Below are 72,089 nucleotides of genomic sequence, written 5' to 3' on the forward strand. Positions count from 1 at the left end.
AATAAGGCCCTACCCAGGAAGTCCCTGACCATACAAGGGTTTCTGAAGTTGATGATTACACAGTCCCCACCTTGGTCTTTCCCTAGAGGGCCCACCAATCCTACTCTCCGGGTAAGTATTATCTGATGTGCATCGCTCACTGAGAAAAGATTGTTCTGAGCTAGCCAGTGCATAACCTTGTTCTTCAGGTCTGCTTGGTGCTCCATCTGACCAGCCCGTAAAGGGGGGACTTTGGTCATAACAATTACATAGGGGCAGGACTCTGGGGGTAAATCAACTGTGGGCAGGTCTTCACATGAGTGGGCGAGGGCGGGACTATGTGTCTGGTGGTACGAGGGATGATGTCCTACAGCTGAATGTTTTGGACTTAGGTAAGCATCACCTTGGGTGGAATCAGTGGTCTATTCGTAAAGGGTATATTCCGCGCACTGGGAGTATCAGTGTCATGGGAACGCCTTGATTGTCTAAGGTGGGCTGTAGTTTGGCCTGCCCTTGCTTGCCCTTGTGATGGGTCCTCAGGGTTAGTGATTAGAGCCATTCCCTGCAGGAGAAGGGTATCTGTGCCCTGTGAGACAGGCGGATGGCCTTGTGTATTACAAATGGTGTTCTCTACCATGGGGTTCATGAGGTTAGGAGACGGTGTTGGTGGGGGGGGTTTGGCAGATCGCCAACATTTTTCCCACCTCCTCCTCCAATTAACCAGTTTTGTAAGGATAGGTTTAATCAAGTTATCAAAAAGAAGTGTGAGATCTTTCGAGTCGGAAGGGACTATGGGCCATATGTACGAACACTTTTTCCCATAGACACAGAATGGGTAAAAACCTTTGCTACATCTGGCCCTATATTTCCACCCAGAATAGGGCCCAAGTGGCTATCTGCCCCCCTTCTACAGCGTTTCTCTCTTTTTATAATTGGCGACTGACTTGGTGATATGGGATTATTACTTGTTGGGGTCATGGCTTCTATCAAAGAGTCTCCATTCATCAGAGCCATAGTGTTAGATGAGGGGTGAAAAGATGGTGTATGAACATTGGGTGCTTGGTTTCCCCCTATATCTTCTCCTAAACCTGCTGTTCCCAGGGATAAGCGTCTTTCCGCAAGGTCAATTTCTTTTGAGATGACCCCTACCGCTCTAACTAGGAAGGAGTCAATAGTTGTGTGGCCAGGTTCTGTGTCCACCCTTTGCCCCCCCACCTTTCTCTTGCCCATGATAAAATTTAAGACTTCCTTAAGTACGCGTATAAAAAATATGGCTTTTCCCGAGATCCCGGTTTAAGCAAGTTATCAAGGAGTTTGACAGGCTTATGATAATAGGTAAGGCCTAGTTACATTTCAGACCCTATCACAGTATATTCTAGATAATAGTAGAAACTTTTAACAAAACGGTGCGTAAATGCAAGTATAAATTGAAGGAGGTAAGGATTAAGAATGAAAATTAAACCCAAGGGGGTGGGCCCAGCCTCTGTCGGCTGCTGACGGGCAAAAACGGGCTGTGGGCTTGTCGAGTGCTTTTGAAGCGCGAGAGTCATGGGAGCCTGGGGGATAGAGCCCCACCCCAGGCAGCAAATTATCTTAGGTGCGTCCTGTGCCGCTGGCTTGTCAAGCGCTTTTGAAGCGTGAGAGTCAGGGGAGCCTGGGGGATGGAGTCCCACCCCAGGCAGCAAAGTTTCTTAGGCGTGTCCCAAACTTAAATTACAGCATGGTCACCTCAGGATTCCACTCTTTAGAAATCATTGAGAGTCCAGCCCTCCCCGTGCAGTCCTAGCCAGGCAGAGGGGCGCAGCTGCAGTCTGACCCCAAACAACAGTCTCGATTTCACCGGGTCAGGCTCCGTGGGCTACAGGCTTATGGCTCAATAAGGGCGCACCCTAAGGGCATGGGTGCAGTGCTCAGGCAGGTGCAGTCTCAGGGAGGTCTCAGCGAGGTCCCAGCTCTGGGGCATACAGGGGGGCCAGAGCGCTCAATGTGGAGGGGAGGGAAGGGCCACGCAAAGACTAGGCCCCGACGCTCCTGTATAGCACCCCACCCCAATTGTACTCACTGCGTTCTCTGGGCCCGGTCCGTGCTGCAGTGACATAGGTATCAGGACGTCAGTGTCTCTTTGTGGCAGTTCTTTTAGCAGGGTGTGTACAAGTCTCTATTACATTTCCTGCCTCTTCCTTTGCTTTATCAATATAATTTGTTTTTTTTTATCAATCCCCCTTGGTGAGGTGAATCTGCTGATGAGGTTTGCAGGGCAGATTTCTCACCTTGTCGGGCATGGCCGTGTGCCGACAGAACCATGGAGAATCATGGAGCGGGCGAGGCAGGCGGTGGAACGTCATGTGGAGGGCTCTGGAGCAGGTTCTGAAAGATGCCCAGCAGCAGGTAGGGAACTGCAGAAATGGAGCGGCGAGGCCACAATACGCTCCGCGGGCCGTTGTGCAGGAGGGCTCCTCTCTGAGCACTCCGGCGGAAGACCAGCAGGGGCCCGCAAGGCAGGGGCCTGCAAGGCCCAAGGCAGGTCGGGCTGAAAACGGCACTGGTGAGAGGGGAAATGTGTGTCCGTGTCATCTTCACTCAATGTCACCTCCTATGGGGTACTGCTGAAGAGAGATGTCCTTGTGTGTGCTGGAGGGTGCTAGGTCATACACATCTCTTGCCATCCATCAGTTTTTCCCGAGCCCCCAGCTCCAGCGCTCAGCTCGGGCCGCACGCCCTGTTACCTATCACTCAGTTAGTTGCTACAGTTTAGGAAGTCATTCAATTTCAGCGTAAACGCTGTCTGTTTTTAAAGAACATTCTCTGATCCACACTCTTCAATTTGTGGTAGCATTTGTTTGCATTAAGACAGCTTAAAATTATAGCCCATCTGCTACAGAGAACAGAGTGTAAACTGTGGATCTTGCTGGAATTCAGCCACATTAAACAGTTTTTGTTTATTCATTCTAGGTTTCCTTTGAGACCTCAGGACTTAAGATATTTTAGTGTACTATTTGCCACTCTAGCCTTGCATATTTCCTTATATACAGTATAGATTGTATATCAAGACTGGCCTAAAAGCACTTTTAGCTGTCTATTCAACCTCATGTTTTCCAAAAAATATTAAGCAAAAAAACAAACATATATAGGCTTTTAATCAACAGGCTTTCGCCATGACCTGTTCAAATGTCACTAAAATAATGCGCCTTCCCACCTCCTCACAAGTATAGGTCAATGGAACAGCCCACACCAGCCATTAACACCTTACCTTGTGACATTTACCTCTTGCAAACAAGCCTACAAATAGTTTCCCAAGAAGAAGAACTTCTTAGAAACTTGCACTTACCAGTGACTGCTAGTCCCTAATTATAGTAGGGCATCAGCATTTATTTCCATAGCACTGAAGACATGTATTGTAAGTTGCATTGTTGACTCATCACTATCAACCAGTATTGGTATATTTATTTATCCTTCACAAGGCAAAAGAGTAGCAAAAGTGTATATGTTACATTATGTTTATTTGTAGAAGTGCTCAATCACCCAGGGGATATCCTGATACTTAAACATGGTCAGTACTAGAGCAAATTTGTAGTGTGTACCGACACCCCCCCCAGTGCATACCCCACCATGCAGAGTAATGTAATCAATAAAGTCATTTCAGATGTCACCAGTCATGCTATCAATGATGTCTTAGAACAAATCATGAGCAATGTAATATGTGAGGTCATAAGAAGTGCATGACAAAGGTGCAAGTAATAGTGACTTGAGTTAAATATAACTGGTGAATTTCAGTGTTTTTCTTAGTTTAAAATGTTATATTGTAACTAAAATTGTCACCTAACGTTAACACTACTTTAACCTTTTCTTTCAGTGAATTTCTGAATTTTGTTAAAGTAAAGTAAATGTGCGTGTGTGTTAACATAAAATATTTGTGTGTGTGTTTATATACGGTAAGGTCACAGCTTCATTTGAAAATCAACGAAATGTCGATAAAATGTATTTTGTTTTCTTAATAAAGTTGGTGCAGTTTGATTAATATGCATACATTTTTTTCTTTAAAAAAAGTCAAATTTGGGTTTGACATGCCAACTTCATGCTGAACTGTCAAAAGTTAGATGGAGGCAAAAAACTGACTTTTCTCATTTATACTCCTAGGGGCATATTTATACTCTGTGCTGAATTTGCATCATTTTTTTGTACGCAAATTTTGCGCAAACATAACTCCATATTTATATTTTGACACTAGACCTGTCTAGCGTCAAAATATAGCAGTTGACGTCATTGTTTGGATGTGTGAACCCACCCTGCGTCAATGAGATGCAAGGTAGGCAGTCCCATCCAAAAGATGACTCTAAGCCCGTAGCGCCTTATTTATCCTCCTGTGCAAAAATGGTACACCGGTGGGAAGTGGGCCTAAATAATGGTGCTAAGACTGCTTAGCACCATTATTTAACACCTGTGTCAGACCACGTGTTAGGGAACCTGTGGACCCATTTCCATAGTTAAACACCAAAGAATGGGATCACAGGTGCCCACCCCAAGCCCCAGGAACACCCCTACCTGCTGAGAAGGTACTCGCGCTTTGCATCGCGTTATGCGCCTCTATACTGCGATATTATTTTAAAAGCTACCTTTATAACTATTTGTGTTCTTTTTTAGTTGTTTATTGCCCTGATTTTATAGGACTTATTGTAACCCCCTTACCTGCACTCTAATCGGTTCTCCCACCGCTGTTTGGCGGGTCCGGTCTCTGGGGTATTGATTTTGGGTGCCATCTTGGAGTGGTGGTCACTTTGGGCGCCATCTTGGAGTGGTGGTCACTTTGGGCACCATCTTGGAGTGGTGGTCACTTTGGGCGCCATCTTGGAGTGGTGATCACTCTGGGTGGGGTTGCTGACGAGCGGTCTAGCGCTCCGGCTGAGTGGAGGGACGCCTATTTAAGGCGACCTGCCCTGGGGGCTGCCCTGAGAAGGTACTCGCGCTTTGCATCGCGTTATGCGCCTCTATACTGCGATATTATTTTAAAAGCTACCTTTATAACTATTTGTGTTCTTTTTTAGTTGTTTATTGCCCTGATTTTATAGGACTTATTGTAACCCCCTTACCTGCACTCTAATTGGTTCTCCCACCGCTGTTTGGCGGGTCCGGTCTCTGGGGTATTGATTTTGGGCGCCATCTTGGAGTGGTGGTCACTTTGGGCGCCATCTTGGAGTGGTGGTCACTTTGGGCGCCATCTTGGAGTGGTGATCACTCTGGGTGGGGTTGCTGACGAGCGGTCTAGCGCTCCGGCTGATTGGAGGGACGCCTATTTAAAGCTCCCCCCAACGCGCAGCGGATACGCGCAGCGGGCGTGCCTTCGCTGTGCCAGAGTCGTGACAGAGTCGTGCCAGAGTCGTGCCAGAGTCGTGCCCGTCTGCGCCCGTCCGCGCTAAGGAAGCGCGGCTCGTGGCAGAACTCTGGACCTGGTAATCATGACTGTTCGTTTGAGAACCTATAGTAGGTCCGATTTACTGGCCCTTCGGGGTCAATGTACACGTTGCGAGTGTTCGCCTGTAGGCCCGTTGTGTGGCCCATATCACTGTAGGTGCGGTGTATGGTCATTGGAACCCCCCTCCCTTATACGCTCCTTAGGGCCTGCTGTAAAGAGGATAGGACAACGGGACTTGAGTATCTGGAGCTTAAACGTCAGATCTGTGGTAAAGCACTATCAGGAGATTTACGACCTTCTTGCTGATGGTTCGCCGGATGTGCTTTTTCTGACGGTAACGTGGCTCCAGGACTCTGACTCCTCGATAACTAACTTAGCTTTTCCCCCAGAATATGCTATTTTTACTTTAAATCGTACGACTAGAGGTGGAGGTATTGCGATGGTCACCAAACGGTGTTATCCCTGTCAGTGGAAAGCCGCTGAACTTTTGGGGTGTGAGGGTGCCCTATTTAAAATAGCGTTTAGTCATCAGTTTACCTTCTCTGGGTTATTAATTTACCGGCCTCCGGGCTGTGATTCTGTTTTTAGGGCTACTCTTCCTGAGTATATTAGCATAGAGGCACTAGGATGCGCACATTTTAATGTTGTGGGAGATCTTAATCTCCATTTGGACTGTCCTTCCTTACCTACTATTAGGAGCTTTTTGGCGGATCTTGAGGCTTTACAGCTCTCGCAGATGATTACCTTCCCCACACATAAAGGTGGTCATATTCTTGACCCGTTCTTCACAAATTTAGAAGGTCTCAGAGTTCTTGGTTCCTCTCAGTTGGTCTGGACAGACCACATGCTGGTGAAAATGGCATGCTCTCTGTCTGACTCTCCTTTTGTATCTCAGGATAGATTTGTTCTTAAACGACACTGGAACAAATTAAGTCTGGAGGATTTTTATCATCAGCTCGAGAAGGCTCCTTTAGGTCCGCTCACTGAGGTCGATTGTGGATACGACTCCTTCTGTGAGTGGATTTCTGGTGCCCTCGATTCTCTGATTCCTATGTGTTGGTCTAAGTGTCACCGGAAGGAGCCGAGCCCTTGGTATGACACTTCCTTGGCATCTCTTAAGAGGGTCTGTAGACAGGCCGAAAGATTATGGAGGAAGTCATATGACTCTGATCTGAAAATATGTTATCTTGCTAAAATCAAGATTTATCACAGGGCAGTGTGTCAAACTCGTGCCTCCTTTTATGCTCAACAGTTTCAGAATTCTACCAATCCATCGAAACTTATTTTTAAAGTATTAAAGGACCTGATGGCGAAGAGAGTAATTGCAGGGGAAATATGCTCGGATTCACATTGTGAGGGTTTGGCCTCTTTCTTTCATGAAAAAGTGCAAGCCATCTATCGCACTTTCCCAACGGGTTCCCTGATGCTAGAGCAGGTTTCGTCGCACCTTAGGTGAGGGGGAATGTCTTTCCATCTTACCCCCCTTATCTCTGGAGATGTTTGACTATCTCAGCGCCAAAATTAAGTCTGGCTCTCCGGCTGACCCGTTGAAACCCGCCCAACTTAAGACTCTGGCACCGGTTTGCCGCTCCCCGGTACTGTCCTTGATCAACCTGTCTCTTTCTTCTGGAGTGGTTCCCGTTAGATGGAAGCAGGCAGTAGTTACGCCAATTCTGAAGAAGGCGACCCTTGACCCCCTTAAACCTGAAAGCTACCGCCCTATCTCCCTTCTTCCTTGGGCCACGAAAATAGCAGAGGCCCATGTGAATGCCACTCTTACAGACCACCTTGGTAGGTATAACATTCTTGATCCTACCCAGAACGGGTTCCGCGTGGGTCATAGTACGGAGACGGCCCTCCTCTCGATGGTCGAGCATCTGCGCTCTGTGATGGATTCCGGTCGGACGGCAGCACTGTTGTTATTAGATCTTAGTGCCGCCTTCGACACGGTCTCGCACGGAATTCTGATTCGGCGTCTTGAGGAGGTGGGCGTTTCTGCCTCCGCCTTGCACTGGTTTCGTTCCTTCCTTATGGATAGGTCATTCCAGGTGGCGATCCCGCCCGGTAAGTCGTCACTCTACCCGTTAGACCAGGGAGTCCCACAGGGGTCTTCACTGAGTCCCACCCTTTTCAATCTGTATGTGAGACCGTTGGCTGCGGTCATCAAGCGGTGGGGCCTAACCATGGTATCCTACGCAGATGATACGCAGCTGGCGGTCACACTGAGTGGGGACTCAGACCTGGAGGCTCCCAGGTTTTGTGATGGTCTGCGGGAAGTGGCTAACTGGATGAAATCCAACTGTCTCCAGTTAAACACCAAAAAGACGCAGATTATGGTGGTTGGTAAACAGGTGGTTTTGTGGGATGATAAATGGTGGCCTTCGGAGTTGGGTGTGACTCCCCTCCCAGCGGCAGAGATAAAAAACTTGGGGGTATGGTTTGATTCTTCTCTGAGTTTCATCTGTCATACCAAGAAGGTGGCGGCTTCTTGCTATGGCATCATCAGAGGACTTCGACCTATCCTCAAATTCTTTGATGCACCTACAAGACAGCTGGTGGTTCAAGCATCAGTGCTGTCTAGGTTGGACTATGCCAACTCCCTACTGGCGGGGATAAACCAGTCAGAATTTCGGCGGCTCCAGCGGGTTCAAAACGCTGCGGCCCGACTGGTGACTGGTCTCCCCAGGCGATGTTCGGTGTCCAATACTCTGCGCTCTCTCCACTGGCTCCCTGTGCAGCAGAGGATTAGATTTAAGGTTCTCTGTTTTGCATTTAAAATCTTAAAGGGTACTTCCCCGCAAATCATGGAGAAATTGCTGATTCCTTATGTTCCCTCTCGCACTCTTAGATCGTTAGGCCAGAACTTAGCAGTGGTTCCGCGCTTTAAGCTGAGCAGAATTGGGGGCCGCTCTTTTCGAGTCCTGGCAGCGAGTTGGTGGAATTCTCTTCCTCCACAAATCCGGGCCATTGATGAGCTCCTTCAGTTTAGGCGGGCTATTAAGACTTTTTTATTTGTCTAAGCTTATCTGTTGTGTTTTGTCTTCTTTTGCCCGCTTTTAGTGCTGTGTTGTGTTTACCTTCTCAAAGCGCCGGGACGCCCCTTTGCTGGGGCAGCTGTGCGCGGTACAAATAAAAATAACATAACATAACATAACCAGAGGGACACCAGAGGATGGGGAACCCCATCCCAGGTAAGTAGGGTAAGTATAGGTAAGTATTTTAAAAACAAAAAATTAAATGCCATTGGGAGCCCTTACATGGGCTGCTTGACACTGGTTGCAATGGCCATGCCCCGGGGACACTGGTCCCATGTGCTGGCCATTGGGGTTGTGGGCACGACTCCTGTCTTTTATAAGACAGGAGTCATGTGTTATGGATGGTTTTGCGTCAGGAAATGACGCTAGGCTGGTTAAAGGCGTTTTTTTGGCTCTCACCAGCCTAGCTTCATTTTTTGAGGCAAAACCCCCTTTACCCGTTCCACCACCTCCACCCGGCTAACATCATTTTTTCTGATGATAGCTCAACCTAAGCACTGGCTTGTGGCATTCCATAAATTTGGCACCTGGCTTGCGCTTTAGACTGACACAAGCCGGCACCATACTTTTTGCTGAATTACACCAAACTAGCATAAAAGTAGACTTTTACTCAAGGAAGTGTATTTGCTTAGTTTGGTGTTCATCTGTTCTGCTGTTTTCATGAAACAAGCTTTACAAAAAAGCATGAGACAGACTTTATTGACTTCAAAAGTTGGACTGTGGGTACTCTCAGGATCAATTAGTTTTACCAACCCTCTTTGAACCGAAATTTAATAAACAAATGTATCTTACTCGATGAGAGAGCTTCACCCTCCCCCATCCTCTATTTCAGTTCACAAACCCGAAGCTGCATTCACGAACCTAATACTTCGGACTGACTTGCGATAACTGTAAAAAAATATGTTGAGGCCGCCATTACGGGGCACGGGGTTTGTCCTGTGTCATTGAAAAAAAATGTAGGAACCATGAGGGAGTATTTGGAGTGTGAACTAACGATCTAACGCAGGTGGTAGGGCCCCAACAAGAACCCTCTGAGGTTAGATTAAAAAAATATATATATATTGATGTGGCAGTTGTGGATCCTGACACGGTGCTCGCAGCCCTCCAGCATGGTTTCAAGATTCAAACCCTGCTTCAGGGTCTGCAAACCGACCGCAAGAGCTCTTGCTGAACTCCACTCGTTTGGGTTCTTGGACCTGGGACTGGATCTGCAAATCTGAACGAAGGTCTAACAAGTGTCCAACAGGCTCTAAGGGTCTGTTAACCACCTGCTGAGTACTGGCCCTCCCCCCCCCAAAAAAAAAGATAAAATTAACCATTCCTGCTTGGTAGCCTGAAACAGAAGTTGACTAAACACAGCAGGTTAGCCGCATGGCCTGACCAAGATCAGATCCTGTGGCTATCTGCTGCTGCACAGAGGGTAACAATTGGCCGTGGTTGTGCTCAGGCCTTGGCAAAAGGCCAGGCCCAGTGGACAGCCCTTGCTGAGGCTGGAACACACTGCCTTGCCCTGAGACTTAACCTTGACTCACTGAAATTTGGTGATAATCCAAGTGAGATCTGTTAATGGTAATTTGCAATGAGTCAACTCAGCTCTGACATTAGCACAAGTACATTTTGTAACCCCCAACTCCATTTCATTTGGGATTGCCTTGAGACTTTGAAACTTATTGAGAGTTACTAACCACCCATAGTGATGATTCAATTTTTGTTAGCTATCTTGTGGACCACCTCACCTATATGTCACTCAGAATTGTTATGTGCCACACCATGCCCACAGAAGCATTGCTAAAAACTGCTGTTGTTCTGAACACATTTCCAGCCATGTGTAATCAACGTTCTTATGTGTGATTCCTCATACGTTTGCGAATATCACCAAAAACGTTACATTATAGTCCATGAATTTTGCAAAAAAAATTATTGCTTTTCACAACGTCTCCCACCTTGTAAGTGTCCCTAAGTAGTGGTTGTACTATTCTCCGACCTTTTTGATTATCACCACAAACTGTATTCACAAACTTTATGTAACATTCCACCTTTGACAGTCGCCCAAATGCGGTTGTTATGCATCACAAGCTGTCTAGTGTTAGCATAAATGACTTTTGTTCATGGCACATTCCACCAAACTGTCTTAATGCAAACAAAGGCTACCACAAGTTTCGCCTAAAATTGTTGTTGATACATTTTTTCTTTAATGTAGACTATGCCATAGCTTCTCCTATTGGCAGGTTCATTTCCGGAATAGGGCCAATTACAGAGAATTCTGTCTTACTGCCTTCAAAGGGACATGGAATTCTTCAGTTGTTGCACATCATCTGCCACTAAGTTGATGTAAGTAGGCACCCTCCAAAGCTCGGCTTCAACAGTAGATGTAGTCATGGAGCACTGCAAACCACTGGAAGAAAATATCACGACATCCAAATAAATGTAGGAATGCAATTTTTCAATCAAATGAAAAATAGATCTAACTGCGATGTCCACATCCTTTCAAATGAAAGTTTCATTTTCTTTTTGTTGGCTAGACACGTTTCAGACGTTGTAGTCTTTGTGGTTTAAAGAATACATTGCACCAGACATTTGAACAGTTTTAATATTTTCATTTCTTTACCATCTGAACTAGTTTTCACTGTGTTAAGCACAAGCTAAGAAAATTCAAAGTCAACGAGTCATGCATTTGCACTTGCCGTGGACAATACCACGATTATTAAAAACGAATGATTCAACGTACTCCTTTAGCATAACATTAATTGATTTCAATAGGGAGTTATAGTAAGAGAGCAAACTGGTTATGGGGAGATATAATGACTATATGAAACGCATCAGGATTGTTGAACAATCATCTTAGAGTTTTCATTACAAAATTAAAGTGCAGCAAAAGGTGACTTAATCAGAATTAGTAATTTTGAGGTTTATGTGCGTCACGGATAAAGGACGAGGGTCGCTCTCTGCAAAAAAAATGAAAAAGCTCTTTACTAGACTGTCCGATAAGGTTTATTGTCAAGTCTTTTAGAAATGGGGTTCAGTTCTTCCTGGCAATATCATAATTCTTGTTGTCTAATTCAATTTCCAATCACTTTGTATCTAGTCAGTTTCTAGAATTGAAAGATAATTGCACGGATTTCACTTTTGTTAGATCATTGGTATTTAAATTATTTATCTGTGCCAGTGCATTGTTCCTCATGTTTTTTCAGAGACTGGCAGATGCATGGCATCCATCAAATCACGGTGGATTCCCCGTCCACCAAACTTATGATTCCTCCACCATATTCTTGACAACACTGTGGTGGACGAGTCGTCCATCAGGTCCGAGGTTTCTAAAGGCAGAGCCAACTGAGTTTCCACCACCTGTAACCCTTTGTTTCCCTGCCTCTAGATGTGTCAGGGGGAGTACACGTTTAGGGGACTAAGCAACACTTATTTTTTTAGCAGATGCAACGCACCCACCAAACTCTAACTTGTCCCTGTAGTGCACCTGTATTTTAGCAAGCCAAGGCACCAAACACACATACATAGCATGCGTGTTCCATATTAAGGGTGCCTGATGCGCTATCTTACTATCATACGGTTACGCTTCTAATTGATCTTCTATACAGGCTTCAGAGCTTATAACATAATTCGATTTCCTATTAGATTCCAGATACCAGTGACACGTTTACTAAACAGTAATATTAGCTTTCTGTTCGCAGCACGTTATCATTGGAGTTTGAGATACTCTAGTTCGATCTTTGCACGTTATTTACAACTCTATCAATTTAACATTTATTTAGACTATTTTAACTATTTCTGGAGTGAAATACAATCTGTTGAAGAGAAACTGGTCTGTAATAAATATGAAAACTCTATGGCGTGGGGGATTTACAAGTTTTGTAAAGCAGGTGTTATTATTACTAGTTTTCCCCCCAAAACATCTGAGATTAGTATTTTTTTAATTCAAATGGATGACACTGGTAATACAAAGTCGGTTTAGCAAAATTGCTGTTTGCACAGACTCTATTTTCCTCATCATGGAACGGTGGCTTATGGATCAGCTCTCATAATTAGGTTTTGTCTTTTCCAATGCAAGTTGTGGATTGGCTTTGAAAAGCTGCTTGAGTCCTCAGTACTTAGAGGATTGGATGTTGTAAATTGTGTTTTTTTGTGTGCAAAGGCTCACATAATATGTTTTTGACTTTCCCAGTAAGTAATAGTTCTTCTGTTGTGCCATCATGATTTAGTCAGGATGGGTGTTGTTTGTGTTGGACAGATGCTAAAGGTGGAGCAGAGCTGTTGCTTAGACAAGATGTTGAGTATTGATTTGAAGAGCAAAGCTGCGCATGTGTCTTCAGTAGTGCTGGATGTCTTGTTGGTTTCTATTAGGTTTAACAATCATGCTGTGGAAATGAGGACAAAGGAAGCTGAGGCTAGGCTACTAAAAAGAACTGGGCCTTGCTTGGGACTTGGCTGAGTTAAGAAGTGGGAGCCTATTTTGGTTTGGATCATCATTTTGTGTTTGTAGAATGCATATTATGTATCAGTTGTTGCATGTTTTTGGCTTTGTTGGCCTAGCTTTATGTGCATTTCCTTTCTGGGGTGCAATTAAAGCACTTTTTGGATGCTAGAGATTGAGTGGAATTTTGATAATTGTACACTCACTTACAAATAGAGAATCTTCAGATGACTTTCTTTGTCCAGGGCATTTGTTACTGCCTAGATAATACTATGTTATCACTGCTACTAGATCTTCCAGCGATATCTACCTATATTAACGATACCTTTTAATGTAATCTCCAATGTATTCTTGTTGACTTTCTCCATTGGGGTTTGTGAGTCTGAGATTATTTATTTTTTTCCTGCTTCTCCTCCTTATGTCTCTCAGTCTGATTTTCATGGAGTCAACCAGTGTTTATGACATGGCTGCTTGTGTTTCACACCAAAATCCTTTCACCCAGTAATCCAATGTGAAGCTTCTCAGGTAGCTCAGAAAATGCAATTGTGAGTTGTCATGGTCCCAGCTGTGAACAGGGCTAGGCATGCCTTATTCCCCCCCTTATGAGTGATATCAGATATGTTGGTATTTTCTTTTCATCACAGTACCAGTTTGAATCATGTTTTGCTTTTGAAACCTTGTGTAACTTGGCAACTCAGTTACTAACATAATGGCAATGTTTAAAGCAAATCTAGACCAATACTTCTTGTCAAAATAACTTTTGAACACCTGGGCCTCTCCCAGGTAATCTGGAAGCACATGTCAACTCTGCACAAACACCTAGGCCTCTCCCAGGTAATCCATGAAGCACGTCAAGTGTCGACAAGTGTTCTTTAATTGATCCTGCTAATGGAAAAAAGACAATTGAGAAACATGTGCAATTACAAAAATGACTGACAAGTTCTTCTGTTTTCCCCATTTGTTTCCTTGCACCTGGTTTGGGTTGGCTATAAAAGCCGGTGTTTCAGACTAAATCCTGCTTAGTCTTGTTTAACTTGGAAGTAACGCTTACCTGTATCCAGTCTTTGGCAGCCTTCCTTTTGCAGCGGCAGTCCTCTCTTTTTAGGGTCATCCATACCTTCACAGCGACAGGCTTCTTCTCGCAGTTACGCACTTCCTGAGTGCCTACCTAGTGTTTCTGATCTTCTCCAAAGTTACCACAGTACCTGTAAAAGGCGAGTAGCTTGCAATTAATTTCTTGCATCACGCTTTCTTGCACTGGCAAAAAGACACAAGCCATTCCAAATAAGGTAACACAAGATTTTTTTGTTTAATTTGGGATCTTGATCAGCACTGATTAATCAAACTTATCTAAAGCCAGCAATAACATACAGATCAATCTTGTGACTGAATAGACATTAGAGAAAAGTTGTGTTTCTTGTAATAGCTACACCTTCCTGGATCTTGTGCTCATGGTTGGTTTTCAATCCGTGTTTTCATGATCATAATCTGATATTGGTGTTCTAAAGACTTTTGGGACAATTAAGAACTATAGTCTGATTCCCATTGCATATTTGCATATGAATCTTGAATTCTTGAGACTCTTGTACTACTTAAGAATTTGAAGTAGTTTTGTTGTGATTAACCCAGTTGTTTTCTCTCAGTGAAATCCTTGTACATGATAATTCCAGTTCATGATATTTCCTGGATGATTCTTGACTCACATTGAGGAATGTTTCTAGTGCTAATTTTTGGTATGTTGATTTGACGTTAGTTAATGCCAAAGATCTGTTTCGGTTTTCCAGTTTGAAAGTGTAGTTTCATTACAGGGGAAATCCAAGTCCAGACTCTTGTATCTGAATAACCCCATTGCCAGCATCCGGAATCCAGAAACAGAATCTAGATATTCTTCAGCCCAACAATCCCCGGAGTAGAGAATTCCGAATATGCAGAGGTCCTAGTATTTCTCTCTTTCTTTCTCATCCCAGCCCCTTTGCCTTTGGAAACTCCTAGGGTTGTAGTGTGCCCTTCATTCCTGCCCTATCAGTTCTCATTGGGATTTGGGGATTATCGTTGCCCCATCAGAACCACCTGGAGTTCAGGTAAGTATCTCGGCAACATGAGTGGAAAATAACTTTTAGCCTGGCCACTTATAGGAGCAAGAATTTCATGTTTATGACCCAATATGTTTATGTTACACCTTCAAATGATTTCCTCTGTCACTGAGTCAGCCTGATGTAGGCTGAGAATACTACAATGCATGAGGAGTCAAACCTAACCACTTCAAGAGGCCAAGTCCTCTTTTTTTCATCTCACCCCTTGTTGTTGAGTATTTTGGTGATGATGGACCTGGATGAGCCTTAAAGGAAGCACACTATAACAGGTAATAATGGGCTGACTTCACATTGAAGCAGGGCACAATTTATAACCAAGCATTACGGTGCATAGCTACCTTCCAATAATTCACTCCTAATTTAACATGGAGGTTGCATCATGATGTTAATGGATGGCCATCTAACATGAGGTGACTCCCCTTATAGTCAAGTAATTGCCTAATGGATTCCAAGATAGCTGTCACATAAAGGTGATGATGCAATGCATATCTTATATTGAGAGCATTTACTTCATCAGTGAAGTTTGCTGTTAGTACCTAGACTGGGAAAACCTTGACAGGAAGACCATCTACAGGCTAACTGGGCCATGAGCAAAAGTGAACTGGAGCTGATAGAGGTCTTCATTTGGAAGACAGGGGTAAAGGAAGGATGTAGATTTGGGAAGTCATATACTTAGAAAGCATTTTCTAAAGCAATACGTCTCTCTTTAAAGTGATAACACCTGAATTACTGCATGCCTGTGTTTCCATGCATTAGCACAATAAAGTCAGAGCCATGGGTTAACTCCCCCACCAATAATTTGAGACCCCAGGTGTGAATATCACCGAAGATAAATGCCTAATACACAACAGAGGGGTGCTGGAACTGTCACAAAACTCACAGTCTGGAACAACATTCAAACAGAAAATTTTAGGTTTTTTAGAAAGTGAGTTATTCATTTTGAAAGAGGGAATCCATGGCAACCTAATAAACACACCATGGTTACGTCTCAACACAAGTCTCAATTAAATTATGCTCAGCCATTGGAAGCTATCCCACAAGCAGCAGGAAATTCCCCAGAGAAATGTATGTAAAGTTCAAACAGTACCAATAATTTTAACATCAAGAAAGCAACATAAAAAATGAGCAAAGAAATTTAGAAAAAAAGAAAATAGCTTAGTAAATGAAAAGCACCAAAAGGATCAAAATTAATTAGAGGAGTTTGCTATATGACTTATTAACATTTTTATGAACAAAACACCTAGTCAAATTTTTTTACTTTCTTTGTTAGTGAAAGGCTTCCATCATGGCAAGGACAACAGCTGAAGGAGGGCAGCGTCCCTCACAGTTGGCTTTATAAGGCTTGAGCTCCTGCTAAAGCTGTTGGCTTCAGGATCAAATGTTCCAAGTAATACTAGCTGCATTTTGTGGCCCCCTAGGTTGAATCACTGCTGACATACTTTTACAGCCTTGCCCTCATCCAAGGTTTTACCTTCAGACCTAGTCACTTTTTTGGTTCTAAAAGCCGTCCAGCAGGATAATGCTGGAAGTTGTAGCAGGGCATGGATCAGACCTACAAGGCTGAATAGCTTTACTGCAAAGTCCAGTCCAACTCATTTTTAGCACGAAAAATAACTCTGAGGCAGACAAACTAGGGGGCATATTTATACTTGTTTTGCCCCGAATTTGCATCATTTTTTATGCAAATTAAGTGCAAAACTAACTCCATATTTATACTTTGGCGCTAGACCTGTCTAGCACCAAATTTATTATGTTAAAGTAATTTTTGGGACGTGGAAACCTACTTTGCATCACTGAGATGCAAAGTAGGCGTTCCCGTGCAAAAAATGATTCTAAGGCCCTAGCGCCTTATTTATCCTCCAGTGCAAAAATCATGCACAGGTGAAAGGAGGGGTAAGAAAATGGTGCAAAGCCTGCTTTACACCATTTTTTAACACCTGGGTCAGGGCAGGTGTTAGGGGACCTGTGGGCCTATTTCCAGGGTGGAACACCATGGAATAAGCCCACAGGTGACCTCCCCAGGCATCAAGGACACCACCACCCACACCAGAGGGACAGTGGAGGATGGGGGACCCCATCCCAGGTAAGTATAGGTAAGTACAGGTAAGTATTTGTTTTTAACTGCCACTGGGGACCCTGAAATGGGCATCCTACATGGGACCCCTGGGGGGATGGGCATGACTCCTGTCTTTTCTAAGACAGGAGTCATGTGGTATGGATGGTTTTGCATCAGAAAATGAGTCTAGGCAGGTTAGAGTCATTTTTATTTACTCTAACCTGCCTAACGTCATTTTTTGGTGTGAAAACCCCTTCTTCCATACCGACAATCCTACCCCACTAACATCATTTTTTTATGCTAGCCTACTCCGGCTTTCTCCACCATTCCATAAATATGGTGCCTGGCTGGTGGACACAAATGGTGCAAGCTGGTGCTAAACGTTTTGGTGAAAAACTGCGTTAGTGCAGTTTTGCACCAAAAAGTATAAATCAGGGCCTAGGTTTTCCTACCCACCTGAGGTGAAGCCTCCCTGGGCACACCTTAGCTTTTTTAAAGTCCTCTGGAGATGGAAAACTGACCAAGTCCCACATATCTCCAACTGTTGCAAAAGTTCTTTTTGGTCACTCCTGCAGCTTCCAGACACTTTGACAGACATCAAGAGATAAGGTCTTTCTCCAATTAGGTCACCTGTCGGGTGTAGTCATCTGTGGCTGGCTGAACCTTTTTGGAATCAGATGCCCTTCTGCTTTTTCTATGCAAGGACTAGGTAACCAGAATATCAGCCATGTGACTTTTTGTGACGCTTCTAGTCCTTGGGTGCCAGGAGACGTCAGAAGTTCTGAAGTCCTTCTCTTCCGATTGGCTCTTCCCTTTTCAGATGTAGTCTTCCCAATATTCTGGGAAGGTGGTGCTGAGGTGTGCAGTAGTCAGTGATTGGAGAATTTGTTCCCATGCAACCCTGTCAATTTTCATACTCTATCATAACCTTTTTATATAGACCTTCCTCTTTGCTTTCCTGGTTAAATTCCCACAAGCCCTACTTCTGAAATGTCTTACCACCTCTTCCATCAGAAGGAGCTTTGGCTCTCCCTAAAGCAATACACTAATTTGTTGAGGTCTCCTCCTTCTGAATGGTCAAGAACAGTTTTTACTCCTGCCAGACCTAGAGTGAGAGAGTCTAGAAGAGCCCTTGGAATAAATGGGGGCAGATCCTATCAACCATATGTGGCATGTCCAAATCACTGGACTTCCCATCATCCATCTGCAGAGGAAATTACATCACTGCATCTCATCACCCATCAGCACAGGAAGTGATATCACTGGGTTCCCACCAAAACTGTCTTTAAAAGAAGAAGCAAGCAAGAGGACTTATTTCCATCATTCATTTCCAAAGAGCCTGGCATTACTTAATTTCCCATCATCATTCTGCGTAGGAAGTAACAACACTGATTTTCCAGTGACCCATCAGCACAAGAAGTGACATCACTGGTTTCCCACCAAACTGTCTTTAAAAGAAGCCAGGCAAGCATACTCATTTCCCTCATCCATCTACAGAGGAAGTGACATAACTAAATTTCCCAACATCAATCTGCACAGACAGTGACAACACTAGAGTTCCCATCATCCTAGAGATCACTCCCCCACCTCCTGTATATACTTAATAGCAACCGCTGTGCATGTGTGCAACATGTGTGTAGTGAACACACAGCAGATGCACTCTTGGTGCACCCAAGATCTTCCGAAGACAAGCCCATATGCACCCATCTGTACAGTGTTTTGCGCCCAGTGCCAGTCACCAATATCCACCCTCTCTCCTGCAATTACCCTGCTGTACTATACTATGCCCTCAACCCTGACCACCACTCCACACACTGCTGCCTCACCTCATCACACAAAACAGGGGAGTGTTTTCTTGGGCTTCCTGCAAGTTTTTTTACAATTACACATACCAACCACACCCACCCCAACCGCACCCCACTACCTTGCATTTAAACTGTCTCACAACCACCCACATAACACCATGCACTCACACGCATGCTTTTCAACACCCACTCACTCATCGAACACAACCCTGGAATTTGGGACCTGCTGCACAACAATGCCATGGACCTACTCTTCCTCACGGAAAGCTGACTGAACCCTGCATCAGCACCTGACATCGTAATATCCATCCCACAACTACAAGATTACCAGCAGTCATAAGCCCGAAGGCGGAAACACCATCATCCACAAGAACACCATAAGCATCACTGCTTACATGGACATGTCATCTTCCAACATGGAACACCTTTCATTCAAGTGCCACATCAAAGCTAACTTCACCATAAGCAGTACTCTCATCTACAGACCACCGAGAACATCACCAACTTCAATGACACCATTAAGGACTTTGTCGTACCACTCACTAGCGCGTTCAAATCCACCCAGAGATGTTACCATGAAATGATCACCGAACACTTGGTTGGTGGGGTTTGAAGCTGTACCGCCACCGTTATTGATGCCAGTTTTGAATTCCCATGACCTTGAAGCTTTCTCTTGCCCATGATCCCCAGAAATGCTGAAAGCACAAGGCTGATCACTGGTATTTCGCACCCAATATTAACTTCAGTAAAAACTGCTGAGACTTACCTCCAAGGACGTTGCAAAAGACAGAAGAAGCCAGCTGAAAGAGGGGTGGCCTGGCCTCTGCCATCCATGGACTGCTGCAGATGGGCTCGCTCTTCGCCCAGTCTTTGGCCGGGCACACCCTTGGGCACACCCTGTGCTCATCCTGCACTGCGGAGTCAAATATGCGCTATATAGCGCGCCTATGACAAAGTCCTTCCTCCTGGGGCTAATGAATTCTTGGGGACTGAGTCCCCCACCAGACGCCAGCTAAACAAGGAGGCCCAAACTCTAACATGCATGTCCCACGCTGCAGAGGCAATTTTGCAATATATAACACAATGATGTCAAAGTCATACTACTGGGGCTGATGGATTCTGGGGGACCAAGTCCCACCCCAGATGGCAGCACAACAAGGAGCCCCAAACTCAAACAGGCATGTCACGTACCGCAAAGCCTGTTGTGCGCTATATAGCACAAAAATGACAGAGACCCTCGTCCTGGGGCTGATGGATTCTGGGAGACCCAGTCCCACCCCAGATGGAAACACAACAAGGAGTCCCAAACTCAAACAGGTGGGACCGTGCCATTCATGGAGCTTATCTAAATTAGGGGTGTGCGGGGAACTCTGCTCTGCTTACAGAGCTAACAGAGTTTTCGGAGCACGGAGTTGTCCAAAAAACTCCGCTAGCCCCACCAGCGAGGCGGCGCTCACCTGGTGTGTGCTGCAGCCCAGTATGCAGACAGCACAATCGCAGACAGTCTGTGCTTGCAGCGGGAGCAGAGGGGGGAGGCAGCTGTTGAGAGTGCTCATTGCTGTCAGACGGCAAGGAGAGGAGAATCCCCCGGAAAGGCCCAAGTAAGTCCTCATCCTCTTTTGTTGTTGTTGTTGTTTGTGCACACTGGATGAAACGGCCCTGGCCTCTTGTTAGACCTGAAACTGCAGTTTACACTGCCTACGGCCCTCCTGAATGTGCCCATCTCAAAAGCACTAAGCAGTGTTGGGCCTGGCTGACAAGGCCCAACCCTGCTTAGCCCTTCTGAGGTGGGCGCATTCAGGAGGACTCCGTGGGGCACAGCACTACAGCTTTGCGGAGTTCCACTGAGTTTTTTTTTAACTCCACAGAATTCCATGAAGCCAGACTCCGTTCACTCCGCCTAGGCCTAATTTAAATCATCAATATGTTCCTGCTCTCACATCAACTCAGAGGCTTAAGTTACTGGTCACCATTTCTTGAAGAATGAGAGTTTACATGGTACCACATCTCATAAACCAGAAAATTCTGCGATATCAAGCAGCCATAGTTCAATAGACCAATTACTTACTTTCTGACTAACCTATTTGTTCTTCACATGGAGGAGGATGAGGCACTGATTTCCAAGCCTGTCAGTTATACCAGTGCTCCTACTATATGCCTTCTTTATTATTTTATTTAGATGCTACGATTTCACCATGCCAAAGGACTATTTGTGGGACTATTTTTTTGCTTTAATGATACGCCTAGAATCATACAGGGCATGAGTGCCATTGTTAAATTGGTAAGAATGGTTCAATTGTCAGTGTGAGTGGGAGAACGGATATCTCTGTATTTATTGGCCAGGTCACTTGTGTTTTTATTGGAAAGGTGTTGGAGAAAGTAAGCTTGAGTCTGCCATTTGTAACACCAACAAACCAGACAGTGCTTCCTACTCTTGGCACTCCCAACAAACGGCCCCTGCAAATTGTAGAGGGGCACCATTAGTTGTGCTACAGTTTGAAAGTTGAGCCAGAAAGGAGGGCACTGCGTTTCTTTCATTGTGTTATCAAGCCTGTCTGAATTAGCCCTTTCACCTAATAGAATTCAACATTTTCGTCTAGGGAGCTTGCTCCCAGGAGGCAGTTAGGGGGCATGTTCACTTGTGACCTTCTCGCCCTGTGGCTGCAACTACGCCAAAAGGAATCAATTTTATAACCTAGATAAACTTAGTTGGATGTTTCTTAACCCTATTCATGAGGGTTTGTGCTAGGCATAGGTCTGGTTGTGGGGGGGGTGGACATGCTAATAGTCCAGACCCTAACCAAAGATGGTCCATGCTATGGTCTTTTAAGGGGTGTGACCGGTGGCAGACACCTTGTGCCTCAAGCATGGATGGTGCAATAAATGTTTCCCTGATTGCTGGTTCTGTGACTATACAACTTTGTGTTCAGCTCTAGGTCTTCTGCTTACTTAAGTATCACTCAGGTAAATGTGTCTTGGTGTCCCTGACCCTAAAGAAGGATGGAAATACTGTATATGTGTGATATATTATGTCAACGTTCTAGGGCATTTTTATGAGCCTCTTTGCATTGCTCTTGCACCATGCAACTTGGTGCAAGAGATACGCAAATGAAAAGTGAGATTTATAAAGCCATCCAAGCTCACCTTACGTGGCTTCTTAAATCTTGAGTAATGTAACACAGCGCAAATTGCTGGATTGTGTTACTCTGAACCAGGGAGGCGTTTCCATGGGTGTTTCGTGGGTTTTCCCAGGCAACATCCATGGATGTTAAAGAATTCTTAGATTTTAAGAACAGATAGACCTGGGAATGTGCTAAAAAGATGCACCTCCCCGGGAGAGGCGTAGCTAGGAGAAATATCTTTATTTCTCCTTGTTTTTTCCTCTTTGTGTGCTGTATTGTGTAGCACACACAGAAAAAGGAAAAAGCCTCTCAGGATTGTTTCTATGCAGGGAGGTGCCCCTTTCTGCAAAATAAAACAGCCCTGCGTGAAATGCAGGCACCTTTGCACCATTTGCAAGGGTGCCTGTGTTGGTACTAGGCAGCCCATTGTGCTCTACCTCAGGTTAAAGGTACATTCATGCCCTTTTCAGAGATGCAGTGCAGCACAGTAAGTTGACTTGCTGCGCTGCACTCTGCCACGTCGTCATAAATATGCCCCTGAGTACATGTGAAGATACATAAATTAAGTTATTCAAAGTCTGCAAGTGCAAACAATCTATGCTTTTTGTAACAAGCAACTTTATGATATGTTTGGAACTACATCTAAGATACACCCTACCTACCACAAACCTTGACAAGTGTAATTCTGTCATAATTGGTGGTGTGAAGGGTGGGGCCCCCACGACATTGCATATATGCATGCACCACATTCCCTCTTGTATTGAGTGTAATTGCAGAATAGTTGGGGTTTGGTTTGGGAGGTGAGTATATATTGGTACTGTTTGCTGGTAATAGATGTCTTGATATCTCCAAAAGTGCTGTTATCCTCCATCCTAGCATTTCAAATGGAATTAGCAAGCTTCCTATAGTTGCCAGCATATAGGTGTCCATTATTAATCATGGAACTCCATTTAACTCAGAGATTATATAGTTTGAGACCCATCAATAAGTGCACTGCAATAACAGTTGTTAAGGCTCATTAAAAGTTGGGACCTGATGTACGAAAGGTTTTATGATTGCAAACAATGTTTCTGTTTGCAACAATTAAAACTTTTTTAAATCTGTACAAATTCCATAAGGAATCACTATTGGAAAGGGGCCTGGTGTAAGTGTCGCTCTCAAATAGTGATTCTTCAAGAGATGTATCAATGTTTTCTATAAAACAATGAAAATGTACAGACTACCAAGTTGGGTTGGTAATCTATTCACAAAAGGTAAAGGGTCCCCATTGGTCTCATTCCCCTTTGTGAACTAAAAGAAAGTTTTTCTCAAACAAAGCTTTAAAAAAAAAAAAATGTTTACTGATAAGGAAACCAAGCTGCATTAAAAAATAAAGTGTGCTTATTTATATGTGATCAGAGACATGGAGGTCTGCTGACCCCAGCAGACCATAATTCCTATGATGGTATCCTATCAGGGTAAGTTAAAATTTTGAGATATACCTCAATAAATATTTATAAGGTAGGTCTAATTGAACCCCACTCCAAATGGGAGATTTGCAAACTGACCTACTAGTGCATAGGTCGGTTCACAAAATTCCACACTGGTCACAAAATTATTGGTTGCAATTTCAGACCAGTATTATACATACCAATAGACCCACTTCAAGCAGGAGCCAAAAATGCCTTTCTTTTGACTGTCTCCTACTGAAATTGCCTCTCCAGCAATAGAAGAAAATGGGGACAATACATTTTTCCGATTGTTTTTTTAAATCTCCCACTTTCCTCTTCTAAAATGTTTTTATGTACTCAGTATTTTGTGACCAGCATTTTGTATACCAGACCCAAAATTGGTAAGTCATTTTAAAGCTATGAAGTATGCAGAAGATGACATGAAAAGGACTGTTCTGAGAAAGTATTTCTCAGTAGGAACGCTGAAATCCATTCAATAAGACTTTATGAAAAAAACAATTAATTGTTCTGTACCTGAGCCATAACAAGGGATTGAATGAAAGTGCGTATGGACAACAGAGTACAGACACTCAGACTAAGACTCTATTCTGTGATGTATTGATATGAAATAAAATAGCGTTACTCTGTCATGTTTAGAATCAAAATTACAGTTACTATGATTTTGTGTGAACTACATAAACTCCTACAAGTTCATATACCATCCTTTTAACTTAATTCCTTCCTTCCAGGTGCTTCTGTAATAGTTTTCTGATATAAATACTTTCATACTCTCGATTGATACTTTATTAATACAAATAAGTGGTGCAACATATACTGAAAGCGAAACTCACTCCAGGAACAAAAATCAGGTTCCAGGCTTGTTTTCAGCCCCAGAGTTTCTGTTTTTCAATCCATCCGGGTATAATCACGTTCCAGACAGGTTTTCAGTGTTATAAATTACCCTGCATCTACTGTGTCAACGCTTCTGGGCCTGATTCACAAAGGTATACTTCGACCAAAATTCTAAGTTTAGACCAAAAGTCTCAGTTGAAGTAAAGTTAGACTTTTGGTCTAAATTTACCTTTGTGAATACGGCCCATTACGTACAAATCAGCAAAAGTAACTAAAAGGCATATTTACAAGAACTGACACATCGCTGCAGAAAGGCAGTGATGCTTCAGAAAAAACTGAGACAGTTTCCAGCACCATGGATGTGCTATATTTACCAAATAAGGTCCCAAGATGCATCAAAAAATAAGACGCATCAGGAGGATGGCTGTCGTAGAGAAAACTGACGCATGTGCAGCAAAAGTAACACAAGGCTGCCTTGACTGGAGGAGGAGGACCTGAGGACCCAGAGGAGCTGACGTCCTTTGAGGAGCAGGTGTCATCAGTCATCTCAGTAGAGTTGGTGGCAGGAATGGAAGGACCCGACAGTGCAGCCTAAAAGGACCAACAAGACCTACACGGTAAGTGGCAACTGTAGGAGGCTGGACTGGCTTGTAGTGAGTACCAAGGGGTACTTGCACCTTGCACCAGGCCCAGTTATCCCTTATTAGTGTATAGGGTGTCTAGCAGCTTAGGCTGATAGATAATGGTAGCTTAGCAGAGCAGCTTAGGCTGAACTAGGAGACGTGTGAAGCTACTACAGTACCACTTAGTGTCATATGCACAATATCATAAGAAAACACAATACACAGTTATACTAAAAATAAAGGTACTTTATTTTTATGACAATATGCCAAAGTATCTTAGAGTGTACCCTCAGTGAGAGGATAGGAAATATACACCAGATATATATACACAATAGCAAAAATATGCAGTATAGTCTTAGAAAACAGTGCAAACAATGTATAGTTACAATAGGATGCAATGGGGAAACATAGGGAAAGGGGCAACACAAACCATATACTCCAGAAGTGGAATGCGAACCACGAATGGACCCCAAACCTATGTGACCTTGTAGGGGGTCGCTGGGACTATTAGAAAATAGTGAGAGTTAGCAAAATAACCCTCCCCAAGACCCTGAAAAGTGAGTGCAAAGTGCACTAAAGTTCCCCTAAGGACAAAAGAGTCGTGTTAGAGGAATAATGCAGGAAAGACACAAACCAGCAATGCAACAACTGTGGATTTCCAATCTAGGGTACCTGTGGAACAAGGGGACCAAGTCCAAAAGTCACAAGCAAGTCGGAGATGGGCAGATGCCCAGGAAATGCCAGCTGTGGGTGCAAAGAAGCTTCGACTGGACAGAAGAAGCTGAGGTTTCTGCAAGAACGAAAAGGGCTAGAGACTTCCCCTTTGGTGGACGGATCCCTCTTGCCTTGGAGAGTTGTGCAGAAGTGTTTTCCTGCCGGAAGGACGCCAACAAGCCTTGCTACACGCAAATCGTGCGTTTAGCGTTTTTGGACGCTGCTGGGGCCCAGGAGGGACCAGGAGGTCGCAAGTTGGACCTGAAGAGAGAAGGGACGTCGAGCAAGACAAAGAGCCCTCACTAAAGCAGGTAGCACCCGGAGAAGTGCCAGAAACAGGCACTACAAGGATGCGTGAAACGGTGCTCGCCGAAGTTGCACAAAGGAGTCCCACGTCGCCGGAGACCAACTTAGAAAGTCGTGCAATGCAGGTTAGAGTGCCGTGGACCCAGGCTTGGCTGTGCACAAAGGATTTCTGCCGGAAGTGCACAGGGGCCGGAGTAGCTGCAAAGTCGCGGTTCCCAGCAATGCAGCCCAGCGAGGTGAGGCAAGGACTTACCTCCACCAAACTTGGGCTGAAGAGTCACTGGACTGTGGGGGTCACTTGGACAGTGACGCTGGATTCGAGGGACCTCGCTCGTCGTGCTGAGAGGAGACCCAAGGGACCGGTAATGCAGCTTTTTGGTGCCTGCGGTTGCAGGGGGAAGATTCCGTCGACCCACGGGAGATTTCTTCGGAGCTTCTGGTGCAGAGAGGAGGCAGACTACCCCCACAGCATGCACAAGCAGGAAAACAGTCGAGAAGGCGGCAGGATCAGCGTTACAGAGTTGCAGTAGTCGTCTTTGCTACCATGTTGCAGGTTTGCAGGCTTCCAGCGCGGTCAGCGGTCGTTTCCTTATCAGAAGGTGAAGAGAGAGATGCAGAGGAACTCGGATGAGCTCTTGCATTCGTTATCTAAAGTTTCCCCAGAGACAGAGACCCTAAATAGCCAGAAAAGAGGGTTTGGCTACCTAGGAGAGAGGATAGGCTACTAACACCTGAAGGAGCCTATCAGCAGGAGTCTCTGACGTCACCTGGTGGCACTGGCCACTCAGAGCAGTCCAGTGTGCCAGCAGCACCTCTGTTTCCAAGATGGCAGAGGTCTGGAGCACACTGGAGGAGCTCTGGACACCTCCCAGGGGAGGTGCAGGTCAGGGGAGTGGTCACTCCCCTTTCCTTTGTCCAGTTTCGCACCAGAGCAGGGGCTAAGGGGTCCCTGAACCGGTGTAGACTGGCTTATGCAGAATTGGGCACCTCTGTGCCCAACAAAGCATTTCCAGAGGCTGGGGGAGGCTACTCCTCCCCTGCCTTCACCCCATTTTCCAAAGGGAGAGGGTGTCACACCCTCTCTCAGAGGAAGTTCTTTGTTCTGCCATCCTGGGCCAGGCCTGGCTGGACCCCAGGAGGGCAGCTGCCTGTCTGAGGGGTTGACAGCAGCAGCAGCTGCAGTGAAACCCCAGGAAGGGCAGTTTGGCAGTACCAGGGTCTGTGCTACAGACCACTGGGATCATGGGATTGTGCCAACTATGCCAGGATGGTATAGAGGGGGCAATTCCATGATCATAGACATGTTATATGGCCATATTCGGAGTTACCATGGTGAAGCTACATATAGGTAGTGACCTATATGTAGTGCACGCGTGTAATGGTGTCCCCGCACTCACAAAGTTCAGGGAATTGGCTCTGAACAATGTGGGGGCACCTTGGCTAGTGCCAGGGTGCCCTCACACTAAGTAACTTTGCACCTAACCTTTACCAGGTAAAGGTTAGACATATAGGTGACTTATAAGTTACTTAAGTGCAGTGTAAAATGGCTGTGAAATAACGTGGACGTTATTTCACTCAGGCTGCAGTGGCAGGCCTGTGTAAGAATTGTCAGAGCTCCCTATGGGTGGCAAAAGAAATGCTGCAGCCCATAGGGATCTCCTGGAACCCCAATACCCTGGGTACCTCAGTACCATATACTAGGGAATTATAAGGGTGTTCCAGTAAGCCAATGTAAATTGGTAAAAATGGTCACTAGCCTGTTAGTGACAATTTGGAAAGAAATGAGAGAGCATAACCACTGAGGTTCTGATTAGCAGAGCCTCAGTGAGACAGTTAGTCACTACACAGGTAACACATTCAGGCACACTTATGAGCACTGGGGCCCTGGGTTACCAGGGTCTCAGTGACACATACAACTAAAACAACATATATACAGTGAAAAATGGGGGTAACATGCCAGGCAAGATGGTACTTTCCTACACAACCCCCCCCCAAATGAAGGACAATAAGACTAGCCATGACCTGATGAGTCTTCATTGTCTAAGTGGAAATATCTGGAGAGTCCATCTGCATTGGAGTGGCTACTCCCAGGTCTATGTTCCACTGTATAGTCCATTCCCTGTAGGGATATGGACCACCTCAACAATTTAGGATTTTCACCTTTCATTTGTTTTAGCCAAAGTAGAGGTTTGTGGTCTGTCTGAACAATGAAGTGAGTGCCAAACAGGTATGGCCTCAACTTCTTCAGAGCCCAGACCACAGCAAAGGCCTCCCTCTCAATGGCAGACCAACGCTTTTCTCTAGGGGTCAACCTTCTACTAATAAAAGCAACAGGTTGATCCTGGCCCTCAGAATTAAGTTGTGATAGGACTGCCCCTACTCCTAATTCAGATGCATCAGTTTGGACATAGAATTTTTTAGAGTAACAAGGGCTTTTCAGGACAGGTGCAGAGCACATGGCCTGCTTCAGCTCCTCAAAAGCTTTCTGACAGTTTGCTGTTCATAATACCTTTTTAGGCATTTTCTTGGATGTGAGGTCATTAAGAGGGGCTGCAATGGAGCCATAGTTCTTAATGAACCTCCTGTAATACCCAGTGAGACCTAGGAAGGCTCTCACCTGAGTCTGAGTGGTAGGGGGAACCCAATCAATAATAGTTTGGATTTTCCCCTGAAGTGGTGCAATCTGTTCCCCACCAACAAGGTGTCCCAGATAAACCACCTTACCCTGCCCTATCTGGCACTTTGAAGCCTTGATAGTGAGGCCTGCCTTTTGCAGGGCCTCCAAAACTTTCCATAGGTGGACCAGGTGATCATCCCAGCTGGAGCTAAAGACAGCTATATCGTCCAAATATGCTGCACTGAAAGCTTCCAGCCCTTGCAGGACTGTGTTCACCAACCTCTGAAAAGTGGCAGGTGCATTTTTCAAACCAAAAGGCATTACAGTAAACTGGTAATGTCCTCCAATGGTAGAAAATGCAGTCTTAGGTTTAGCATCTTCTGATAATTTGATCTGCCAATACCCTGCAGTCAAATCAAAAGTGCTTAGATACTTGGCAGATGCCAGTGTATCTATAAGCTCATCTGCCCTGGGTATAGGGTGAGCATCAGTTTTGGTTACCAAGTTGAGACCTCTATAGTCTACACAAAACCGCATTTCCTTCTTTCCATCTTTAGAATTGGGTTTTGGTACCAGTACCACAGGAGAAGCCCATGGACTGTCAGAGTGCTCAACCACTCCTAGTTCCAACATTTTCTGAACTTCTTGCTTTATGCAGTCCCTGACATGGTCAGGCTGCCTATAGATCTTACTTTTGACAGGTAAACTGTCTCCAGTATCTATAGTGTGCTCACACCAAGAAGTGGTGCCTGGCACAGTAGAGAAGAGTTCTGAAAATTGTCCTAGGAGATTTATGCAATGGTCTTTCTGCTCAGCAGTAAGACAATCTGCCAAAACTACACCTTCCACAAGAGCATCTTGTTCTGTGGAAGAGAAGAGATCAGGTAGAGGATCACTGTCTTCTTCCTGTCCCTCATCAGTTGCCATGAGCAGGGTGAGATCAGCCCTGTCATAGTAGGGTTTCAGGCGGTTGACATGGAGCACCCTAAGGGGACTCCTGGCAGTGCCTAAGTCAACCAAGTAGGTGACTTCACCCTTCTTTTCAACAATTGTGTGGGGACCACTCCATTTATCTTGGAGTGCTCTTGGGGCCACAGGCTCCAAGACCCACACTTTCTGCCCTGGTTGGTACTGAACCAAAACAGCCTTCTGATCATGCCATTGCTTCTGGAGCTCTTGGCTGGCCTGAAGGTTTTTACTGGCCTTTTTCATGTACTCAGCCATCCTTGATCAGAGGCCAAGTACATAATCCACAATATCCTGCTTAGGAGCTTTTAAAGGTTGTTCCCAACCCTCCTTTACAAGTGTGAGTGGACCCCTAACAGGGTGTCCAAAAAGAAGTTCAAAGGGGCTGAAGCCCACTCCTTTCTGGGGTACCTCCCTGTAGGCAAAAAGGAGGCATGGTAGAAGGATATCCCATCTTCTGCGGAGTTTTTCAGGGAGACCCATAATCATGCCTTTGAGAGTTTTATTAAATCTCTCCACCAGTCCATTTGTTTGTGGATGATAGGGTGTTGTGAACTTGTACGTTACACCACACTCCTTCCACATGGCCTTTAAGTATGCAGACATGAAATTGCTTCCTCTGTCTGATACTACTTCCTTTGGGAAGCCCACCCTGGAAAATATTCCCAGGAGGGCCTTTGCCACTGCAGGAGCTGTAGTGGTCCTTAAAGGAATTGCTTCAGGGTATCTTGTGGCATGGTCCACTACCACCAAGATAAACCTATTGCCTGAAGCAGTAGGAGGGTCAAGGGGGCCAACTATGTCAACCCCTACCCTTTCAAAGGGAACCCCAACCACAGGCAGTGGGATAAGGGGTGCCTTTGGAGTGCCACCTGTCTTGCCACTGGCTTGACAGGTTTCACAGGACTTACAAAATTCCTTTGTGTCCTCAGACATCCTAGGCCAATGAAACAATGGAACCAATCTGTCCCAAGTTTTCATTTGACCCAGGTGCCCAGCTAGGGGAATGTCATGTGCCAGTGTTAGGAGGAACTTTCTGTACTCCTGAGGAATCACTAATCTCCTGGCAGCTCCAGGTTTAGGATCCCTATGCTCAGTGTACAAGAGGTTGTCCTCCCAGTAAACTCTGTGAGAGTCACTGACATCCCCATTAGCCTGTTTGACAGCTTGCTGTCTGAGACCCTCTAATGTGGGACAGGTTTGCTGTGCCACACTCAGCTCCTCTCTGGCAGGCCCCCCTTCACCCAAAAGCTCAGCAGTGTCTGCTTCCAGCTCCTCTGGTGTAGGTTCTGCACAGGGAGGGAATTCTTCTTCCTCAGAAGTAGAATCCACTGTAGAGGGAGGGATAGTAGGAAGTGGTTTGCTTCTACTAGCCCTAGCTTTAGGGAGCACTTGGTCCATTGTTCCAGGATCCAAGCTTCCCTGTCCTTTTTGCTTTTTGGCCTGAGCCCTTGTCAAAGCAAAAATTTGCCCTGGGATGCCCAGCATTGCTGCATGGGCCTCCAACTCCACATCTGACCAAGCTGATGTCTCCAAATCATTCCCTAATAGACAGTCTATAGGTAAATCTGAAGCTACCACAACTTTCTTTGGACCAGTTACCCCCCCCAGTTGAGATTTACAACAGCCATGGGGTGGCTTTGTGTTATGTTGTGAGCATCGGTTACTTGGTACTGGTGTCCAAGTATGTGTTGTTCAGGGTGCACCAGTTTCTCAATCACCATTGTGACACTGGCACCTGTGTCCCTGTAGGCCTGGACCTCAACACCATTTATTAGGGTTAGTTGCTTGTACTTCTCCAAGTTATGGGGGCAAGCAACCAAAGTGGCTAAATCAATAGCCCCTTCAGAGACTAAAGTAGCCTCTGTGGTCTCCCTAATCAGACCAACCCCAACTAAATTACCAAAAGTGAGCCCAGCTACTCCCTTGGATTGGCTATTAGTAGGTTTGCTCCCACCACCACTGCTATTAGTAGGGACACTCGGTGTAGCAGTAGGGGTTGTAGTGGTAGGAGCTGTGGTGCCTTTCTCTGGACAACTGGGATCTGTTGTCCAATGGCCTTTTATTTTACATAAATAGCACCATGGTTTCTTTTCCTTGTTCTGATTAAAGGAGGATTTGGGCCCACCACCCCCACCAGAGTGTTTTTGTGGGCCTGATGAAGACTCATTTTTAGATTTGTCCCCACCCTTGTCTGAAGACTTACCATCCTTCTTTTTGTTGCCATCTTTGTCACCCCCTGTATGAACTTTTCTGTTCACTCTTGTTCTGACCCATTTGTCTGCCTTCTTTCCCAATTCTTGGGGAGAGGTCAGATCAGAGTCCACCAAGTACTGGTGCAACAAATCAGACACACAATTATTAAGAATATGCTCTCTCAGGATTAAGTTATACAGGCTGTCATAATCAGTAACTTTACTGCCATGTAACCACCCCTCCAAGGCCTTCACTGAATGGTCAATGAAATCAACCCAGTCTTGTGAAGACTCCTTTTTGGTCTCTCTGAACTTTATCCTGTACTGTTCAGTGGTTAAGCCATAACCATCCAGGAGTGCATTCTTAAGAACTTGGAAATTATTAGCATCATTTTCTTTCACAGTAAGGAGCCTATCCCTACCTTTTCCACTAAATGATAGCCATAGGATAGCAGCCCACTGCCTTTGAGGGACATCCTGTACAACACAGGCCCTCTCAAGTGCAGCAAACCACTTGTTAATGTCATCCCCCTCCTTATAAGGGGGAACTATCTTGTGCAGATTCCTGGAATCATGCTCTTTTGCAGGATGACTATGGGGAATACTGCTGCTGCCACCATGGGTATCTAAACCCAACTTCTGTCTTTCCTTCTCTAATTCAAAAGACTGTCTATCCAAATCCAGCTGTTGCTTTTTAAGCTTCAGTCTGGTTTGTTCCACCCTCAACTTATTGAGTTCCCCCTCTAACATTCTGTCATCAGGGTTGGTGGGAGGGACATTTCTAGAAACAGAGCTATGATGGGAATGAACAGAAGGAGACCTGTCCCTTACAGAAGCCAACTTAACAGCTTGGTTTACAGAAACATTACTACCAGTATGGTGAGAATAAATGCTTTTGCTATGATGTGAGACAACACTATTTATTTGGTGTGGCTCATCATCCTTACCATCTATGCTAGATTGTCTAGTAATGGGCAGGCTAGGAAGTTTCTTTCCTGAATCTTTTCCTGGGGGAGTCCCTGAATCAGATTGGGAACTATTAGGTACTTTTTCAACAGATGGGGCACCTATGGCCTTATCCTGTTCTCTAAGCATGTTAATTAACAGTTCCAAGGCAGGATTCTTCCCTACACTCAAACCTCTCTCTATACAGAGACTCCTTGCTCTTTTCCAGCTAAGGTTGTCATATGCAAGTTTGGACAGATCAACACTTTGGCCTGTGCCAGACATTTTTTAGAGAGAGTTAAAGTGATAGAGAAAGAGACAAAAGTTTTCAGAACTTTTTGGAAAGACAGAAAAAAACTTTTTAAACTTTTAAGAACTTTTTGAAAGTTTAAGAGTACTTTTCAGCACTTAGAAAAGAGTAAAAAGAGGAAATGCAAAACTTTTTGGCTATGTGTATATACACTGACCTTGTTTTGTATATTTTTCTCTTATGAAAAGTACAATGACAAGAGTGGTAAGTAGTCTCAAGCACTTATCCCACCACTGCACAACCAATGTAGGAGGCTGGACTGGCTTGTAGTGAGTACCAAGGGGTACTTGCACCTTGCACCAGGCCCAGTTATCCCTTATTAGTGTATAGGGTGTCTAGCAGCTTAGGCTGATAGATAATGGTAGCTTAGCAGAGCAGCTTAGGCTGAACTAGGAGACGTGTGAAGCTACTACAGTACCACTTAGTGTCATATGCACAATATCATAAGAAAACACAATACACAGTTATACTAAAAATAAAGGTACTTTATTTTTATGACAATATGCCAAAGTATCTTAGAGTGTACCCTCAGTGAGAGGATAGGAAATATACACCAGATATATATACACAATAGCAAAAATATGCAGTATAGTCTTAGAAAACAGTGCAAACAATGTATAGTTACAATAGGATGCAATGGGGAAACATAGGGATAGGGGCAACACAAACCATATACTCCAGAAGTGGAATGCGAACCACGAATGGACCCCAAACCTATGTGACCTTGTAGGGGGTCGCTGGGACTATTAGAAAATAGTGAGAGTTAGCAAAATAACCCTCCCCAAGACCCTGAAAAGTGAGTGCAAAGTGCACTAAAGTTCCCCTAAGGACAAAAGAGTCGTGTTAGAGGAATAATGCAGGAAAGACACAAACCAGCAATGCAACAACTGTGGATTTCCAATCTAGGGTACCTGTGGAACAAGGGGACCAAGTCCAAAAGTCACAAGCAAGTCGGAGATGGGCAGATGCCCAGGAAATGCCAGCTGCGGGTGCAAAGAAGCTTTGACTGGACAGAAGAAGCTGAGGTTTCTGCAGGAACGAAAAGGGCTAGAGACTTCCCCTTTGGTGGACGGATCCCTCTCGCCTTGGAGAGTCGTGCAGAAGTGTTTTCCCGCCGGAAGGACGCCAACAAGCCTTGCTACACGCAAATTGTGCGTTTGGCGTTTTTGGACGCTGCTGGGGTCCAGGAGGGACCAGGAGGTCGCAAATTGGACCTGAAGAGAGAGGTGACATCGAGCAAGACAAAAAGCCCTCACTGAAGCAGGTAGTACCCGGAAAAGTGCCAGAAACAGGCACTACGAGGATGCATGAAACGGTGCTCACCAAAGTTGCACAAAGGAGTCCCACGTCGCCGGAGACCAACTTAGAAAGTCGTGCAATGCAGGTTAGAGTGCCGTGGACCCAGGCTTGGCTGTGCACAAAGGATTTCCGCCGGAAGTGCACAGGGGCCGAAGTAGCTGCAAAGTCGCGGTTCCCAGCAATGCAGCCCAGCGAGGTGAGGCAAGGACTTACCTCCACCAAACTTGGGCTGAAGAGTCACTGGACTGTGGGGGTCACTTGGACAGCGTCGCTGGATTCGAGGGACCTCGCTCGTCGTGCTGAGAGGAGACCCAAGGGACCGGTAATGCAGCTTTTTGGTGCCTGCGGTTGCAGGGGGAAGATTCCGTCGACCCACGGGAGATTTCTTCGGAGCTTCTGGTGCAGAGAGGAGGCAGACTACCCCCACAGCATGCACAAGCAGGAAAACAGTCGAGAAGGCGGCAGGATCAGCGTTACAGAGTTGCAGTAGTCGTCTTTGCTACTATGTTGCAGGTTTGCAGGCTTCCAGCGCGGTCAGCGGTCGTTTCCTTATCAGAAGGTGAAGAGAGAGATGCAGAGGAACTCGGATGAGCTCTTGCATTCGTTATCTAAAGTTTCCCCAGAGACAGAGACCCTAAATAGCCAGAAAAGAGGGTTTGGCTACCTAGGAGAGAGGATAGGCTACTAACACCTGAAGGAGCCTATCAGCAGGAGTCTCTGACGTCACCTGGTGGCACTGGCCACTCAGAGCAGTCCAGTGTGCCAGCAGCACCTCTGTTTCCAAGATGGCAGAGGTCTGGAGCACACTGGAGGAGCTCTGGACACCTCCCAGGGGAGGTGCAGGTCAGGGGAGTGGTCACTCCCCTTTCCTTTGTCCAGTTTCGCGCCAGAGCAGGGGCTAAGGGGTCCCTGAACCGGTGTAGACTGGCTTATGCAGAATTGGGCACCTCTGTGCCCAACAAAGCATTTCCAGAGGCTGGGGGAGGCTACTCCTCCCCTGCCTTCACACCATTTTCCAAAGGGAGAGGGTGTCACACCCTCTCTCAGAGGAAGTTCTTTGTTCTGCCATCCTGGGCCAGGCCTGGCTGGACCCCAGGAGGGCAGCTGCCTGTCTGAGGGGTTGGCAGCAGCAGCAGCTGCAGTGAAACCCCAGGAAGGGCAGTTTGGCAGTACCAGGGTCTGTGCTACAGACCACTGGGATCATGGGATTGTGCCAACTATGCCAGGATGGTATAGAGGGGGCAATTCCATGATCATAGACATGTTACATGGCCATATTCGGAGTTACCATGGTGAAGCTACATATAGGTAGTGACCTATATGTAGTGCACGCGTGTAATGGTGTCCCCGCACTCACAAAGTTCAGGGAATTGGCTCTGAACAATGTGGGGGCACCTTGGCTAGTGCCAGGGTGCCCTCACACTAAGTAACTTTGCACCTAACCTGTACCAGGTAAAGGTTAGACATATAGGTGACTTATAAGTTACTTAAGTGCAGTGTAAAATGGCTGTGAAATAACGTGGACGTTATTTCACTCAGGCTGCAGTGGCAGGCCTGTGTAAGAATTGTCAGAGCTCCCTATGGGTGGCAAAAGAAATGCTGCAGCCCATAGGGATCTCCTGGAACCCCAATACCCTGGGTACCTCAGTACCATATACTAGGGAATTATAAGGGTGTTCCAGTAAGCCAATGTAAATTGGTAAAAATGGTCACTAGCCTGTTAGTGACAATTTGGAAAGAAATGAGAGAGCATAACCACTGAGGTTCTGATTAGCAGAGCCTCAGTGAGACAGTTAGTCACTACACAGGTAACACATTCAGGCACACTTATGAGCACCGGGGCCCTGGGTTACCAGGGTCCCAGTGACACATACAACTAAAACAACATATATACAGTGAAAAATGGGGGTAACATGCCAGGCAAGATGGTACTTTCCTACAGCAACAAGGGACAATATCACCAAATGTGTCATGCTCTGCAGTGCAGCATGCTAATGCCATCATTATTGAGGACTTGGCACATGGCAGTGCAGCAACTCACCTTGCTGTGCTGCTCTACGTCAAAGTAAAAGGGCAGTAATGCACCGTATTTATCCAATACAGTGTATTCCTGTCATTTCCCCCGGCACTGGGGCTGTTTCTACAGCCTAGCCCCAAGACAGGAACCCCTGCACCATGAGGCTAGTGTGTCTGTCTTGGGGCCATGCAGCCAAATGTGAACTGCAAAACAATGGTATGAGATGGTATTGTCAGAGGATAAACACCTCACCAGAGAATGGGGTCAGGTGTGGGGCATGTAAAGTATTACGACATAGGAACATGTGCCTAGAGCTAAAATAAGGGTGCCCAACCTAGGTACTAAAAGGAAGCCACAACAGTGTTACACTTATGTTGCAACTGAGACGGAATGCCACAGAAGAGGGCAAAGGTGTACTACATCCTACATGCGATTTGGACCTGGGCGAAGAAGTAGCATGTGTCAGGAGGGAGCCGGAAGAAGAATTCACTTACCATGCCAAATGTGTCAAAGCAAGAGGATGTCAAACAGGGAATAGTGAGGTGACAGGATGAGCTAGGGTGCCACAACTATGGACAGCATTCATGGATGGTTGAAGGGTGTGGTGTATGGGCCCAGTTGTGTGGAAAACCAGGCTACATACTTCTCACTGATTATCATCACTACTAGCATGTGGAGCACAGCTTGACACATAACTCTCAGTTATGGGCAGCCATACTGGTCAGTCAGATATGGTGACTCATATTGATGGTGTTGACGTCACATGAGAGTCAATGTATGATCTGGCTTTTATCAGTGTGTGATAGTAAGTGGAGTCTCTGGCCCTAAATGAGGATTACACGAGTAGTCATGTGTATGTACAAGTGAGTGGGGCATTGGTGTAATGTGCACAGTAGTGCTCTCAGTACATAAAACCACATTCAGTCTAGCCATCATGAAAAAGAAAGATAATCACCAAGGCAGATGCAGGCCTTATCTCTACTTGCCTGCACAGGCACGGCAGGCTAGCAATCTGTGTAACTATTTTGCAATGTGTGGTCTCAGCCAAAAAATCACCGTTGTCACACACTGGTTGTTCGAACAATGCAGAGATACTGCCATCTGAAAGGTAACTTTGAATCAACTTAGCCTCAATTGCAATCATGTTACGTATGTCCTACCTATTAAAGGGGAACTAAAAGTGAATAAAAGTACAATATGTATGTCAGCCACATTACACATTTCAAAATCTAGCATAGCTTGTCATCTACATATCTCTTTTTCATGTCAGAGGGAGAAACAAAAACCTCCTAAACAACTGCCAGTCCAGGAAGACCAATCTGCTGGCAATTACATCATGCCCCCCCAATGGACGATGACACCTTTCAGCAACTTTTGGACTCCATTGGAACACCTTCTCCAGCTGCAGGCAGGGGTGACAGCATTGCTGGGTCTCCAGAGGAACTGCCTACCATGGGACATATATGCCACTGCCAGCCCAAGGCGAACCTTGGTATCCAAGGACCCCCAAGTTGTCTTCCAACAACAGGCATCAGGAGTCCTGCGTCAGCTGGTAGATGCAGTGCATGTGGGGATGGAAACCATTACAGGCACCCTAGAGGGAGTCCATAGGTGCCTCAGTCCCAATGAGGACCCCTCAGAGGCAATAAGAGGCACCTAACCTCTGCTCTACAGATTGGAACAGTCCCTGGCTAACATCGCTAGTGTCATGAAGCAGAGGCAAGAACAACAGCCCTACCAATGTGAGATTGGAGGCTATACGCACCATCTTGGAAATAAGGAGTGGAAGTAGGACTCCCATATTGCAACAATGGGTGCCTTCCACTTTGATATTGTTGCTGTACTTACAAAACACCAGGCCTTTCTCAGCATCATGTTGCCTTCCTTGTCACACAGGCAAATGCTTCTGGGGGCAGGTAAGCCACATCTTCAGCACCTGATGTGTGTGTGCCTCAGAAGCCTCTTGCACAAACAACATCACCCTCGGGGGAGGCACAACACACATCAGAGGTGGAGAACTAGCCAGTAACATTTGTCTGTGGCTCTTGGCCAGTTTCCCATTGGACCTGTGTTAATTATCATGTCATCACTCTTGTCAACTGGTTCTGTTTCCCTTCTGTATGCCCACCTGTTAATCTGACCCATTTGCGGACTGTTGACAATGTCTTACTTCCCTAATGGCAATTTGAACCTCCTCCTCACTGGAATACTCCTTTCCTCCACATGTCAAATGACTGGAAATACCCCACGGACTCTATCTGGACATCCTTTGGCTCACGAACTTTGTTAGGGCAAGAACTGCTACTGTGAAACAGTCTACGAACACCCCTGTAAATAAATTCACTACCTTGAAGCCACGTGTTGTCTGTTGCAGATTGGAGTAAATAGACCATGGTGGATGTGCAGACGGAAAAGGCACTTCCTACCATCTCTAGGACATTGTGCTACAGTCCCTATATATTTCTCTTGCCGGACAAGGTCAAGCATCATGCACCACTCTTACCATGGCATCAAGTTGCCAATCCCTTTGAACTATTGAACATCATGGTGTGACAGTAAACAATGGTACCTTCAGTGGCACAGAGTGTGATAGGCCAAATAATCACACAATTGCAGAACTTCACAAAATTGGTCATATGATGCAAGTGAACCACTAACACATGCACACACATCCACATATATTGTGCTCACTTATTATGACAATGTCATCATGCACATATGTCAGCTGCAATGCTTCAACTGAAGATATCCTATGAGTACTATCATAATGCATGCATTGACAGGAAGCAGATGTTCATGGACAGACCTCTACTGTAAATCATCGTATCTATGCCACTCAAGGATGTACAAGCTCAGTGCTATACCTTGGATGTCATTAAGCAGATACTGTGTTAAATAAAATATATTTTAGTAAAGCACACTGTGATACTTTGGCAAATTGTGCCCCTTTGGCTCTGAGAGCCCTCACATGAATTGAGTGTCAGTGCAACCACACAACATCAATTGTACTATAGACACACATAACAATATAGAGAAGCCAGACCACAGACCATGTAACCAAGAAATCAATTCCTCAGCTAGGAGGAAATGTCAGACAATTGTATATTCTGACTTACCAAGTAGTGTCACTAATTCACATGCAGGAAGTGCCACACTTAGCAAGTACTCAATGCCAAGGATCATTGAAGTTTCTAGTCAGATGGGGGCCACTTCTATGGAAACAAACAAGCAAAACACAATGGGCCTAAATCACAAAGGTAAACTTAGACCAAAAGTTTAAGTGGCTAATTTAAGAGTCCCTATCGCCTCTTTGCGCCACATTAGCATCATTTTTATTGATGCAAACATGCCTCAACGAGGCCAAAATCACTGCGTCAGATTTACAAAGTGGCACAATGCATGCACTGTGCTACTTTGTAACCCTTTGTGCTACATTATGCTTGTGCCAGGTACAATGTATGCAAAGGGGGCGTTCCCGTTAAGCGGGCCTAAAAAATTAGATTTCTTTGCGTCATTTTCTTCAGCACTTTCAATGCCTGCTCAGAGCAGGCATTAAAAGGAGGTTCCCATTGGTTTTAATGGGTCTCTGGACGCTTTGCAGGATTAGCGTCAGAATTTTTTATGCTAGTCCTGCAAAGTGTCAAACTAGCATCAAAAATTCTGATGCTAGTTCCCTAACTACTGCCATGGTGTGTCATATATTAAATTAAGTGCAGCACCACTTTTCATAAATCTGCCCCAACGTTTAGACCTAAAGTCTAACTTTACTTGTAGTAAATTTAGAATTTTGGTGTAAATTTAGACTTTTGATGTAAGTTTAGATCAAAAGTCTAAACTTGGACCAAAAATCGAACTTTATTTGTTGTAAAGTTAGACTTTTGGTGTATGTTTAGACCAAAAGTCTAACTTTACTACGAGTAAAGTTAGACTTTAGGTCTAAACTTAGACTTTTTGTGTAAACTTAGACTTTTGGTCTAAGCTTACCTTTGTGAATCGGGCCCACAGACGTACTAGTACAGTGCTGCAAGGGTGAGTGCATAAGTGCCAGGCACCAGTGTGTATCCCAACACAGCTATGAATGTGTACCATGTAGTGACAGATCCGTCCCTCAAGTACATGCATCTTAGCTTACACACACTGCTACTGTAGGTGACTAGCTGTGTATGGCTGTGCATTTAGTCACACAAAGAGGACCAGTTACAAAGCCCAAAGAATGTTGACTTTTACCTAAGTGACTGCATTGCAACATTCACTCACTCTTGTCCATTGGCCCCTCACTAAGTTACACATATCTACAAACACTGCTGGCAATTCTTATGTGATGTACTCAAGCCAACGTTAGCAATCATAAGAACTCTTACACAGTAAATTCTTATGCATTTGTGAAAGTAGAAAATATTTTAATATACAAAATAGTTACATTTACTAACTAAAACTAACTACCCTACACTAACACTAACCTAAACTTAAACTAACCTAACCTACTTATCTTAAAACTACCTTAACCTACATAAACCTAGACTCATCTATGCTCTACATGCGGAGAAATATGGCAGTGTGGCACAATGGTTAGAGCGGCAGACCCTAATGCAGAGATCAGGCCCGGGACCAGAGTTCAATTCTTGCCTCAGTGGGTCTTGTGCTCAATTCCCTTGGACCAGATATTTCTTGCCTCAGTGCCTAATCTACTTAATGGGTGCCACTCTGTAACTCTGGGCAATAGCTTGCTTAATCTCCACAATGGCCCTGACAGCGCTTGGGTGCCTGGGGATGCCCAGGAGTGGGTGCCTCACAGGGAAAAGCCAGGAGGGGTTCAACAGCAGTATGCATACAGCACTTTGAGACCCTAATGGGTGAGTAGTGCGCTATACAAGTGCGAAGTTTATGTTTTACATGTACCTCAACAGACATGTTAAACATTTAATACACATATCTCAGCACAACACGAAAGACAAACACATCCTAAATATACACTACCTAAACATATACATCTAAACAAATATATATTGTTTTGTATTTTTATTTATATATTTTTTGTTTTTCATTTGTTCCATTAAACACACACTATACACCAACCCCCCACCAACTAAAAAAAATACCCATCCATATACACACCTAAAAACTACTACCTATTAAAATGTTATACTAACTTATTCTACCCTAACCTATACCTATGCTAAAACCTGTTCTAAACTATGCTAAACAAAAAATAAATATATACAAATAACTGTTAAACAATAGGAGAAAGGGAAAAGCCCAGAGGAGTTGCATCATGGCTCACAGACTACAGAGTTCCCCCTCAATGGCAACCATGTACTATTTAAGTTCTTGGAGGTTCTTCAGGGCCTTTGTCTCAAAATTTGAACCCACTGCAAGAGTAGTGGGCAGGGTCTGAAGGATACAGAAGATGGTTCTGGAATGGCAACTGGGACTCCACTCTGGTGCTTGGACACATCTTGAGGTGTAGGAGCCTTGGAACATCCTGGTTGCTCCTGTCTGACTGACTTCCAGGTACCAGCCACCTTTCCTTCCTCATATAATTGTCCTATCCTCTTGTAGGCCTTTGCTACATGCCTGATGTGGCGGTAGCATTCCATCCTGATGATATGAACTTTCTCTTCATCTGCTGTCATGTTGACTTGTGGATATGAGGGAAATATGTATCAGCAAAAGCTGAACTTGTATATGATGTCAGCAATGCTAGACTCACATTTTCTAAACATCACATGTGGAATGTACAAAAAAACTAATTTTGGGAAAGAGAAAAGAAAGATATTCCTTTGAAACATATACTTTTCCTAATGTAACAATGCAAACATACTCAAGTGCTGGCAGTGTAGGTATAAGAAATGGCAGTGTCCACACAAATAAACTTACAACCATATCAATCCTCAGATCGATTTAGAAGAATGATGTGGTGTACACAAGGAATTGAACACATGGTCCACATAGGAACTCCCTGGATATGTAGCATGCAACGGGGTATATTTTGTGCTCAATAACCTATGTGAAACAAGTTATGTCAAGCAAGTACACCATTGTTTCACTCATATGGCAAATACACAAGGCCACACACATTGCTGCATTGACTGACTCTGTGCCATGTAGCTAAAACATAGATGGAGGGTGGGTAGCTACCTCCCGTAAAACAGACCTGTTGGACACTTCTCCACTATTGACTCTGGGAAATACCAGGATCACTAACACATAGCTTATGGAATACAGTTGTTGCAATACTATGGGGACCTTTATGTATCCTAGTGTCTGACCACATATGTCAGGAAGACTGCTTCCCTTGATGCACATAAAAAAAAAAGCATAGACATGTAATGAGTGTGTGCATGCATGCTGCAGACCTCATGTTCACAAATAATTTGTGATGTATCTTGCAGGTAATCGTCTACCAGGGGTCAAGGGTGACAGGTTTGGTGCTAGCCAGTAGAAGTAACACTACCAGTAGATGAGCAGTAGAGTGAGCTGTATGCTGCCAACACAGTGCAGACCTGCATGTGGCCCTTTCCACATTGCATCAACACTGAAAAAACAATGCAAAGGTATGATTATTTCTCCAGGATAGGATATTGGTATATGAGGCCATGAGATGGGAATTTAACTGCATTTCCATGTGTAGATTGATGACATGTGCTACAGGTACTCATACATATTCTGTCTGCACGGAGGTATGATTCCTCACATAATGTCAGGACCTGCCAGCCCTTATGTCCATACCTTACCATTAGCAATGTGGTTCAGAGAGGCAATCTGAAGATGGTCCGTCTGACCTCATGGTCAAATAGAGTTTTGCTCTTACATCCTTACATCCCACATAGCATCTTGGTAAATGTTACTATGTCACCCTATTTCACATGTTAATGATATGGAGTACTCTGAGGTGTGCTCGGGTACCCCTGTGGCCAAAGTATAGTTGCCACTCAGAAGAATTGTGGCCTAAGTGGTGAAACAAAGTAAATGATTCCTACTGACAATGTATTTACACCCACACTGCAACACATGCTGATATGCCATCTGACCACTGTGGTTACAATATTCAATGTTAATGATTAACTTTGCCCCCTCACAACTAAATATGCAGCATCTATCATAGAAAGGAATGCTATTTTGTGACGCCTAGCCTGCTCACATGGTCACACAAGTTTATCTGATTGTGAAGTTTAGCAACACAAATAGCTACTGTATTTTTAACAGCATGAATGTCTGATCAAGCCTGTACTCATTTTGGTAGTGAGGATAAATGTGTTCTGCATGTATGAGCATAGTATGACGGTGGTGGTAGATGTGCCATAATCATCCAAACCGTGGCTGTTCTAACATTACCACAGCATGTGGGCCTGCATACATTGCCATTACATGCACATTGACATTCATCCTTATCCATTGCACGTGTTACTGTGTGCTACTTCATTGGTGATTTAACATGCACTGTAAATTGTTTACAGGTGAATGATGCTACCCCATGCACTTCAGAGTGCTACAAATATCATACATCACACGCAATCCGTACTGACCTAAAACACATTTTAATGACACTCACTGGTAGCACTGGGATTCCTGAAGCACTCCACCTCAGCCCGGGTGTATGGTGCAGTACCAAACATGGTACATTGCTTTTTGAAAATTGATCATCCACAATGTGTATATAAGAAGCACAGTGCAATGACATTACAAATATCTGGTACATTCTGCATGTTGGACACGTAGCATGTGGCAAAGTTGCTATGGATTACTAAAGGACAATATCAAACTAATCAAGTCAGAGTGCAGAGTAGGTGCAAAATATCATTTCTTGCAACATGGTGCAAGGGTGCATGCCTTTGATGGCTATATCAACATCCAGTTTTGGAAGGGATACACTATGGAAGTTATTTAATTGAGAGGTGCGTGCCAAACTCTATACGTGTGCTTAACAATGCAACACACATCAGGCAGTCAACATGATAGATGATTTTTCATTACTTTGCTCCTTACATGTCACTTGTGCTGGGTATTTCAACATGAAATCCTGTTCTGTACAGACTAAATTGAGGTCATGTCTAGAAATAAATGCATGTGAAGGTATTTGGTGTGAACCAAAAACCATGTCCAGCCAGTGGCAACACAAAATGTAAGGCCCCCCCCTGCAATGTACATGGTGGGTGGCCCCCACACGCTGGACCCATAGGTTTTCAGGCCAGGGGACACACTCCCTGCACAGTGCCAGAGGGAGATCCCAGGACCTGTAGTCCTCCCCCACACTGCTGGGTCTGCAGGATCTATTGCTAGGCCACTGTGAATAGGCCCCTTAGGTGTGGTGTTACCATTTGACAAATGTAGCCTGTATTATGGCATACTACCCCTCAAAATATCCATCTATTAATGTTGAGAAATAGATTACTTAATGTTTTCAAAACACACACAACTACAAGTGGATGGTGTAGGAAGTTGGCTCTGTATGTGCTATTTCAAAGTAAGGAATAGCATGCACAGAGTCCAAGGGTTCCCCTTAGAGGTAAAATAGTGGTAAAAATAGATAATACTAATGCTCTATTTTGTGGTAGTGTGGTCGAGCAGTAGGCTTATCCAAGGAGTAGTGTTAAGCATTTGTTGTACATACACATAGACAATAAATGAGGTACACACACTCAGAGACAAATCCAGCCAATAGGTTTTTAGATAGAAAAATATCTTTTCTTAGTTTATTTTAAGAACCACAGGTTCAAATTCTACATGTAATATCTCATTCGAAAGGTATTGCAGGTAAGTACTTTAGGAACTTCAAATCATCAAAATTGCATGTATACTTTTCAAGTTATTCACAAATAGCTGTTTTAAAAGTGGACACAGTGCAATTTTCACAGTTCCTAGGGGAGGTAAGTATTTGTTAGGTTAACCAGGTAAGTAAGGCACTTACAGGGCTTAGTTCTTGGTCCAAGGTAGCCCACCGTTGGGGGTTCAGAGCAACCCCAAAGTCACCACACCAGCAGCTCAGGGCCGGTCAGGTGCAGAGTTCAAAGTGGTGCCCAAAACACATAGGCTAGAATGGAGAGAAGGGGGTGCCCCGGTTCCGGTCTGCTTGCAGGTAAGTACCCGCGTCTTCGGAGGGCAGACCAGGGGGGTTTTGTAGGGCACCGGGGGGGACACAAGCCCACACAGAAATTTCACCCTCAGCAGCGCGGGGGCGGCCGGGTGCAGTGTAGAAACAAGCGTCGGGTTTGTAATGGAAGTCAATGGGAGATCTAGGGATCTCTTCAGCGCTGCAGGCAGGCAAGGGGGGGTTCCTCGGGGAAACCTCCACTTGGGCAAGGGAGAGGGACTCCTGGGGGTCACTTCTCCAGTGAAAGTCCGGTCCTTCAGGTCCTGGGGGCTGCGGGTGCAGGGTCTCTCCCAGGTGTCGGGACTTGGGATTCAAAGAGTCGCGGTCAGGGGAAGCCTCGGGATTCCCTCTGCAGGCGGCGCTGTGGGGGCTCAGGGGGGACAGGTTTTGGTACTCACAGTATCAGAGTAGTCCTGGGGTCCCTCCTGAGGTGTTGGATCGCCACCAGCCGAGTCGGGGTCGCCGGGTGCAGTGTTGCAAGTCTCACGCTTCTTGCGGGGAGCTTGCAGGGTTCTTTAAAGCTGCTGGAAACAAAGTTGCAGCTTTTCTTGGAGCAGGTCCGCTGTCCTCGGGAGTTTCTTGTCTTTTCGAAGCAGGGGCAGTCCTCAGAGGATGTCGAGGTCGCTGGTCCCTTTGGAAGGCGTCGCTGGAGCAGGATCTTTGGAAGGCAGGAGACAGGCCGGTGAGTTTCTGGAGCCAAGGCAGTTGTCGTCTTCTGGTCTTCCTCTGCAGGGGTTTTCAGCTAGGCAGTCCTTCTTCTTGTAGTTGCAGGAATCTAATTTTCTAGGGTTCAGGGTAGCCCTTAAATACTAAATTTAAGGGCGTGTTTAGGTCTGGGGGGTTAGTAGCCAATGGCTACTAGCCCTGAGGGTGGGTACACCCTCTTTGTGCCTCCTCCCAAGGGGAGGGGGTCACAATCCTAACCCTATTGGGGGAATCCTCCATCTGCAAGATGGAGGATTTCTAAAAGTTAGAGTCACTTCAGCTCAGGACACCTTAGGGGCTGTCCTGACTGGCCAGTGACTCCTCCTTGTTTTTCTCATTATTTTCTCCGGCCTTGCCGCCAAAAGTGGGGCCTGGCCGGAGGGGGCGGGCAACTCCACTAGCTGGAGTGTCCTGCTGGGTTGGCACAAAGGAGGTGAGCCTTTGAGGCTCACCGCCAGGTGTGACAATTCCTGCCTGGGGGAGGTGTTAGCATCTCCACCCAGTGCAGGCTTTGTTACTGGCCTCAGAGTGACAAAGGCACTCTCCCCATGGGGCCAGCAACATGTCTCGGTTTGTGGCAGGCTGCTAAAACTAGTCAGCCTACACAGATAGTCGGTTAAGTTTCAGGGGGCACCTCTAAGGTGCCCTCTGGGGTGTATTTTACAATAAAATGTACACTGGCATCAGTGTGCATTTATTGTGCTGAGAAGTTTGATACAAAACTTCCCAGTTTTCAGTGTAGCCATTATGGTGCTGTGGAGTTCGTGTTTGACAGACTCCCAGACCATATACTCTTATGGCTACCCTGCACTTACAATGTCTAAGGTTTTGTTTAGACACTGTAGGGGTACCATGCTCATGCACTGGTACCCTCACCTAGGGTATAGTGCACCCTGCCTTAGGGCTGTAAGGCCTGCTAGAGGGGTGTCTTACCTATACTGCATAGGCAGTGAGAGGCTGGCATGGCACCCTGAGGGGAGTGCCATGTCGACTTACTCGTTTTGTCCTCACTAGCACACACAAGCTGGCAAGCAGTGTGTCTGTGCTGAGTGAGAGGTCTCCAGGGTGGCATAAGACATGCTGCAGCCCTTAGAGACCTTCCTTGGCATCAGGGCCCTTGGTACTAGAAGTACCAGTTACAAGGGACTTATCTGAATGCCAGGGTGTGCCAATTGTGGATACAATGGTACATTTTAGGTGAAGGAACACTGGTGCTGGGGCCTGGTTAGCAGGGTCCCAGCACACTTCTCAGTCAAGTCAGCATCAGTATCAGGCAAAAAGTGGGGGGGTAACTGCAACAGGGAGCCATTTCTTTACACAAGCCCCCCCCAGCCCACAGGCCAGGAGACTCAGCCCAAGCTGGGAGAGTCTTCCTAGTCTGTCAGGCGAGGAAGAGTAGGAGAAATAGGCTGGTTAGTTGCAGGGCCTACTCTGCCTTACATCCTTCTGTTCAGGTCATTCCCTTTGGGGAACTGACCCACTTCCACAGTGATAGGACCTAGTCTGAATTGCCTCTTGTCTGCCTCTTCAATGTCTCCACCCATTCTTTTTATTTTGGGTTTAGAGGTATCCACCTCTGCTAATCTTATCTTGGCCAGGGTTACCCCTAGCTTACCCATAGAGGTTACCCAGAGCTGGAGTAACCCCACCATGACCAATAGGGTCAGGGGGCCTAACTTGCTATTTGGCATGGGGTCAGACCACCATGCTAAGGATAGTGCAGCCATAAAGGCTAACACCCAGCAGAGGCCACTGACAGCTGTCAGTGCCCAGAACCACACCTTTAGCTCTTCACCTAAAAGGGAAGGGGCTAAGTTACAGGCTTCTTTGGGTTCAGGTTGCCTGTCTGCTGTATTGGAGTGGGGGGTTACCACATCTTGTAGTAAACACCCTTCTTCCACTCTTTCTTCTGTTAGCTGAGGAGCCACCCACTCAGGTTTAACAGTTGCCTGACTAGCCAGGACTTCTTGTGGGTCAGGTTGGACTTTATCAGGGCCATTTTTGGAGTTCTCCCCTACTGGAGCAGAATCTCCTTGGCTTGCTGGAACCTTGGCTAAAGGTTGTCCACCTTTCCTACTCTGTTTCCTTTTCTTTTTCCTCTGGGGCCTACTTGCATTTACTGCAGAGGCAGGCACTCCAGAATCCTTGGGAGAGGACTGGCCCTGGACCAGTTCTTCTCTTAGGCTCTGACTAACCTCTGGGTAGTCATTTCCAAGGAGACAATCAAGGGGGAGGTCTGTACTGACTACCACCCTTCTCCAGCTAAAAGTTCCACCCACTTCTATGGGCACAAGAGCCACCGGCCTATTAGTGACCCTGTCTGGGCTAACTCTTACTCTGGCCATCTCACCTGGAATGTACTGGTTTGAGAGCACCAGCCTGTCATGCACAATAGTGTGACTGGCACAAGTGTCTCTCAGGGCAGTGGCTGGGATTCCATTCACCTGTAGGTGGTGGAAGTGTCTACTTCCCTCTGGAATCTCCAACTCACCTGTTGGGCCCATTTTCCAGTTGAAAGCTATGAAGACCTCCTCATCTGAGGAGTCATCTCCCATGGCTACACTGGTTACCCCTGGAATTTTGTTCTGGGGTTTGTTTTTGGGACAAGAAGTGTCCTTGGTGTGGTGCCCAGACTGTTTACAGTTGTGGCACCATGCCTTAGTGGCATCCCAGTTCTTACCCTGGTACCCACCTTTGTTTTGGGTTGTGTCTTGGGGCCCACCCACCTGTTCTGGTTTTTGGGGGCCTACAGAGGACTCTTTTTCTTTGTTTCTAGTGTCACCCACTTTCTCCTGGGGAGTTTTTGTAACCCCTTTCTTTGGGTCACCCCCAGTGGAAGTTTTGGTTACCCTAGTCTTGACCCAGTGGTCTGCCTTCTTTCCCAATTCTTGGGGAGAAATTGGACCTAGGTCTACCAGATACTGATGCAACTTTTCATTGAAGCAGTTACTTAAAATGTGTTCTTTCATAAACAAATTATAAAGCCCAACATAGTCACACACTTCATTTCCAGTTAACCAACCATCCAGTGTTTTTACTGAGTAGTCTACAAAATCAACCCAGGTCTGGCTCGAGGATTTTTGAGCCCCCCTGAATCTAATTCTATACTCCTCAGTGGAGAATCCAAAGCCCTCAATCAGGGTACCCTTCATGAGGTCATAAGATTCTGCATCTTTTCCAGAGAGTGTGAGGAGTCTATCCCTACACTTTCCAGTGAACATTTCCCAAAGGAGAGCACCCCAGTGAGATCTGTTCACTTTTCTGGTTACACAAGCCCTCTCAAAAGCTGTGAACCATTTGGTGATGTCATCACCAGCTTCATATTTTGTTACAATCCCTTTGGGGATTTTTAGGATGTCAGGAGAATCTCTGACCCTATTTAAGTTGCTGCCACCATCGATGGGACCTAGGCCCATCTCTTTTCTTTCCCTTTCTATGGCTAGGAGCTGCTTTTCCAAAGCCAATCTTTTGACCATCCTGGCTAACAGGGGGTCATCTTCACTGAGAGCATCCTCAGTGATTTCAGAAATGCTGGACCCTCCTGTGAGGGAAGCAACATTTCTGACTATCATTTTTGGAGACAGGGCTTGAGAGGCCCTGGTCTCCCTATTTAGGGCTGGAAGGGGGGAATTGCCCTCCAAGTCACTAATTTCTTCCTCTGTGAAGTCATCCTCAGAGGGGTTGGCTTTTTCAAACTCTGCCAACAGCTCCTGGAGCTGAATTTTGGTAGGTCTGGAGCCAATGGTTATTTTCTTTATATTACAGAGAGACCTTAGCTCCCTCATCTTAAGATGGAGGTAAGGTGTGGTGTCGAGTTCCACCACATTCATCTCTGTATCAGACATTATTTTGCTAAGAGTTGGAAGACTTTTTAAAGAATCTAAAACTGTTTCTAGAATCTAATTTCAAACTTTTAACAAACTTTTAAACTCTAAAAGACAATGCTAAACAGGGACTTAACACACAAGGCCCTAGCAGGACTTTTAAGAATTTAGAAAAATTTCAAATTGCAAAAATGAATTTCTAATGACAATTTTGGAATTTGTCGTGTGATCAGGTATTGGCTGAGTAGTCCAGCAAATGCAAAGTCTTGTATCCCACCGCTGATCCACCAATGTAGGAAGTTGGCTCTGTATGTGCTATTTCAAAGTAAGGAATAGCATGCACAGAGTCCAAGGGTTCCCCTTAGAGGTAAAATAGTGGTAAAAATAGATAATACTAATGCTCTATTTTGTGGTAGTGTGGTCGAGCAGTAGGCTTATCCAAGGAGTAGTGTTAAGCATTTGTTGTACATACACATAGACAATAAATGAGGTACACACACTCAGAGACAAATCCAGCCAATAGGTTTTTATATAGAAAAATATCTTTTCTTAGTTTATTTTAAGAACCACAGGTTCAAATTCTACATGTAATATCTCATTCGAAAGGTATTGCAGGTAAGTACTTTAGGAACTTCAAATCATCAAAATTGCATGTATACTTTTCAAGTTATTCACAAATAGCTGTTTTAAAAGTGGACACAGTGCAATTTTCACAGTTCCTAGGGGAGGTAAGTATTTGTTAGGTTAACCAGGTAAGTAAGGCACTTACAGGGCTTAGTTCTTGGTCCAAGGTAGCCCACCGTTGGGGGTTCAGAGCAACCCCAAAGTCACCACACCAGCAGCTCAGGGCCGGTCAGGTGCAGAGTTCAAAGTGGTGCCCAAAACACATAGGCTAGAATGGAGAGAAGGGGGTGCCCCGGTTCCGGTCTGCTTGCAGGTAAGTACCCGCGTCTTCGGAGGGCAGACCAGGGGGGTTTTGTAGGGCACCGGGGGGGACACAAGCCCACACAGAAATTTCACCCTCAGCAGCGCGGGGGCGGCCGGGTGCAGTGTAGAAACAAGCGTCGGGTTTGTAATGGAAGTCAATGGGAGATCTAGGGATCTCTTCAGCGCTGCAGGCAGGCAAGGGGGGGGTTCCTCGGGGAAACCTCCACTTGGGCAAGGGAGAGGGACTCCTGGGGGTCACTTCTCCAGTGAAAGTCCGGTCCTTCAGGTCCTGGGGGCTGCGGGTGCAGGGTCTCTCCCAGGTGTCGGGACTTGGGATTCAAAGAGTCGCGGTCAGGGGAAGCCTCGGGATTCCCTCTGCAGGCGGCGCTGTGGGGGCTCAGGGGGGACAGGTTTTGGTACTCACAGTATCAGAGTAGTCCTGGGGTCCCTCCTGAGGTGTTGGATCGCCACCAGCCGAGTCGGGGTCGCCGGGTGCAGTGTTGCAAGTCTCACGCTTCTTGCGGGGAGCTTGCAGGGTTCTTTAAAGCTGCTGGAAACAAAGTTGCAGCTTTTCTTGGAGCAGGTCCGCTGTCCTCGGGAGTTTCTTGTCTTTTCGAAGCAGGGGCAGTCCTCAGAGGATGTCGAGGTCGCTGGTCCCTTTGGAAGGCGTCGCTGGAGCAGGATCTTTGGAAGGCAGGAGACAGGCCGGTGAGTTTCTGGAGCCAAGGCACTTGTCGTCTTCTGGTCTTCCTCTGCAGGGGTTTTCAGCTAGGCAGTCCTTCTTCTTGTAGTTGCAGGAATCTAATTTTCTAGGGTTCAGGGTAGCCCTTAAATACTAAATTTAAGGGCGTGTTTAGGTCTGGGGGGTTAGTAGCCAATGGCTACTAGCCCTGAGGGTGGGTACACCCTCTTTGTGCCTCCTCCCAAGGGGAGGGGGTCACAATCCTAACCCTATTGGGGGAATCCTCCATCTGCAAGATGGAGGATTTCTAAAAGTTAGAGTCACTTCAGCTCAGGACACCTTAGGGGCTGTCCTGACTGGCCAGTGACTCCTCCTTGTTTTTCTCATTATTTTCTCCGGCCTTGCCGCCAAAAGTGGGGCCTGGCCGGAGGGGGCGGGCAACTCCACTAGCTGGAGTGTCCTGCTGGGTTGGCACAAAGGAGGTGAGCCTTTGAGGCTCACCGCCAGGTGTGACAATTCCTGCCTGGGGGAGGTGTTAGCATCTCCACCCAGTGCAGGCTTTGTTACTGGCCTCAGAGTGACAAAGGCACTCTCCCCATGGGGCCAGCAACATGTCTCGGTTTGTGGCAGGCTGCTAAAACTAGTCAGCCTACACAGATAGTCGGTTAAGTTTCAGGGGGCACCTCTAAGGTGCCCTCTGGGGTGTATTTTACAATAAAATGTACACTGGCATCAGTGTGCATTTATTGTGCTGAGAAGTTTGATACAAAACTTCCCAGTTTTCAGTGTAGCCATTATGGTGCTGTGGAGTTCGTGTTTGACAGACTCCCAGACCATATACTCTTATGGCTACCCTGCACTTACAATGTCTAAGGTTTTGTTTAGACACTGTAGGGGTACCATGCTCATGCACTGGTACCCTCACCTAGGGTATAGTGCACCCTGCCTTAGGGCTGTAAGGCCTGCTAGAGGGGTGTCTTACCTATACTGCATAGGCAGTGAGAGGCTGGCATGGCACCCTGAGGGGAGTGCCATGTCGACTTACTCGTTTTGTCCTCACTAGCACACACAAGCTGGCAAGCAGTGTGTCTGTGCTGAGTGAGAGGTCTCCAGGGTGGCATAAGACATGCTGCAGCCCTTAGAGACCTTCCTTGGCATCAGGGCCCTTGGTACTAGAAGTACCAGTTACAAGGGACTTATCTGAATGCCAGGGTGTGCCAATTGTGGATACAATGGTACATTTTAGGTGAAGGAACACTGGTGCTGGGGCCTGGTTAGCAGGGTCCCAGCACACTTCTCAGTCAAGTCAGCATCAGTATCAGGCAAAAAGTGGGGGGGTAACTGCAACAGGGAGCCATTTCTTTACAGATGGTAAATATGTACTTATGAATGGGGCCGAAAACTTCCATGCCAAGGTGATCGATTAGATCAGCCTCGGAGCTCACCACATCCACCCATCAGTGTTTCAGCTGGTGTATGGTGTAGCCAACACCCAACACTCCGCTCATATGCCAGCGCACTTTCTTCCACTGCTCCTTGCGCTTTTTGGTGCAGTAGCCTTGGCTGACCCTACCCCTGTAGCTATCATGTTAGGCACAAAATGTGCCAGCAGCTAGAGCCAGCCCACGAACTCTCTCTCCAACAGATTCTTAGCTCTCCCCTTCCCAGACAAGGTCCTACCTACACTATAGCCCTTTAACACTATCAAAACTGAAACTAAACCCTCCGTGAATATGCACAAAGTCTAAAATCATACTACCTGTCTGCATTCCTGCCATAGGATGTGCTATGGATGCAAAACACACTCAGGGAAGAACAGGCACTGGCTGCTTTAGCCAGTCTACAGTGTATGTGGCATCCAGCTCACCGATTAACTGGATAGATTTGAAAGGTATGGTGTTAGACCAAGATGACACCTATGAGTGTCTGGCTGACATAATTTAGCAGACTGAAATATCCAACGACCACCATGGAATGTTGTGGTACACACACATATGCTGTCTGGGCTTTGTGTCTAGAATTAAATGTGTGGCACATCCACTATACACCTGCAAAAAAGAGTTAGCTAAATATGTGTGCCCATAGTTTGATCATCACAAGTCCAGCATGAGTAAGCCAAACAAGGGTAATGAATCCTAAGTGCCACTATGTATCTCAGTTCACTGCATCACATTGCTTGAGCTTTGAATGTGTCTAGCCATTCACACCAGATGGTTATATGTGCATTTACTGACAAGACACCACAGAAACCTGCAAAGCGTCAGTGAGAACTACCTTGACAGGGCTGATATTACATGTAGTTAGACTGTGATATGTCTTTACTTTGACTTTTTAGGGTCCTGTGTACAGCAGCACACATAGACGAACACTATGATTCCATTGGTTTAACAGCAAGATGCACCTTCACAATCACATCCATTCCTTCATGTAACAGTTGCAACCTTGCCTCATGGGGCAAATGTGCCTGCATTGGGCATAGGTGACCAAACCAACTCTGGCACAGGTCAAGAGTCAATATTTTGAGCTGTTCTGTTGAATATCGTACTTATCCTGCTATGTGCTTGCAAACATTGGGGTGGCATAGAGAAAATATCTGTGCAGCACTGTGTGGGCATGCACTTTTTATCCCCCTTTGTTTACGCCCACATGACAGCAAGTAAGCTCAACTGTGATTTACATTTTTAAACCAGGAGCATACATTATGAAGTGCAGGTCACATTTTCAGTCATTGCACACTGTTTGGTAGTACACTCACTTTGGACTGTGGCAGAGATTTTGTAGCTGAACACACTATCTCTGCATGTACAGACTGTTACACATTGCAATATTTTGGTTATGAATGTCTTCCCCGGGCCCACGTGTGCCATGACTACATATGTCATAAAACACGATATAGATCTGGGTTAAGTGTGTCACACAGTAATAGACCTTTTGAATGGGTGAGTGAGCCATTATTGACCACTGAAGTGAAAAATGGTTAAATAGTCTGTTTTACTTTAATGTTCAGGTAACAAGGTGCTGCCATTCACACATGATGTGTATCTTACTCCTGTCAACATTAGTAGCACTACATAGACTCTGAGTACCATCTGTTGTACACCTAGCTGTTGCAAAACTCGGCAAGACTGCTAGCTAGGCAGCTCTTTACTGCTCAAGTGCAAGTGGAGAGTGATGATGAATTAGGATCTTGAAATGTGGCATGGCAGGCCTGTGCCTTTAATGAAGTAAATTGCTTCACATAGCAGTTCTGTACATGTGCATATGATAGATGTGAGGCATGGCACAATGTTAACAGGTAGAATGACGAGCTACTTACATTTTGAGGCCTACGTCTAGTTGACAAAATGTGGCTGAGTTGATGTGCACTGGGACTGTGATATACACACCAACACATATAGTGGATGCTAAATTTTATTTGCATGTTGAACCATCTTATTATGTTAGGACATTTAGCCCGTCAAAGTACAGTTCACTCAGGTAAAAACATTTTGGCCAATGTGGGTGTGTCGCCTATTCCCAAGTACTGTAATCTGGAGCTCTCCTCTATCATCAGCCTCATCCTCTTCATCCATTGGGTCCTGGGCATCATAGTCCATGTTCCATGGGACATTTGTATTTACAAAGATGTTGTGGAGGATGGAACATACTAATATGACTTTGCAGACCATAGGGGAGAGTAAAGCAATCTACCCCCTGAGATGTCCAGTCATCTGAACCTGGACTTGAGCTTACCAAAGCTTGTCTCAACAATGGTGCAGGTCTTGATCAGTGCCTGGTTGTAATTCCATTCTGACTCAGTCTGGGGATGCGTGATTGGGGTCATGACCCATGGTTGGATACCATACCATTGGTAAGCTGAAAGTTAAACCGAAATTACAACAGTCAATGCTTTTTCTCTCTGTTACAGCCACATTCCTGTCCATGTGTGCCATGTGTACTGTACTTTTTATGGTATTTGAGAAAATGTGTTATTTATACAGTTGCCCATAGGTGTACACATGCCTGTTCCAGTTCTCTGTGTATTGGCAAATGATGAGAATGGCCTGATACATTGCACGCTTCAACATCCAGATTTTCATGTGTATACAGTAGCTTAATGAGATGAGTATTTTGAAATGTTCCTGATTACTCTATGTTCTGCCCACTGACAACATGTGAGAAGTGACAGATTGTGGATGAAAATGTAGCTAGTTGTTCCTCCCTAGTTAGGTTGTGACATTGAAAACATGTTTAACACTGACACATACTTATGTCCATGTTGAACCACAGATTTAGTTGGTGGCTTATATGACGTTGGAAATAGACGTTTCATTGTTCACTATCTTTGCCATGTGATTTTAAAGCATCAATTAGGTACCTATCAAACATGTCACGTACCCTGTAATTCTAGTTATTGTCAGCATTCAACTACTGATATTGGCAGGGAAGTTCTCATGGTGCACTTTGATACACACATATGTATTCAAATGTGGGCCATCTTTATGTGGGACACGCTGATGTTGTTACAAGGAGCTACGCACTCCACATTTAGACATATTACATAAGTTATTTCACATGTGAGTGTATGACACTGACTTGTAGGGAATTGTGTAGTTCTATGCCTTTTTTTGTGCCTCATTAATGTGGCAATTGTATATTGAGATTGGTTTCCTGAGTACACTGTAGTGTCTTCTCCAGCTTCTCCAGGTTGAAATTGTATTTAAGGCAGTGACTGATGTATGACATGTTTGGCAACATTGTGTTTGACTAAGTGAGTTTCACATTGCTGGAGATATGTGCTTTAGTTTTAGTGAGCCATGACATTGATTACAACATTTAATGCAGCCGTCAGGTTACGTGTATGTCTGTACATAAACTGTCAGTATTGCAGAGACATATGTGTGTTTTTTATTGTGGGTGTTAAAATTAAGGGTGGGCGGAGCTCAAGGAGTTCAACTCCTCAGTGGTCCTAACCGATCCTGCTTAACGCTTCCAAGATCAGATGCATTCAGGCCAGGGTGGTATGCCATAGGCCTTGAAAGTTGCCGTTTCAGGCCTCCTGTCCTGACACATCCCGCTGGCCTGGAGCATGCTGCTCTCAACCACCCCTGCACACTTTCCTTCACCAACTGCCCTTCTTCACAAACTTGTTACAGAGGGCCAAGCACATCCCCTTTCTTGCACCAGCCTTGCAATTACTTCTTCTGCACTAACACACAGCCTCAGACCACCCTTTCTTTAGGGCCCAGCGCTAGCAGCAGCAAATCAGGTTACCACATGTTTGACAAAGTGCTTAGCCTTGCTTACCTCTGGGCTGGAAGGCACTCTCTCAAGCCACACACCTCTGTATCTGGCAGGGGCTGCCAGACTACCACTCAGCAGCTGATACTCCCCCAGACTCCAGCTCTCCCTGCTGGCCTCAGCACTGTATCCCATAACACCACTTCCTTTCCGAAGGCTCTGGGGAGACAGGTTCTTTTCAAGTGGAGCTCTTACTGCAACTTTCCTTTTTTACAAGAACAGACCCCGTCACATGCAAATCCTGTCCATGTCCAGTGCCGGACCCCATGTGCACACATAGAAGAGAACGCGAAATGAAGGTCGTCTGACCTGAATGCTGCCTGGGTCCAGGGCCCACGATGCAACCAGCCTGGCTCTCTGCCTCCCTGTGCTCCCTCCTCCTGGGCTGCTGAAGACAGTGAAGGGGGTGAGGCCAGGATCTGGAGCTGGTGCCAGTGCAGCCCCTTAGCTAAGACTTTGCTTTCTGCCAGTCGGCACCATGGAGTTGCAGCTTGCAGCAGCTCCATGCTGCCGACTGGCAGAAAGCAAAGTCTTAGCTAGGGGTCTCGCCTGTCGTAGGGCAAATGTTGCCTCCATTTTGGGCCAAGTGTAAAGTGCAGCCCACACTATGCAAGCGCAGTGTGCACGCCAGTGAGCTCCACTCTCCTGCCAGGCTAGCAGAGCTTTTGGCAGAACTCTGTGCTCCAAGCAGAGCATGGAGCATCAAAATCTCTGTTAACTCCACCAGCAGAGCAGAGCTCACTGCTCACTCCTAGTCAAAATAGTATCCAGGATTGATATTTACACATTTCTGGTGCCTACACTTACATGGCATATCACACATGGCCTTTCTGCATACTTCTTCCTGTGTTGGTCCTGACACTTTGAGGGAAATAAACAAGTTTACAGCCAAGTGTGACACACTTGCTCATTTCCACAGTACATGTTCTGACAACACTGACCATGTGGAACTTTGACTTATAGCAAGTCTTGGTGTGCCATTGAGGAAACACAAGCCTCATTATTTGATCTTGTGAAGCCTTTGTACTCATAACTGCCTTGTATGTGCTGCCACATGATTCCATTCAAGATTCTTTACTCTGTGCATTTGATGTGGTTCCATCCATCCACACTGAAAGAAATGACACGACATTGCTACTCACTGACAGTCTGTCGCTACTGCCATTGACAGATTGCTAAGTGTATATCAATGTGTCACATTATTGTTTCCAAATTACAGTGCATTGTTGCCATTATGTACATATGACACAAGGGCCTAGATTTTAGGGAAAATAGCACTGTGGAGTGCTGCAAGGCATTTGTTTGCATATCAGAGAAAAGACAGCACTGCACAGTATTTAGGCCATTCAGCACATCCCTGACCTCTCCCCCTACAGTGGCATGGAAGATGGCATATGTATAAGAGGCTTGCATGATTTGAACCTTTTTTTGGCACTCCGGCAGCACAAGACCCTCAACCACATCTATGAAGCTAACCAAAGCCTCCTTGTGTGGTTCTGTATGGCCTCATAGATATGGAGTAAGGCAAAGGAGAATAAATTGCTGCATTGCCTTACCCTTCACCAGGGAAGTGTTCCATGGGCATTGCAGTGGGTTTTCCTATGGAACACCTATGGATTTTGACACTGCCCCAGATTTACATATTCAGGTAAACCCTAAGCAGTGTCAGAACCTTCCATCTCCCCTGAACAGGTGTAACGAGGAAAAATAATTGCATTTCTCCTCTTTTTTATCTTTCCATGTGTGCTACATTCTCCAGCATACATTGTGACAGGAAAATGCCTCACGGAATTTTTGTTGTGCAGGTACATGTCCCTTCCTGCACAAAAAAGATCCTCTTTCAATGCAGGCACCCTTGAACCATGGTGCAAGGGTACCTACATTGGCACTAGGCAGACAACTGTGTGTCAGCATAGGGGGAATGGACAGGAATGCACCGTATTTCATGAATATTATGCATTCTTGCCCTTTCACATTGGTGTGGGGAAGCACAGAAAGAAGACTTGATGCGATGAATACGCTAATTCCTCATAAATATGGGCCAATATGCTACCTAGCACAGACACAAACACACTTGCACCACAGTACTGGGGTGCCTGCATTGCATGCGGGATTGTTTTTGTACAGTGAGGCACCATGATCATATATGCATGTTTGCCACTGGCTGCACCATGCAGAGGAAGTGTTAGTGACTTGGCTGACTTCAGTTAGATTTCCCTGTAACACATCACCTGAGGGACCAAATTGATTATTCACATTCCAAAGTTAACCTGGTGTGGAATACATGACATGCCTCATGAACCATGGAAGTTGCATGGAGAAACCTTCATAACGTATTGAACCCCTCCTTTGCACACAATGATGCTACACTGCATTTTGGCCAGCGTTGCATTCCTCTGTATCTTTACACCAATCAAAGGCACAGAAAGTGACTTTGCATGTCTTAACATGTGTGACTTGGGAGTTTGCATTACATGTGTACCATGATGCATGGTACATGTATTAGGCACATCCGCCAGACATATGTCCCTATCTTTGTCAACAGACATAGAGATGGCTTTTAACTCATACATTTGTTAATGTTAGTAGGTTTGTAATGTAAGTCCCCAGGCCCACGACCAGCAAGTAAGGCATTCCCATCTCGTCCATTCTGGAACCGATCATTTATGATGAAGTGCCTGAAGATGTGTGCATCATGTGCACTCCTTGGTTATCTTGCCAGCACATTTGTGAAGGTCTCCCAATGGTCCACGTTGGCCTGCACGTTGATTATGTGTGATTCATGTTCCTGTACAGATGTGATGTTGCAGCAGGGGGAACCAGTTGCACATGTGTGCAGTCCATAGCTCCCAATACATATGGAAACCCAGCAATGGCATAGAAGCATTGTTTGGTGTCCAACTGTTGTTGTTGTGTCTTGGGGAGAAGGAGATACTGGGGTGTGAGGCTGATGATTGCATTCAGGACAGTGGGGAGGATTGCAGAGAAAGATGGCTGTGATATTCCTGCGACTCTGGCTGTTGTGGTCTGGATTGAACCAGATACCGGCATGTGGAGGACCGCCATAAGCTACACCTGCAGAGGGATGTTGGCGGACCTGTCAGTTGGTGCCTGCAGCCTTGGTGCAATCTGGTTCAACAGCCATGCGATGGAATCCCTCCTTAGTCTATAATATGTGATGACCTGATCCTCCCTGAGGTGAATGAGGGAAATACTCCCTTCTCCTATACTGCCTACGTGGTGGTGATAGTGGTCTCCTACCTAATCCAAGCTAAGGAATTAGCACCTCCATGATGTAGTTGGGCTTGCCAAACTGTTTCATGTGTGTTGTCTTTATATACTAGAGGCAATGCATAATTTCTTACACCTGCGTTGCCGATGCACAGAAATTTTGATGCATTTCATGATCTGCAAGCTGCTTGCCAATGATGCGTTACTTTTTCTAAAACCCGTAAATATCAGCATCAGTTTTACATTACAGTTTATGTAGGGGCACCTACCTTGCATATTTTAGGATCTACATGGCATTGCCAGTTCAAGTGCAGGTATTTTCCGACTCCGGCCTACAAAAACTGATGCACTGGAGTAAATGCAGCACCTTGTAACTATGGAGTAATGACTCTGCTGTTGGAGCGTCAAAAGTAATGATGCAACGGTGGCTCAAGCCACTTGTAAATATCCCCCTTATTGTGATTGCCGCTCCTGGCCTGCACATTTATGTATGTGTTGGCGGGTGGTTCTTGCAAAGAGACACAATCATGGTGTGTGATTTCAATATGTCAAGATTCACTACAGCATATCAATTAATTATTACTGACTCGACAATTGAAAAACTTGTATTTTGAATTAGTAATGTTTATGTGCCCTTTACCTACATTGTACATGTTCATTGAACCTTGCCTTCGGTGCCCAAGTTTTGAAACATGTTATTCAGGATGTTACCCAGAAATATACATGCCAATAGACCCAATTCAGGAGGGAGACTTCTGATTTTTTAAGCAAAAAAATGTCTTTATTTTGTCTGCCTCCTGCATGAAATTGCCTCTCCTTCAATAGAAGCCAATGGGGGAAATTCATTCTCCCGAATCTTTGCTTAGATTCTCCCTCTTTCCTCTTTCAAAATGTTGGCATGTATGCAGACATAGAACTAGGACTGCAATTTTGCACTGGCTGAGTGGCATAAAATAACATTAAAGATAGCACTCACCAACACAAACAATGTGACACTATGAGGAATTGAATGCAGCTTCCTATGGGAACTATGATAGCAAATTTGCTTTCTGCTACAGGCTACTAACTAATTCTGCTCTGAAACAGGAGAAAACTTGCCTCCTTCCATGTCCAGTGCACAGTTGGAACAGTGTTGAGGTTATGTGACAGAACAGGTGCACATAAAGCAGATCTGTACTTCTCCTATAATTGTGCTTCTGTCGCAGGGCATTTGGGACGTGGTAGGGGTCCGAGGCAGGGCTTCAGCCTCCTTTTCATTTCTTAGTGTCACTGCTGATTTACTAAAGCTGCAACCCCACGGTGATAATGAATTTCATCCCACTTTCTTGTTGGTTTTTCAAGACAGTGACAGCATGTACCTTAGAGTTTCTAAAACGTTCCTGCATAGGTATTGTACTTTCACACCAAAGATGTTGCAGTGGCTGCTTGGAGTGGGGCAGTAAACGCGATCTACAATGCTTGCCGCACAGTCTACTGACATTTTCCTACGAAACCTCCTCCTTCTCATCATCCTATTTTTTTGTTTTAGTTAAAATTGGTCTACACCTGGCTGCCTCGCTCTTTTATAAGTTAATACTCCACTTTCTCTTTCAAACCCATTTGCAGCGTCTTCTCACAACTACCATAATATACGGGTCACGTTCTGGGTTTTATATTCAGTAGCACCAGTTTGCCATGAGGCAGTTAATCGAAAAAATAATAAGGAAACTCGCATGAAATATAAAAATAAACGTGTGAATGGAGATTAACAGAGACAAAACACAACACCTCACTCAGCAATCAAAAATATAATTGATATACCCTAATCACAAAAAGTTCAAAGAAATGTAATCCCCTATGGACATCCTACAAAACTTTGCAATTAAGAACAGGACATAGGGAAGTCACAAGTGTGTCTGCCATGCCTCTCTCTGTTTTGACCAAAACTCGCAAGAATTCCAGAAGTTGAGGACCTTGCCTAGGCCTATATTTTAACCAAATCTCAACCTCTGACGAGATGGGAAACTCTTTGAAACATCAGACGGGGTGTGTTCTTTTGTAGTATCACTAAGGGGCTGAAGTATCAAATGCTGTGGTTTGTTCTGTTAATCAATTACATATTGCCCATCTCTCAACTATGTTCTTTTCTCCCAGCAGTCTGTTATGCACAGATGGGTTATGTATGCTTTACGATAATGGTGAGTATGGAGTGCTTCGATTTTATTAGACAATTGAATGAGTAGTGATACAACCTGGCCGCTTCAATGACCAAACTGAAGCCGTATGAGAATGGTGTAAGATAGCAAGTGTGGGAGAAGGCATTTATTTTGATTTTGTTTCATATGCCATTTCTCAATGAAGGTACGAGTCGGATTAATTTTACATACATGCTTTATTTTGTTGTTGCTCTGAAAACCATAAGCTCTTTTATAATCGTCACTCGATCTTTGGTTCAGTTGAATCAGGTTACACTTGTGGCTTTTGTTTGTTTTTAGATTTAGAGATAGTGTGAGCTGCCAGTCATTGGTTGTTGTGATATATTGAAGAGCCCACATTACAGCCATGGAGTTGTCTTCTTTACTCTACTATTCAGTAGCTAGTGTAAGGCAAAGGAGTTCCGTGCCTTGATCATCCCCATGTCCCAGGTTCACTGGCCCTCCACGTAGCTGCTGCCGGGTGCAAAGAGGAAAGGCGCTACAGGCATTGTGGGAAATTATGACACCACATGGCACTATCTGGCACTGACTGCCTCCTGGAATGTGTTAATGTCATGGAATCCTTCTGTGGGTCATCCGAAATCTGTTTGCATCAGGCTTTCAGTGCAAGTGCAAAGTGATGTCAGCACAGACACTAAAGTATAGCAGCCTGTCACAGAGCACCAGGAAGACGCTAGAGCTCATTACAACCATGACATCATAGAAACACATTCAGCCCGCAGAAGCACAATAGAGCTGCATTTCAGGGCACTGGACCCCCGAAGTAAACAGCAAAATTCGAGAGACAAATGACGGGTAGAATATAGGCAACACTGGTGCCCAGAGCACCTGACCTGCCATAATTTCTCAGTCTCGCATGGCCTCAGCTTGTATGCATTCCCTATGTGCCACCCCTGCTATCGATTCATGGAGATATCCTAGGTTTAGCAGGTTGAAAGGTGCATTTCTTTGTGACTGCGGGATCAGACTTTCATCACATTAAAGGCTAGACTGGATGCATTATTGAAAGGCAAGTTAATTCCAGGTAACTTTTCATCCCATGCAGCAGAGTATAGAGACGTACTGTACTCGTTGAGAATCGAGCTACCCTGCCATACCCTGAGCCCCACTCTGATGTGATGGGGGCCCACCCCTTGCAGGACCATGGATGATTCTTGGAATACTGGTGATAACTCTTGGCGAAGTTATAAGATTATTGGCATGATTGCTACCACCACTCACACAATGTTAAAACTGAAACGTTATTGGTAATTCTCAGTATATCATGGATAACCATGGCACGATTGTGTTCACTCCAGGGAGAATAGTAATAATTATTGTATAATGTGAGCATAGATAGCATGATGATATCCACTTCCGCCCTGTTCTGGCCCTCGCATAATGGTGAATTTTCTTGCCATATTGTAAGTATTTTTCACATGATGGTGCCCACCCTTGGCTTAATCTTTGCATTGGCATCCATCGCATAGTGGTACCAGTTTCTGCCATAAAGCTGACCCTTGGTTCACTGTGTCATTGCTTGGCACACTATAGGTATGCGTTTGCATGAACCACGAGTTACAGTCAAATAAAGCTATTCACGGACCACAGCACTTTGTATGTTACTTCATTGATGACATGCTCTGCCCTCTAGCTATGTAAACATTTTTATGAAGGGCAAAGCCCTTAAGTGTGCTCATTCCTCAATTAACCTTTCATCCAGCTAGCTCCTACCCATTGACCACTGTCTGTGCTAAGGCACCATTTTGTGACACCATCAATTCATAAATTTACTCACCATTTGATCCATCTTGTTGTTTAAAAGATAATCGAGGAGCAACGGTTTATGCTTGATGGACCCACGTCCGCGATAGGATTTCAAAACGAACTTCTAACATAGAATGTGCAACACATTCATAATTCCCTATAGGTGCAGAAGGCCTTTGCAATACCTTCAATTCAAGAACACTTTACTTCTGACTAGTTCTTGTGTTTTTTTTGTGGATGGCAAGCTGTGCCTACTTCTTTATTAAGTGTGTAGAAGCTAGTTAGACAGTTGAAGAATTGTCCAGAATATCTTGTCAAAGGCCTCTATAATTAGTGCATTTTATTTTTGTGAACCCTGCGTGTATGCCAGTTTGCGAAGGGGTCACACATACAAGATGTGTGCCGTTTGCAACATCCAGAAATTACAGGATGTGATAAACGTCCCACCTGGAAGTTTTCCCCAGTTCGCAGTTGTCAGGTCAAACCTGCAGCTATAACCTGGGCAAAATGCTATGTGAATACCAGGATGTGCAAATGTTGGTGCAGAAACAACCAGGATCCACATGTAATGCCTCATTTTGCCAGTATTATCTCAGTCATAGTAATTGACTGTCCCTGTTAAATACCGATCCCAGGGGTATCAGTGATTACCTATGCCACTAAATAACAAATCCCAATCTAGGGCACTCGTAATCAAATCCTGAACTTTTTTCTTGAGACTATGTGAACTTCTGTTGTAGTCATTTACACAAGCCAACCATAACTATTACAACTGAAAAAGAAAAAAGAAAACAGAGTTTGCATCTCAAAAGTAAAATGTATCTTGATAGTAGCTTCAGATACAAGCACTGGCAAAGCCAAAAGGTCTCACTTATGCAAATTGGCAATGTCATTGTCTTTTAGCCATGTGGCTGCTGTTCAGCATGGCTAAAAGCTAGTGGCATGACGTAGAGTGGTGTAGGAGAAAGTGGCTGGAGTGATGTGGAGGGGAGTAGCAAAGAGTAGAGTGGCATAGAGTGGAGTGGGAGACAGTAGAGTAGCATAGAGTGGAGAAGAGTAGAGTGGCATAGAGTAGAGTGGTGTGGCACAGCATCAAGAGGCATTGTGTGGAATGGAGTGATGTAGAGTGGAGTGGAATAGAGTGAAGATGAGTGGCTCCATTGTCGGGTGCAACTACAAAAATCAAATGTTTATTTTTGCTTTCAAAAAGTGCACATTGTAATGGTGCTGACTGGCACAGAAGGGAAGTACTTGGTGAGAATGTGCTCCTTCATAAATGTCAGAATGTATCACTTTGAGTGACGTTAGACAATGGCTGATTACGAGATAATTTGACTTGCACAGAATTACAGGATGTTGAACTGATGCTGAGATTCAAACCTACATCCCCAGCTCCAAAGTTGGAAGTGTTGCCCTTAAGCTACATCCTGGTAACCAGTGGGGTTTACAATTTGCACCCAGTTGGATTCTACCTGCCGACAAACTATTTACCCAGAAGCCCTTTTTGAGCAACTCAGGGTTTTAAAATGGTCATCAGAGTAAACAATATACGCAAGACAATAATTCACTACGGATTTAGTATATAAAATATTACTTATTTGAGTCAAAACAAATTACATTGAGGCAACATTCAGAATTATTTAAATGGTGAATACCACTTGGGAAGGGTGCAATGTTGGTGAATGACACAGACTTTTTAGCTAGGTGTTAGATTGACTCATCGTTGCCTGCTGACAGACTGGGTGATCCTGTGGAAGTGACTCAGTTTCCCATCCATGTGTGGGCTCTGCTGGTGTGGCTGCAGGAAGACGGACTTCATGGACAGGAGAACTGGTTCAATACTCAGGACATCATTATGTCCATGAAAGAGAGGTAATAAAAAGATCTAGTCCCGCCCAGTGGAATGTGACCAAAACATGTATTGTTAAGAGTCCCACAATTACAGCTGTGTGGCCTTAAGTTATGTGCAGGTCCCCCTTCAGTGCTCTGAGGGGGTTATACAAGATGCCCTAATATGCCTTGTCTGGAGAGTCCTAGAACATACTGTTTGATGTGTTAATGATTTTAAATAATGAAAGCAACGATCAATAAAACAGCAGGACTTTACAGAGGTGTAATCTCAAGGAGAACTCAATAGCCAATTATAAAATCGGCGCCAGTATTATCGCACAATTAAACATAAAATAAAAGATAATTGCATGAGTGTTAAATAAGAGCAGCAGCAAGGACTAGTTTGGGGTCTGCTCTGCTCACAAGAGGCTCCTGGTCACTGTGAAGAAATTAAGTGTGAAAATAAGTACACAAGGTAAATACATAGCTTAGAGCATGCAGGCTTGTAAAGGGAAGCTCTTTAACTGTGATCCATTATTGACAGAGTCCATTTCCAGGCGCTCGCACTGGGATGTGTGAGTGTGAGATGAAGACATGGCGTTGGAGACTGCCCGGATAAGCCACTGCTTAGAACTGGCAACGAGGCCTGGACCAACTCCAGCTTTTCAAGGCCAACAATTACCTTTAAAAATAATGAACAGTCATCAGTGTAGCTCTAATGCGAGCCTGCCATTGGGCTCTTTAGAAAAAGGTTACTTTTTTAAAGTAAGTCCCATACATTGGTTTCTGCCAGTCAGCCCAGCAGGGAAGTCATAATGGGGCCAGTGGGGAGGTTGTCACTACAGTGGTGGCCACCCTGTCAGAAGTTTGGCAGACGGGTGTTTCCTTTGCCAAGCTCGTAATCAGGGACTAAATGTATTTTTTCGTAAATTAAGTCTTCCATTACACAACGCAAAGCCTGAGTAAAAAAGAAGTGCACATCAATAAATTGTAAAGCTGGCAGAAGCCCTGGAAACAATGTTGCTGAAGAGTTCTTTCTTCTTGGAAGCAGATTATCTGGTCCTGGAGGTCCCAGCCGCAGTTCTGGAGGTCAGAAGTCGAAGTGAAGTTCGCAGAGGAGTCCTGCAGGAATCTTGCAAGCCTAATCTGAGATCCCGCCCAAGAGAAAGACCCTAAATAGCTCTGAAAGAGGCATTGGTCACCTAACCAGGTAAGCACCTATCAGGAGGGGGCTCTGACGTCAACCGCCTGGCCTGGCCAAGATGCTCCCAGAGTTCCCTGCCAACCTTAGAATCAACGTGGCAGAACCCAGGGACTCTCTGGAGGAGCTCTGAGCACCACACCTGGGTTGGTGATGGATAGGGGAGTGGTCACTCCCCTTTCCATTGTCCAGTTTTGCACCAGAGCAGGGACTGGGGGGTTGAGAGGAAGAGAGGGGGGGAAGGGGGGGAGGAAGAGAGAGCGGGTCCTTGAACCGGTGTGGACTGTTTGTTTGCACGGAGGGCACCAAATGTGCCCTTCAAGGCACACCAGTGGCTTGAAGAGGCTACCCCTACCAAGCCAGTCACACAACTATTTCCAAAGGGTAAGGGTGTTACCTCCCTCTCCCAAAGGAAATACTTTATTCCGCCTTCCTGGGCTTGATCAGATCAAGCAGTTGGAAGGCAGAAACCTGTCTGAGGGGTGGCAGTAGCTGGGCTGCCCGGAAAACACTAATATTGGTGGTAGCAATGCTGGGGGTCGTCTAAGGAGCACCACAGTACATGGAATCATACTTCCAACAGTATTGGGGTATGATTTCGACAAGTTTGATACCAGGCATTCCCAGGTTCGGAGTTAACATTATGTAGCTGGATATAGGTAGTGACCTCTGTTCAGTACACACGTAAAATGGCGACTCTGCACTCAAAGTCTAGGAAAATGGATCTAGAGTTTGTGGGGGCTCCTCTGCTAGTGCAGGGGTGCCCTTGAACACAGGTACTTGCACCCTGCCCTCTGAGCTGAGAGCCCCTACCATAGGGGTGAGTTGGTGTAGTGAAAACAGGTGCATGCAACACCGCCGACGAGAGCTCCTTTGGCTGCATCACCGTCGACGAGGCCGCACGTCGCACGAGACCACCGTCGTCGAGACCGTCGTTGATGGAAAAATAATCCACTATAGCAGTGGCGTCGGCGGGACCATCGTCATCGACACCATCGACGATGCCAATGGTGGCTGTGAGTCAAATGGACGTCATTCCTACTTCTTCTGGGCCTCCTGATCTTCGAGCCACAGTTAAAATCACAGCAGTGTCCAGATCGATGATCTATCCTAGGGATACTTCACCAAGTAAGGTGTCAACTTTGCTACCTAGTCATCTGCTGGGCTGGGAAGAGTCGGATGAGGGTCCATTTGGGAATGCGCACATCCCATCCCAGTTGCATGTTAGATACCAGGAAGAGGATGATGATGAGTATGATCAATATCAGCCTTATTTCTCATCAGGGGCACTATTCTCAAACCCCGCCTCAACCAAGAGACTCTGTCCAGATGCCTATCTCGTTGATCCAGGACTTGCAGTCAATGTTGCACGGTTATAGGAGGAGGTTCCCAGCTACAGCAGAGGAACAACTGCCACCTCTAATTTCTCCTGTCAAGCCAAGGAGCGTACCTCCACCTCCAGCTGCTCCTAGGATGACTCCGCAATCTGTGTTAGCCGCTCCCCGTGGAGATGATGTTTTGACATCTGGGGAAGAGGAAGAAGGTGAAATATCAACGCCACAGCATCCTAGTGAGGAATGGGATGACTGTCTAGCCCCTACTCCTTCTCCAACACCTCCTTGGCCTTCAGATTCTCCACTGGAGGATATAGGTGGTTTTCACAATTTAATGGATAGGGCGGCCACACGTTTCCACTTGCCAACATCGGTCTCGTAGTCAATGCTTCCTCCATGACTTTAAAGAACAAGCAAGGAAGTCTGTGAGGGCCATCATATGGAGTGAGGGGATCAAGATCATCACAACCCGGCAACAGTTCCACATGTCCAAAAAGCCGACAAATATAAGGCAACTCAGGACTCTCGGCATGTTTGACTGGCCATCCAAAACCAGACTCTGTCATATCTCAAGCAGCTCAAAGGCATTCCAAGAACCCGTCAGCGCCTATATTTATTCCGAATAGAGAAGGAAGGAGATTGGATAACGTGGGCAAGAGATTCTCGTCCATGTCAGCCATAACCGTTCGGGGAGCAAATTTCCTAGCGATTTTGGGATAATATGATCGACAAATGTGGTCGGATATGCAGGCTTTCATGGACCTCATCCCAGAAAGCAAACAAGCAGATGCACGAAAGATCCTCCAAGAAGGAGATCGTACACCTGAAGAGATAATTGATTGCACCCTAGATATAGCCTCCACCAGCTTTCGTCAATTGGTGGGAGCTGCGGTATTACGCCACCATTGTTGGCTAAAAGCCACCTCTTTAAGACCGGAGGTGCAGTCCAGAGTTCTTTACATGCCGTACGACGGAGAATCTCTCTTCGACAAGCATGTAGATGACGCATTGCAGACCATTAAGGCTGACAGATACTGCTCGGTCCCGAGGTACTTGGCAGTACCGGAAGCAGCCCTTTCGGGGTGCAAGAGGAAGGGGATTTACCACATTTCGAGGTTCCTACCACAGGCAGTATCAACAGCCTCAATATAGACCGACCTATCAGCAGCAGTATAGACAACCATCCACTGCCTCATATGCCAGACAGGAAGGAAGGAGAAAACAGAGTTCCCAAACCCGCGATCAACCTAGAAAACAATATTATCAGGCACCGACTACCTAGCCCCACTATTTACAGAACCACCAACTGGGAGCGAACATCTCCATTTACCTCCAGAATTGGAAAAGCATAACATCAGACAAATGGGTGCTGGATATAGTGGCACGAGGTCATACCTTGGAATTTATACAAAAACCACTGCACCGTCCGCCAGGAAGATCCAAGCCGCTCCATCTTCGCTTGCTTCAGCAGGTGGTGTTCATGATGCTCTCCAAGGGAGCGATAGAGGAGGTTCTGGTTCAACAAAGAGGACCCGGTTCTTTCTAATAAAGAAGAGGTCAGGGGAATGGAGACCGATCCTAGATCTCAGGAAGCTGAACAAGTTCCTTCAGAAGCAATCCTTTCGGATGATCACCCTGTTGGCTATCCTACACCTTTTGAATCCTGGACTTTATGACAATAATGGATTTCCAGGATGCTTATTTCCACATACCGATACATCAAAAACATCGCAAGTATCTCTGCTTTACTGTTGTCGGTGCCCATTATCAATTCAAGGTTCTCCCATTCACTCTGAAGTCAGCTCCACGAACTTTCACAATGTCTTGCCCCAGTCGCAGGTTTTCTCCACAACAGGGGTTTTCAGGTGTTTCCATACCTGGACGACTGGCTGATAAACTCCTTCACCACCACTGGCGTCCAAAGCTACTCAAGCCTGCCTAGAATGATTTCACTGTTTGGGACTAGCAGTAAATTTCCAGAAGTCAGTCATCCTTCCCACACGCAGGATAGTCTTATTGGGTGCAGAACTCAACACCATCGAAAACCAGGCATACCTCACTCCGGCACGGCAGCAGAAACTAACCGACTTGGCTGTCAGTATTTCCAGAAAACGGTCTGTTTCAGTACGACTGTTCAAGTTGCTCCTAGGCATGATTTCCTCAGCCATCGTCCTCGTTCACCTAGCAAGGTTGAGAATGAGACCTTTGCAGGAGTTACAGCTCCAATGGACCCAGTTGCAAGTATCCTTCGAGGATTCAATAAGTGTTAAACCAAGAATGCTGGAGGCTTTGCGATGGTGGTCTCAGGTCAACCATCTCTCAAGGGCTCACCCTTCTAACGCCAATATAAGATTTTATCATTACGACAGATGCTTCCTTGGAAGGCTGGGGAGGCCATTTACAGGACATGCGCATTCAGGGAAAATGGTCAGATGCAGAGAAAGGAATGCACATAAATCTGTTGGAATTAAAGGCGATACATCTCGCGCTCATAACGTTTCTTCTACGCATTGCAGGGTCATCAGTGTTGGTCCGGCCGGACAACACAACAAGCATGTTCTATATCAACAAGCAGGGAGGAACAAGATCCCTCTCCCTCTCAAGCGAAGCTCAATCTCTTTGGGACTGGCTCACACTGCACAACATTTGCCTCAGGATGGAGCACCTGCCAGGCATCAGCAATGTCCTGGCGGACTCTCTCAGCAGGATGGACGACAACTGCCACAAGTGGGAACTCATACAGAAGGTGCTGGACAGTGTCTTTCAATGCTGGGGACAACCGACCCTAGATTTGGTTTGCCACCAATCAGAATGCCAAATGGCAATTCTACACCAGACGATACCCACTCCCGGGGTCATGGGGAAATGCTCTTTTGAAGAGATGGTCCGGGATGTTTGCATATGCTTTTCCCCCATCCCATTGATCTCCAGACTCCTGAGGAAGATGAAGTCAAAGGGCTGCAGGGTCATACTCATAGTGCCTAGGTGGCCCAGACAGTATTGGTACACCGAGCTCCTACTCATGTCCGTGGCCAATCCCATGCGCCTTCCCTGCAACACAGGCTTCTCACGAAGACTCTGGGTCAAATTCTTCATAAGGATCCAACATCTCTACAATTGCACGCTTGGCTCCTGAGTTCCAGGGTATGAACATTGAGCAAGAATGCTGATGGATTTTATCTAGGGCACGAGCGAACAGTACAAATAAGACGTACAAGCTCAAATGGAAGAGATTTTGTGTCTGGTGCTCGCAGAACAAGTTCCATCCTTTACAGATTAAGCCGGAACACATTCTCTCATATCTTCTCAGCTTCTCAAAGGCTGGGCTATGCCACGCATCAGTTAAGATCCATTTGGCAGCTATAGCCTCCTATAGACGCTTGGCAGATATGCCTTCACTTGGCTCATCCAGGAATAAACAGTTCATGAAAGGCCTCTTCCTCACTTTTCCTCCGGTGCGTCCACCTCCGCTAGAGTGGTATCTCAATGTAGTCCTGTCCCAGCTAATGAAAACTCAGTTCGAACCCATTCACAGAGCGGAAATCAAAAACATCACATGGAAAGTGGCAACTCTGCTTGCTCTTAATTCCACCAGGATAGTAAGCGATATAGACAGGCCTTTACTATTAAGGAACCTTTTCTGTTTTTTTCAGATGACTTTGTCCTGCTCAGGACTAACCCCAGGTACATTCCTAAAGTGCCCTCATCATTTCACTTGAATGAGCCAGTAATACTAGGAACCTTTTTCCCAAATCCGTCGACAATTGCAGAAAAGACTCTGAAGGTAAAATTTGAGGCATCTCTTGAGGTCCAAGGAATGCAAAGTACCAAGCAGCTTAGAAA

The sequence above is a fragment of the Pleurodeles waltl genome, chromosome 2_2 (genome assembly GCF_031143425.1).
Source record: "Pleurodeles waltl isolate 20211129_DDA chromosome 2_2, aPleWal1.hap1.20221129, whole genome shotgun sequence".
Lineage (NCBI taxonomy): Eukaryota > Metazoa > Chordata > Amphibia > Caudata > Salamandridae > Pleurodeles > Pleurodeles waltl.